Source organism: Oncorhynchus keta, chromosome 2 (genome assembly GCF_023373465.1).
Source record: "Oncorhynchus keta strain PuntledgeMale-10-30-2019 chromosome 2, Oket_V2, whole genome shotgun sequence".
Taxonomy (NCBI): domain Eukaryota; kingdom Metazoa; phylum Chordata; class Actinopteri; order Salmoniformes; family Salmonidae; genus Oncorhynchus; species Oncorhynchus keta.
This window is the reverse complement of record NC_068422.1, coordinates 81048144-81120232: the sequence shown is the minus strand read 5'-3', so window position 1 is coordinate 81120232 and position 72089 is coordinate 81048144. Positions and strand designations below refer to the sequence as shown.

The following is a 72089-nucleotide window of genomic DNA, read 5'->3' as shown; positions in this document are numbered from 1 at the left end:
AAAATAAAATGAAACCATCTAGTGTTCAGCGACATATCAACACAAATACAGGTAGCCTAGTCAAATAATTAACATCCATAGAGACACATACCTGCTCTACTGGTAGTACTACACCTGCACCTGTCGATGACACAAGTTGTTCTGCTTCCATGAGCACATCCAATGCCAGCATCAGTAATTATACATTTGTTGTTAGCCCAGCTTACATGGACACTGACAGTTGTGAGATGCGTCTTATATGTTGAACTACCGAGTGGCTAGGACAGGCAAACTCCATACTATTGTGGAGGACTTCTTCCTGCTGCCACGGATATGGCTGAGACAATGCTGGGGGAAAAGTTTTAAAAAACTATACAGACAATTACTTCATCAAATTACACTGTTTCACGACGCATCAGTGACATCGCAGGAGATGTTTTGAAACAATTACTGCTTCGCAAACAAGCCAGTTACAGCTGTGCATTACAGACGTGGCGGGCCTGGCACAGTTCCTGGTATATGTCCTTTACGTTTATGGGGGGTCAATTAAGGAAGACATCCTCTTCTGCAAACCACTGGAAACCAGGACAACAGGTGAGGATATGTTTTAAGTACTGGACAGCTTTGTGACATCAAATGGACTTTGGTGGTCAAGATGTGTTGGTATCTGTACTGATGGTGCTAAAGCCATGACAGGGAGACATAGTGGAGTGGTAATGCGCGTGCAAGCAGTTGCTCCCGACGCCACTTGGGTACATTGCAGCATCCACTGAGAGGCCCTTGCTGCCAGGGGAATGTCTGACAGCTTGAAAGACCTTTTGGATACTACAGTGAAAATGGTTAATTTTGTTAAAGCAAGGCCTCTGAACTCTTGTGTATTTTCTGAACTATGCAATGATATGGGCAGCAACCATGTAACGTTTTTACAACCTAGAAGTGCACTGGTTATCAAGGAGTAAGTATTAAGTATTGACACGTTTTGAAAGACGAGCTTAAAGTTTTCTTTATTGACCACAATGTTCACTTGTCTGATCTCTTGCATGATGACGAGAAGGTCAGCATCAAGGTGTCGCCTCTTCACTGTGGATGTTGAGACTGGTGTTTTGCGGGTACTATTTAATGAAGCTGCCCCAAAAAATATCTGCTATAATTTCCTTTTTTGGGTTGCTAAGAGCAGGCCAGTCTTAAAAATCGACAGTACAGAGATTTGTACTCATTCTAGTTAAATAAATGTTAAATGCTAAATGACTTAAATGTAAATGTAAATGTAAATAAAAAAATACAAATCTATAAACAGGTTTTTAGAGAATGAACTGGCAAATGCTTGAGGGAGATGACTTTCCAACTAAGATAAGTAACTCTTTCCATTAGATAGTGGGACACATGCATGACGAAATCTGTTCCATTGATTTTTGTTATTCCCAATGTGTGTACTTCAAAGGAACAGGAGGCTGTGTATTGTTGTGATTGTGGATGGCATACTACTAGCAACAATGACAATAAACTGCCATGTAGTAAATTGTAAATGAATCGTTGCAGCTAGTTTAGTCTTGTTATTGATACCATGTCTTGTTTTGAGGTGCTTTGGCTGATGTCACATCTATGCTAATATGGCTCAAATTTGCTAACTAGCTAACCAACAACTGTAACAATGTATTTGAGAGACAAGTGCTCCTTGTGCAACTTAATGTACGTTTTCCATAAACATTGGCGACAAAATATAGTCTACATGTTATAAACTAAGCCAACCTACAGGCACTATCATTTTGAGACATATATTTAGTAATGGAATAGACATTCAACATCCATATTGTTATTATTTTATTACATCCCTGTTGTGATTCTATAAGATACTTAAGAATGAACTCTTGGCCCGCATTTTTGTTTGCAACGACAATGGCTTCTAATAACATTACAACTGTTCTGCTTAACTGTTCACAGTTAATGTCCCCCTGCCAGAACAATGTCTTCTTTCACCATCAGACGACTACAACACATGATGTCACTGTTTGGAATAACGTTGTAGGATTTTCACAGAAGACAGATCCAGGAGAAAATGAATTGGCAACGGCTCCTAAATCTTGTGGACTTGAGCTTGAACTCAGAGAGTCTCACGGCGGAAAAAAAACTCTGATATGATTTAACATATTAGACTTAATCGATTTATTAGACTTAAACTCCAGAGAGGTTTGACTTTTGGCATATTATTGTAATGGGTTTCTTCTTCCTCCTCTGAGGAGGACTAGTATAGGAAGGATCGGAGGACCAAAATGCAGCATGATATGTATCCATAATGTGATTTAATGGAAAATGAATACGAAATACAAAACAAGCGAATCAAAATGAAAACCGAAACAGTCCCGAATGGTGCAAACACTGAAACGGAAAAATAATCACCCACAACTCAAAGGTGAAACCAGGCTACCTAAGTGTGGTTCTCAATCAGGGACAACGATTGACAGCTGCCTCTGATTGAGAACCATACCAAGCCAAACACAGAAATCCTCAATTATAGAAAAAAGAACAGACTGCCCAACCCAACTCACAAAGACAAAACAAAGGAACTAAGGTCAGAACGTGACAGTACTCCCCCAAAGGTGCGGACTCCGGCCGCAAAACCTGAACCTATAGGGGAGGGTCTGTGTGGGCGTCTGTCCGCGGTGGCAGCTCTGGCGCGGGACGTGGACTCCACCCTAGTCTTTGTCTGCCTCAACCCGCCTCCGTGGCCTCTTTAGAGCGGATCGCCGCTGACCTCGGATTGGGGACCCTAGCAACGGGTCCTGAATGGACGGGAGAAGGGCGATTCCGGTAGCACCTGAGTAACGAACGGCTCTGGCAGCTCAGGACAGACGGGCGACTCTGGCAGCTCAGGACAGACGGGCGACTCTGGCAGCTCAGGACAGACGGGCGACTCTGGCAGCTCAGGACAGACGGGCGACTCTGGCAGCTCAGGACAGACGGGCGACTCTGGCAGCTCAGGACAGACGGGCGACTCTGGCAGCTCAGGACAGGCGGGAGCACCTGTAGGGAGGAGACGGAGAGACAGCCTGGTGCGGGGGGCTGCCACCGGAGGCCTGGTGTGTGTTGTAGGAGGCACCGGATAGACCGGACCGTGGAGGCGCACCGGAGGTCTCGAGCACAGAGCCTGCACAACCCTACCTGGCTGGATGCTCACCGTAGCCAGGCCAGTGCGGCGAGGTGGAATAGAAGATAAGTATCACCAGGAAATGTCTCCCAACTCTCGCTTGATTTTCTCTTGATTTCTCGTTGACGTACACCAACTGTGATGATCAAAAAATAGAGTCGTGAGTCAGGGGTTTGTGTACGTTTGTAGGCATATGTCTTTGCTGTTTAACTTCCATTGAAACATATCTATATATCAAGTCAGAATATAATGAAGTCTTACGTGACACGGCATCATAATGCACGTACTCCAATGTCCAGGTAAGAAAAGCAGGCTGTTCAGTCTAAAAGCTACTGTATCCCCATTGTCAGGACCCGGTTACGAACCCGGGTCTCCGGAGTGAGAGACAGTCACTTAACCAACTGAGCCACGAATAGTCGGCAGAACCCAGAAGATGAGGCAGACACAGCAGTACTTGAGACGGTGTATTTAATGAAGTAAAAAGTGAAGTTCTTCAGGAAAACATGTAACTCCACAACCTCAAAAGGAATCCTACAAGAACAAAGGTAATCCTCCAAGACAAAAAAGGTAAATCCACAAGGTGGAAGGTAAAGCACAAAAAGCCTCAAAAGATACTCAAAAAAACAAACAAACAAGAACAAAAAACAGAATTCCACAAGAGAGTCCACCAGGATCAACAAGAGTTCTCAGAGTACTAGGGCTGGGTGCTAACATACAAACACAGAGCAAAGAACAGAGGAAAACAAAGGGTTTAAATACAATCAGGGGAAACGAGGCACAGGTGCAAATAATAATGGGGATCAAGGGAAAACAAAAGGTCAAAAGGCACAATGGGGGCATCTAGTGACCAAAAACCGGAACAACCCTGGCCAAATCCTGACACCCATCATTGTTGTTTATTATGATGAGTGAGTTACAGTGCGTCACTGAAACTGAACCCACAATGAACTCTAGTTATCTGGATATTTATCCCTGCTATGATAACAAACCCTAGCTTTTTATGTATTAGAAATTAAGATACAGTCGGCCCTCAGAGCCTCGTGTGTCCTACATTCACATGGTAGATTAATGTGTTGTAGCCTATTCTCGTCAAGAACCAATATACAAGACTATCTTTACTCAATCTTGACATCATGCACATAATAACAATGAGAAGCTGTTTCCTAAACAGTTCTAGGAGTTTATTTCATCAGCGTCTACAACAGTATATCATCTATGTCTGTAGGCTATATGAGACGTCTGTGGAACATTTGAAGACCTCGGAACAAAGGACTTACGGACTTAACCTCCAAAACAATGACAAGTAAATCCATGACCAATGCCTGGTAAGTACAGTATACCATTTTTGTAGCTGTCCCCCTTAAACCCTACTCTGCACATCTTGTAGTTCTGCCCAAGAAGACACAATGTACATTCAGGAACCAGAAGAACACATTATCACCACAGAAGGTTATAGTTACGTAACACATTGGTTGTGACCCAAATTACACCATATTCCTTATATAGTGCACTACTTTTGATCAGGGCCATTTGGGACACAGACTGTTTGAACACTTTGAACCCAGCATCAGCTATCTGAGCAGCTAACCGATCGCTGCAGCTGTACATCCCCATATTGTTTTTATTTACTTTGCTGCTATTTTGCACACCTGTATCACTACTTACACACCACCATCTGCTCATCATCATCTGCTCATCCATCACTCCAGTGTTAATCTGCTAAATTGTAATTACCTCGCTACTATGGCCTATTTATTGCCTTACCTCCTCATGCCATTTGCACAAACTGTATATAGACTTTCTTTTTTTCTATTGTGTTATTGACTGTACGCTTGTTTATTCCATGTAACTCTGTGTTGTTGTTTCTGTCGCACTGCTTTGCTTTATCTTGGCCAGGTCGCAGTTGTAAATGAGAACTTGTGCTCAACTAGCTTACCTGGTTAAATAAAGGTTAAACAAATGTTTTTAAAGAGTGGTGGTGGCCACAACAGTTCCCACCATGTGCAACACTGGAACAGCATCCATGATATCGCTGCCAACACATAACACAAACAAGAGGAGGGAGGTGGAGAGAGACAGGGAAGGGGGGAGACATGGGCAGAGGGGATATGTGGCTACAACACACACACACACACACACACACACACACACACACACACACACACACACACACACACACACACACACACACACACACACACACACACACACACACACACACAGAGAAAGAGAGAAAGAGAGAGAGAGAGAGAGAGACAGGGAGAGAGAGACAGAGAGAGAGACAGAGAGAGAGAGAGAGAGAGAGAGAGAGGGGGAGAGAGAGAGAGGGAGAGAGAGATAGAGAGAGACAGAGAAAGCGAAAGAGATAGAGATGGATAGATAGATAGAGAGAGAGAGAGAGAGAGAGAGAGAGAGAGAGAGAGAGAGAGAGAGAGAGAGCTGCACTTCCTAACCTCCTGCCCAATGTATGACCATATTAGAGAGACATATTTCCCCCAGATCACACAGATCCACAAAGAATTCGAAAACATATCCAATTTTGAAAAACTCCCATACCTACTGGGTGAAATTCCACAGTGTGCCATCACAGCAGCAAGATTTGTGACCTGTTGCCACGAGAAAAGGGCAACCAGTGAAGAACAAACACCATTGTAAATACAACCCATATTTATGCTTATTTATTTTATCTTGTGTCCTTTAATTATTTGTACATTGTGTATATATATATATATATATATATATATATATATATATGTATATATGTATATATATATATATAATATGACATTTGTAATGTCTTTACTGTTTTGAAACTGTTGTATGTGTAATGTTTACTGTTAATTTTTGTTGTTTTTCACTTTATATATTCACTTTGTATGTTGTCTACCTCACTTGCTTTGGCAATGTTAACACATGTTTCCCATGCCAATAAAGCCCTTGAATTGAATTGAATTGAATTGAGAGAGAGAGAGAGAGAGAGAGAGAGAGAGAGAGCGCTCTGTAGTGTTTGTCTCCCTGACTCAGAGTTATGGAGTATACTGTTGATCTTACCTCTCCCTCTTCTCTCATCCTTTCTAGTTCTAGTCCTCTGCTCAGCAGTGTTTCTCTCTGGGATCTGTTACAGTCATACCATGGGCTTGGGGAAGTGGACTTGATGTTATCCTGTCCATCTGCAGCGGATTTCCTGGGAGGCCGAGGCGAGGTCCGGCAATGTGTGTGTGTGTGAGGCCCCTGGAGCATCGTCAGACCAGGCTGTCTGTGTGTGTGTGTGTGTGTGTGTGTGTGTGTGTGTGTGTGTGTGTGTGTGTGTGTGTGTGTGTGTGTGTGTGTGTGTGTGTGTGTGTGTGTGTGTGTGTGTGTGTGTGTGTGTGTGTGTGTGTGTGTATATATATATTGACAGGCATCAGTCTATCCATAACACTTACACCTGCAGGCAGGCAATACATCATTGCGAAATAAAAGTACATAGGCAAAACATAGAGGAGTTCATATGCATGTTTTCATATCAAGTATTTGTGAAACACATGCAGTACTATTATAGTACTACTACTATATGAATCAAGGGAGAAACAATAAGAATACATAAAGTAGCTATTAGATACTGTAAAATATGTGTTTGTTCTCTGAAAGAGTTACAAAAACCCTCTGCAGGGATGGGAGCACAGTAGGATGCTTCTGTCAAAGAAGGAAACAATCCATCTATAAGCACTGTTTTATCCTGTGTTTTACAGAGAGGTCTCTTCATGTTACAATTAGTTACATACTCTGCAAAGTTCCTAAGTGTGTTATCCTGTGGCAGAGTGTTTTCGTGATCTGAGGAAACAGTAAAATAGGTGTTTGAGCCAGGACTTGAGTAAGATATCCATATCCTTATCTGGTAGATTTCTATCCATGTCAGGGCATCTGGTTCGGGTAGCTCTGAGCTCTATGCTGCTGTTCTACAGTGGCCATACAGTAGATGGAGTGGCACTTAGAATACAATTAGAAAACCAATAGACCCTTGGTCCTTACAGTAACTACTATATTCACTACATTCCAGCTGTCGCCCCCCAGGGCCTGCAGCGAGGGTCCCCAGTCCACTGGATGTTTTGGCTGGGTATGGTTCTCAATCAGGGACAGCTGTCTATCGTTGTCTCTGATTGGGAATCATACTTAGGCAGCCTGTTTTGCCATCTTAGTTGTGGGTAGTTGTCTTTGTTAGTGGCCTGCAGAATGTAAACTAGCATGACTGTAACTTTGGATAAAAGCGTCAGCTAAATGGCATATATTATTATATTATATTATTATTATATATTATTTGTTAGTGGCCCTGTAGGAAGCTTCACGTTCATTTTTGTTGTTTCATGTTTTTGTTGGCGACATTCATAATAAAAAGAAATGTACGCTCACCACACTGCACCTTGGTCCGGTCATTTCCCTGACGACGTTTGTGACAGAACTATCTGCACACCCTGCAAAAACTACCTAAACACCCTGCATAAACTACCAGCACACCCTGCATAAACCACCTAAACGGCCCTCATACAATATATGATTCTAACCCTAAACACCTGTCAGCCAATTCAAGTAATTCTACTGAAATTCAAGCAATTTTGCATATTCTCACCTGTTCTGTCTTATTTTACTCTTATTTTAACTAGTCAATTGAGCTGAGAACGTTCTCTTATACAGCAACGACCTGGAGAATTGCAGGGGAGACAAGAGTCTTTGAATGGGTCAATAGGAAGCTTGGCCAGAGCCCAGTTGGAGCTTGCCCTGTCCATCCAACAGGTGCAGAGTCAGTCAGTTAGGGTATGTGTTGGCCCTTTGATGGATCGGGTATTAACCTGTCCGTCCCTGACCACCTTAGTTTACCGTACTCAAACTCTGGGATTTAGATGTGAAAAGGAGGCAGTATGTTTAGCCTAGAGAGACAAAAAGGCCAGCCTTGTGTGCCAGGCACACAGCAACAGACTACATAACAGCAACAGGAGACTACTGTACTGTAGTACTTAACTAGGATAAAGTGGATTTTTTTGTCTCTGACTGTCGTCATGCTAGCTAGTAATAACTATTCCAGATAAAGACAAACTTTGAATGGAAGAAAACCAACTCTATCTGTCTCTGGCTGGTCCAAACCCACAATCTATGGTCCAAACAAAGAATATACATGACACATTTTACAGCAGCCTTTTCTAGGCTGGGAGCCTCCCTTGGCCTTCACTGTACTGGCAGCAGAATGTGGCTGCCTGACACAAATGGTACCATATTCTATAAAGTGCACTACTTTTGATCAGGGCCCACAGGGCTCTGGTGAAGAGTAGTGCACTACATAGGTAAAAGGGTGTCATTTGGGACACAACCTGAAACTGAGATAGGCTGGAGATGGAGCAACACTCAGATTTTTTAAGAGGAAATAAAGAGACAGTCACTCTCCACATACCCCTCTCCTTCCAGACTCACATTAAACATCTCCAATCCAAAATGAAATCTAGAATCGGCTTCCTATTTTTCAACAAAGCGTCCTTCACTCATGCTGCCAAACATACCCTCGAAAAACTGACTATCCTACCGATCCATGACTTCGGCGATGCCATTTCCAAAATAACCTCCAACACTCAGAAAACTGGATTTAGTCTATCACAGTGCCGTGCGTTTTGCCACCAAAGCCCCTTATTAAACTACCCACCACTGCGACCTGTATGCTCTTGTTGGCTGACCCTCGCTACATATTCTTTGTCAAATACACTGGCTCCACGTCATCTATAAGTCTTTGCTAGGTAAAGCTCCGCCTTATCTCATCTCACTGGTCACCATAGCAACACCCATCCGTAGCACTCGCTCCAGCAGGTATATTTCACTGGTCATCCCCAAACACTTACTTTGGCCGCCGTCAACACTTACTTTGGCTGCCTTTCCTTCCAGTTCTCTGCTGCCAATGACTGGAATGAACTGCAAAAATCACTGAAGCTGGAGACTTATATCTCCCTCTCTAACTTGAAGCATCAGCTGTCAGAGCACTGTACCTGTACACAGCCAATCTGTAAATAGCACACCCAACTACCTCATCCCCATATTGTTATTTATCTTCTTGTTCTTTTGCACCCCAGTATCTCTACTTGCACATCATCATCTGCACATCTATCATTCCAGTGTTAATGCTAAATTGTAATTAATTCGCCTCGATGGCCTATTTATTGCCTACCTCCCTACTCTTCTACATTTACACACACTGTACATAGATTTTTCTATAGTGTTATTGACTGTACATTTGTTTATGTGTAACTCTGTGTTGTTGTTTTTGTCGCACTGCTTTGCTTTATCTTGGCCAGGTCGCAGTTGTAAATGAGAACTTGTTCTCAACTGGCCTACCTGGTTAAATAAAGGTGAAATTATTCAATTTAAAAATGTAAAAAGCCCACAGAAGAGATTGGTAAAACAGCTTTAGTTGAGAGGAGAGGTATTACCCAAGTAAAGGTTTTACATTGGAGGTATTAGCATACCCAGCCAGCAGCCTCTAATTAGGACCGTCTCACTGCATGGCAGCCATTGTCCCTGTGTTTGGCATCTCAGTAAGACAGACAATAGGGGCCGACTGGCTGGAGGGCCCGTCAAGCTAACGATGGTGGCAGCCAAAGGTAATTGGATAGACTTTATCCTCCTTAGGCCAGAAATTAGAGAATGGTAATCAATGCTATACTTTTCTTTCATAAACTATTAGATTTTCTGCTGCGGTTAGGTTTAAATCCCATTCATTTCAATCCCCTTCTTTTCTGAGGGACAATTCTTCAGAAGTCTTTTTTGGTCCATGCTAAGAGACTTACTTACACAGAAAGAAGAGAGTAAAAAACAAACTACACAGAGCTAACTAATGCCCCTGACTGTGGGAAAAGAAGAGCAATTAATAAGGTATCAATGGTATCAACATCATAGCTATCCAATAGGCCAAAACTCTCAATTATGTATTTATTGTGGTAATTTGGACACTAGTAAAAATGAAATTGAAATAGTTAACTAAAATGCATGTTGGTAAATAGATGCCAGTGAAAAGATGTTGTGCCAGTTTGGCTGCGTCTACACAACCAGCCCAATTCAGATAACTTTTTCTACCAATTGATCTGTTGACCAATCACATCAGATCTTTTCACGTCAGCTCCCCTTTGGGCTCCTGAGTGGTGCAGCAGTCTAAGGCATTGCATCTCAGTGCTGGAGGCGTCACTACAGACTCTGGTTCTATCCGGGGCTGTATCACAACCGGCCGTTATCGGGAGTCCCATAGCGGGTGCAGAATTGGCCGGCGTCGTCCGGATTAGGGGAGGGTTTGGCAAGGTTAGGCCGTCATTGTAAAATAATCATTTGTTATTAACTGACCTGCCTAGTTAAAAAAAAGGATAAGTAAATACATCAGTGCTGATCCGATTGCTCAAAATAACAATTAGTTAAAAAATATTAGCTGGGCTGCCTGTGTAAACGCAGCAATTGTGTGATACATACATCACTATCTCCACCATGGGGTTAAAACGTTGTATTTGTCTCCCAGTTTACAATGAATGTTGTAAGAAAGAATCAAGTAACAAAAGCTAAAAGCAAGCATTTTGTAGATGTGCACTGCACCACCTCTGCTGACATTAATCTAAATTATAGCCACAATCATCCCGTGGCCATCATACAATAAGAAATGTAATCATCCCCAGCTTCCAATTGGCTTGTTCAACTCCTATCCTCTTCCCTTGGAGAGAGGGATGACGCTGGTCAAGTGGATGACTTCTGTCACCTGGTGGTGGGTTACAGAACAGAACATGCAGATAAACCACTGAACAAAAATACAAATGCAGCATGTAAAGTGTTGGTCCCATGTTTAACGAGGTGACAAAATAAACCCCAGAAATGTTCCATATTTTTCTCAAATTTTATGCACAAATTTGTTTACATCCCTGTTATTGAGCATTTTTCCTTTACACCTGACAGATGTGGCATATAAATAAACTGATTAAAGAACATTATCATTACACAGGTGCACCTTGTGCTGGGGACAATAAAAGGCCAATTTAAAATGTGTAGTTTTGTCACAAAACACAATGCCACAGATGTCTCAAGTTTTGAGGGAGAGTTCATTTGGCATGCTGACTGCCATCAGAGAATTGAATGTTAATTTCTCTACCAAAGGCAATGTTGTTTTAGATCATTTGGTAGTATGTCCAACCGGCCTCACTGCACACCACGTGTGACCACACCTTCCCAGGACCTCCAATTCTGGCCCTATGCCCTCACAGGCCCACCCATGGCTGCACCCCTGCCCAGTCATGTGGAATCCACAGATTAGGGCCTAATAAATGTATATCAATTGACTGATTTCCTTATATGAACTGTAACTCAGTAAAAATCTTTAAAATTGTTGCATGTTGTGTTTATATTTTTGTTTAGTATATATGCCATCCAGCAGACACTTTTTATACAAAGGGATTTACAGTAAAATGCGTGCACACATGTATAGTATGTGTATGTGATTCCTACAGGAACTGAAACCCCAACCTTGGAGTTTCTCATGCCAAGCTCGAGTCCAACAACCATATATTTACATACACACAAGTAAGTACACTAACAGGGAGAATACACATAAATAGAACAAGACAGTTGAAAGCAAATTACAGAAGTTTAAAAGCTATAAAATACAAGTCATCGAAGAGTTAAAATTGTACCGGATTTTATTGCAAAAAAAGAACGTTTGCTGTGTTCACAAAACTTAACAGAATTGCAACAACGCGCTCTGCTAAATAAATAACAATGCACGCTAGTTAACTTGAAACCATACATAACCCCTGGAATACACTGTTGTATTACAAGGCACACTTGCCTTTTTGCTCACAAATTGCCTTATCTTTCAGTAGATGCTTGGGCTTTAGTTTGACTAAAGCCATACGGTTCCACTGCTGCCTCAGCAACATCACTCTTCAATGGAAATGCAAATAGAAACAGATGCAGAGCAAAACCTTTAGCTAATTATACAGCAGCACTACTTACAGTGTGTGTGTCCCTGAGCAGTGGAAAAACTGTAAAGCACAGCATGTATCCTTATAGCTTGTATTATTGCTCCTTTGCTAGGTTGCCAGATTGGGTTGATATCATTAGAAAAAGCGGGTATTAATGACGTTTCCTGCAATCCAGTCATACATTAAAAACGTTCAACTCATACAAAAGCAATGTTTGGCAGCCTTTCCTGTTATCTTCAAGGAAAATCTGTAGAAAACAGAGGTGAACAGGTAGACACATTAAAGAGTACAGGATACAGTCATCTCAGAAGGGTATCCAGGTCATTTACATACATTATGGGCTGGCACTAGGTAGTTTTCATCTGAAGAGGCAAAACTATGACAAAACAATGGGATGCCTTAAATCAAAATCAGCAGGGAAATCCTGTTGTGGTTCATCAGACACATTAGTTCGTCTCTCTGTGTATTCAACTGAGAGCTCAAAAAGAGTTCCGTCTCTGTACATGATCTAGATCGACAACATTGCAGTCGGCAACTGCAGACTTGATCAACAAATCACCTTGGATCTTAAATAACTGTATTATTAACAGTAGATCAGTCAGTTTGCTCAGTCCGTGATCAGCTACTGAACAAAATGTATGGTAATGCTCTCAAACACAACGACAGTCTCTGCCTCAGACTTAGTCGTCCTTTTTGTCAGAGATGCTCTCTTCCTGGTTTTCCTCAGAGGAGACGTGATTGGTGGAGGAGAATTCTGACTCCACCCCCTGGAGGGCCTGGTACCGCTGGAGCTCCAGATAGGTGGTGAACAGCTTGGCATACTCTGGGTGGTTCAGGGCAAACGCCTGGAACTCGGCTGGAGTGGGAAATGGAGAGACAGAGGATCAAATCAGAACTTACAGTAGAATATCTGGTATATTATCGATGTTCACAAAACTGGAATTCAGTTTCAGAGAGGATCAATGACTAAAGAAGCAATTCTGTTACATCATAAAAATACAAACAAAATTCCACAAAGTTGTTGTTTAAAATGGCCTACTTTTGGTGAAAGTTATGTTAATTTCCTATGGATATTAAAACTAAAGGATAACAAAAACTATACAAATATTAATATCCCACTTTCAAATCCATATAGTTGCTCTTTCTATATTTCTAGAATGGAGATATCCAAGGCTCAACCCGGCCTTTCTTTGGTGTTCCGTCAAGGCAAGCAGTCAGCTGCCTTTAGTTCATGCTGGAGTCCTCCACTTCAGATAACATTTGACCTTCACAAGGATCTACTTACAGAAAGTGATGAATTCAGAGCTGTCTGTATCTATCTCCTTAAAGAGTTTGGCGACGTTGAGGTCACACACGCCTAGAGCAGAGCGAAGCATGGAGGAGAACTCTTCATGAGTGATTCTTTGGTCCTCGTCAGTGTCAAACAGCTGAGAGGAGAGGGAGACAATTAGTTAAGTAATGACAACACACAGGCTTGATTATTGAAATCGAGACTGCTCTTATGACCGTGTGGCTTTCAAACCTACTTCATGTTCCCCTCAGACAACCACAAAATTCAGTACCCCCCTTGACTTTATCGTAGCCACTGAGTGCTCCTCTATTGCTTCCAAACCATGGGTAGACACAGTCTGCGTCAGCTATGTTCCAACGCCCCAATGTCATGTGTTGTACAGCTAAATGTGACACGGCAACATTCGCAACAAGCAGGGTTTTTATTGGCCGAACCTGGAAAGCTGTGCGGAGGACCTCTTCGGTGTTAGCTGGCCGACATAAGATGGTTACACCGATGACATACTCTCTGAAGTCAATGGTGCCATCTCCATCCTAGAGAGACAGAGTGACAGCTAAGTATCAGTTAACAAAGCCAGACTACACATTGCATTCGGTGGACTACAATACTCTACAAATACAGTATGCTTTCCCAAGATGAACAATGGTTCCTTTATTTCTTCAGACAGTTTGTTTACCCTCTTTATGAACAAAGCAGTGGGGGACAGCATACGAAATCCTCGGTTACTTCGCCCATCCAGTCACAGGTTGGAGAGAACAGACAGAATGGCTGTGGTCTGATTCTCTACGCTTCGAAAGAATAGTGTAGTCATACACTTCCCTTTGTGGATTTCAAAGGAATGTTGTAAGAAATATGGTGCAGACTTCCTCCAGCCAAGCTTGCACCAATCCAACACAACCTAGGAAAGCCTAGAAGAGAGATTGAACCGAACTAGATGTGACTGGCTCTCACCCTGTCAAATAGAGCAAACAGCTCCTGCAGGGCGGGGCTGATGGGCAGCTTGAGGAAGCTGGCGAACTCCTGGATGTTGATGCGGCCTCCTTTACAGGAGCAGGCCACAGCTGCAAAGCCCTCCAGCTCCTTCTTCACGTTGTCCCACTTCAGGCTGAGGGGGACCGGGGAGGAAAGGAGGAGGGCAGGACACAAGGACTTACTCAGGGGTGGAAGAGGGTGTAGGTCTGTGTGTGTGTCCAACTATTACCAATTGCCGATGGAGCAGTTGGACAAATAAAGCAGTATTGTGTAAGGCAGTGTTACTTCAGTGTGGAGCTTGCCAGTGGGTGACACAACAGTACATAACAGGACATAACAGGACATAGTGTGTTGCCACAGTGGCAATAGCACAGTATTAGAGCGGTAGAGGAGCCAGTCTTACTCAAGTTTTTGGCTGATCTTAGTGAACTCCACTAGACCAGCCTCCATTGGCAGGGTGAGCTCCCCAGCCGAGATCATCAGTCTACAGTCCTCATATGTGTGGTCCGTCACTGGCACACCCAGGGCCCTGCACACACATAGGGATAGAATTGAAGAGATAATAATAATAAGAGATGGGTAAGAATATACATAAGGAAGATATGATTAAATGCTGTAATCACCATTCACACACACACTTACTGGGCCATAACATTTCGTACTGTCCTGGCGAACAGCACAGGTCTTTTCTTTTCCTCCTCAGTAGGGGTAACTGGAGGAAGAAACTGGAGGAGAGGGCAAAGGTCAAAACAGGGACTAACCAGGAAGTACAGGCTAACTAGAGGGCTACCTAGATAAGGTCTTTATAACACCTTTATAAACCATACATAACACATAGGTACTGTTAATGAATGTGTTATGAAGTCATTATCTCTTGGCTTTCTAAGTAAGTATACCTGTGTAGTGTGTTAATACTGACCTCTATCTCTACATTGGTGTAGAGCTGAGACAGAGTGAGAAGCAGCAGGGTTCTCCTGAAAGAACATCATCACAAATCATCATCACCTCTATTCAAAGGGCATAACGGCAATCCCATACAACAAGATTGAAATGTAAGCCCACTAAACTGAAAAACAATTCATCGCTCAACAGTGAAAATCTCTATTCCCAGAGTTTGAGGCCTAACTATGGCCCATGAGGAGAAGTCACAGGAACATAGTTTCAATATGAGACACGGTACAGAAAACAACAGGGGACATGTAGCTTCGAAGCGTTGAGGCAACACTGATGATTGTAATCCACTGAGTGCACTGCAGACTTACGAGCTGAAGCCTTGCCAAGTCCAAGTCACAGTGTCCAGTCTGTTGGGATATCTCATGACCACAGGCTGCACCGGGACCCCAGGGACGAAGGCACCTGACGGGGAGAGAGGGACAGAGTGAGACCCTACTGACCTCCAGCACCAGCACTGACTACTATTCTAACTTACTGAGCACACACACAACCTTTTTGTGAAAACACAGGAGCACAGACAGCCTACTAATTGGACAGAGTGCAGCCGATGACAACTCATTTACCCACAGCACACGTCCTACCAATAACAAGACCTGAAGCTGGATTCATCTAACCCTGATCAATATAGCAATCAGTACTGTAAGGAAGCCACTAGTATTAGGTATGTTGGTTTGGCTATTGGCACTGTAGTAGAATAAAGTAATTCAGTTAGATGCAAATGTCCATGCAAAAACTGTAACATGCCATAGAGTGTAATTGATGGTCTTGTATGCTGTTATTTGCATTGATTATTAGATGCATTCTCAGGTTTACAGCTTTAGGATTGAACCATAGCAATTGCTACTGTATAATTCCCTCAGATCCTAATAGCCTAGTTCTTGGTATTGAGTGAAGATGATCAGTCAGTCATTTCCTTCTGAAGTTAATTATCACATCGTGCAATCTATTAAATGTCGCTATGGCTACTGTTCTGTTTCAGGAAGTAATGGATTCACTCAGGCCCCTTCACTCTGGAGATGCCCATTGAGTGTGCATCAGGTGACTGACCACACAATGAGGCAGATAGCATGTAGCATACTGGTAGTAAATGAAGAGGTGTTGTGTCAAAAAAATTGTAACAGTATTACTTCCGTCCCGCTCCTCGCCCCAACCTGGGCTTGAACCAGGAACCCTCTGCGCACATCGACAACAGTCACTCTCGAAGCATCATTACCTATCGCTCCACAAAAGCCACAGCCCTTGCAGAGCAATGGAAACAACTACTTTAAGGTCTCAGAGCGGGTGAAGTCAGTGATTGAAACTCTACTGGCGTGCACAGCTAACTAGCTAGTCATTTCCCACCGGTTACACAAGCACCCCAGAAAGAAGCTAAATGAACACCATTCTGCAACCGCATGATGGCCCTATCTCTGCCATTAGTTTACGAGTGAATTTGCATTAAGTAAATGACACCACTAGTGTGGATGGTACTGTGTGTCTCTCCTAGCAGACTCTCTGTCCCCACTATAAACAAATGACAACCAGCCTGTTAAGTGGGAATACAACATGGACATTGTAAGGTCCCACATGATTTTCATACCCTATCAACAGTTCACTGTTTGGTATAAGTTGATACCTTGGATCCACACAAAGGTGTTTCTACTCCTATTTAAAAACAAGCATGGTAGTGAAGTTCAACCTACCTTGTTTGAAAGTGATGAGACATGAGCGATTTGTACAAGTCCCCTCAGGGAAGACCAGGATCTGGAACATAAATAACTAAATGTTTCTTTTAGGAAAGGGAGATACCTAGTCAGTTGTACAACTGAAATGTATCTCCTGCATTTAACCTAATCCCTCTGAATCAGAGGTGCGGGGGGTTGCCTTAATCAAATCCACGTCTTCGTTGCCCAGGGAACAGTGGGTTAACTGCCTTGCTCAGTGGCAGAACGACAGATTTTTACCTTGTCAGCTCGCTGATTTGATCCAGCAACCTTTCGGTTACTGGCCCAATGCTCTAACCACTAGGTTACCACCACTGACAATGTAGATGGATCTAGTCCAGTGTTTCATTCTATGCTGAATGAAGTAGACTTTCTGTCACAAAGAAGAAGCCGCAGAAATTGTGTTTGAAGGATATGTCATGTGAGAGGAAGTTGACAAGCTAGAAAAGACATGATACATTATGATAAAAAATATCAAATGGCTGTGTGCATGTGTGTGTGTGTGTGTGTGTGTGTATGTGTTTAACTATACTTGAATACCTAAAAAAAGGACCCCAGTTGGTTAGGCCCCATCAAATGGTATTTATGGGGGGTTTAGGGTTAAGGTCAGAATTAGTGTTAGAATTAGGAGCTAGGGTTAGAGTTAGGGGTTAGGGAAAATAGGATTTTGAATGGGACGGAATTGTGAGGCCCCACAAGGTTATTCAAGACTGTGTGTGTGTTTATGCATGCTACAGACCTGTGGCCAGCGGCCTCCAGACTTGGCTCTGCTGTCTATCTCCATAATGGTGTTCTTACGGGAGTCTGGGTCCTGTCTGGAGACCAGCACCGGCTGGAGACACCGCACAAACCCTGGATGGAGAAAGGAAAGACACATCAGATAAACTCACACACTAGCGCTGAGCAATTAGTGTTTTTTAGCGTTTCGAATACGATTCTTTTTTTAAAAGATTAAATGCACTATGCATTATGTGGGTTGAATGCTGTTACACATAATAAAACAATTAATAAAAGTATCATGATGGTAGTGACTGTCCATTACTGCTTATCACTTATTAACCATCATTTATTCACATTACTTTACATTAATTTAATAAAATATTGCAGTTGTGTATATTACATCTGTTTTATTTGATGACTTTATTATTATTATTATTATTATTTCATCTCTATAGAGTTGCTACATATGCTGTCTGACAATATCACTATTTTGTAGTTCTTCAAAGTAAATAAGGCATACTTTATGACTGCTGAATACCAACTATCGATCCCTAAGATCATGTATTTTTAGTTAGAGATACTGCACAAAGCAACATCTGCTCTCTATATCACCTCACGATCTCGCATTCTTCTGTCTTCCGTTGCAGGTGTAAAAGAAACACAGACCGGACAAGCAGATACACAATAGATTATGGTCATTGTAGTTAATTACCATGTTTTATGCACTAAACTATGTATAATATTGGCGTGTTGGAAACTACAACATCACACAGTTCAGGCCGGAGCTGATTTATCTCTAGAGAATGTGTGCAATGTACGCATTGAGCTCACAGAATAAATGTATTTTTTTAATGGAAATTAAATAATTGAACCACTGTTGGTCAATTAGTTGTTTAAAAATGTCAGTTAATCGCTCAGCACTAACACACACAATTAGAGGCTGGAGGCCTGTAACCCTGGAGAGAGGAAACACACATCAGATAAACCCTAACGGATATTAAATCTGCAAACAGAATCAGCACAAATACCCACACTTATCGCTGACAGACCCACACACACTTACCGTTGACAGACCCACACACACTTATCGCTGACAGACCCACACACACTTATCGCTGACAGACCCACACACACTTACCGTTGACAGACCCACACACACACACTTCCTGCTGACTCACAAACACACACTTACTGCTGATTCACAAACACACACTCTAAACAAAAAAATCCCTCTACTAAAAAATAACAGAAAGAAACAACACTCACTGCCGAATATAGGAGTGGCGAGGTTCTCAGTGCGGGACACAGTGGAGGGCAGGCCTGCTACGATGCACACAATGCCATCAAAGAAGGTGGAGTGTGGGGCCACAACCAGAATGGGGGCCTCTGCACTGCTCACCTGCTGGCCCTTCACCACCACCCTGAAGCCCATGAAGAAGTAGTAGGACCTCCCCAGGAATGCCATTACACGCCGACACATGAACCTGGGGAACCAGAGAGTCAAACAACAGAGATTTAGCATGAAACTATACAGATTAAACTAACAGTTGTATACTGTCAGGAATATTCACCTCGAGACACTGAACATGGATACATATAGCCTACATCTGAATGGACCAATATTACAGTCAACATAGATCTGTGTGTTGTCAGGACCTCAACTTAGCCCTTTGATGGTCAGTAGTACTGTACTAAGTTGGTGCTCCATGTTCATCAGCTAGTTAGTGTTATCAACTATCAAATAAAACAGACCTGAACACGAGCGATAAACAACCAGCAGCTGCATGTGTAACAGTATAACTTTAGACCGTCCCCTCGCCCAGACCCGGGCGCGAACCAGGGACCCTCTGCACACATCAACAACAGTCACCCTGTAAGCATCGTTACCCATCGCTCCACAAAAGCTGCGGCCCTTGCAGAGCAAGGGGAACCACTACTTCAAGGTCTCAGAGCAAGTGATGTTACCGATTGAAACGCTATTTAGCGTGCACCGCTAACTAAGCTAGCCGTTTCCCATCCGTTACACATGAAGCTGTGGTCATATCAACACATACAATCAAAGAGAGAGGGAAGTGGGCTGCTTTTGAGTCACAGAAGAACACATTTGGCCTCATGCAACATATCTCTATGACCCCCTCCATTCTGAGGAAATAAAGAAGAGGAAGATAGTGTTTCGTTCGATACAGACAACATCTAATGAAGACTGCTTCAGCTACACACAAACTGGACAGTTGTATTCCTTTTAACAGATTGACAGTTTCATTTTTAGTTGAGGATGAACAAGAATTAGTGTGAAATTGCATAGTTGTTTCTCCTTCGTCCTTCCTGCATTTCTCAATGTGTGAAAATCCCACAGCTCTTGAAGTATAGGGGCAATTCCATGGTAACAGAGTGATGCTGAGACAGATTTTTCACTTTAAAATCTAGGTCAAACAACAACAAAGACTGCAAAGTTAAAGTTGCACTATGCAGGAATCTCTACGCCATTTCCTGGTTGCTAAAACGAATAGCTAGCCTAATTTCAGTTTATGTGACAAAATAAGCTAGTATAGTGTAGAGAATAATTATACCATCGAAACCTCTGTGAAATATAGTTTCCATAATCAAAATAATTGTTTTTTCAGCTGTTTGAAAGTGGTGTACAAAACCGAAAGTAAAACACTCAAAAACAAAAATTAACGGGAAGCATGGAAATAGTGCACACAGAACAGATTTACCGATTCCTATACTTGCTTTCATGTAGAATGATAGATCTATAACTCATATTTCTATGTGAATTTGGACCGTTGCCCAAAAATATACATATTTTCACTGTAAACAAACCACACAACTATATGCACAATGACTACTTTGAACAATTTCCGCAGAAAATGTAACAAAAACACACAGTGCACATGCAACATTTGTTAAAAGAATGATGGTTTGTGCTGTTTGTGCAGTTCTGTTAATGTGGAAGTGCCCCTACGCATCAAGAGCTGTGGGATTTTCACACATTGAGAAACGCAGGAAGGAGGGAGGAGTAACAACTACACAATTTCACGCTAGTTTAACTCTTGTTCATCCTCAACTAAAAACGAACTGTCAAGCTGTTAAGGACTGTAGCCTACATCAGCTCGTTCTGTGTCGCTGAAGCTGTCTTCATTAGATATTACATTTACATTACATTTAAGTCATTTAGCAGACGCTCTTATCCAGAGCGACTTACAAATTGGATATATATATTGTCTGTATTGTCCAAAACACCAGCTAGCTCATCTTAATATATATAATATATGCCATTTAGCTGACGCTTTTATCCAAAGCGACTTACAGTCATGTGTGCATACATTCTACGTATGGGTGGTCCCGGGAATCGAACCCACTACCCTGGCGTTACAAGCGCCATGCTCTACCAACTGAGCCACAGAAGGACCATCTTCTTTCCTTTCTCAAAACTCTGTTACCATGGAACTGCCCATAGGCCTAACTACTTAACTCATAAACAACAATGCTCTGTACATCCTCTGGAACTAATGATTAAAGTACTCATAGTGGATGCATAGTTGAAATATAGTTATACATACAGACCAGTAGTGGCACAGGACGGTGATTTGCAGTATATTTACCGTCTCCATCCGGTCATGGGTGCCACTGCGCCTTTGAGAGGGTGCATGAATGTTGTTATGACAGCAACAGGCCATGTTACCATGAGAACCAGAGTCAGGAAGATGGCACGGATAGGTACCAGGAAGATTCCCCGGAATACACACTGCAAAAAGAGAGAAAAAAAACATCACACACACACCAGTTTTTTTTTTTTTTACAGATCTACAACGTGTTAAGGTTACTGACTTCATGCCACTGGAAGGACTTTAAAGAGCCATTTTTAAACACACATTTCCTAACCAACATATATAATGCGCAACGATACAACCATTGACCAAGGGATACGCACGTTATAGACTTTTCGTTCTAGAAATTAACATGGTTGGAGGCATTTCTAGAAGGGTACACAAATGCCTCCATTGTTTGTGTTACACAATAACAAGGCATTACAAAAGGATTGTCAGGGTTTCATCGGTTTAGATTAGCTATGTACCTGTACTGTATGCTATAGTCACGCACCACCAGACACACACACAGCCGAGGAGCTATAGAGGACAACCACCCGTCTGCGCTCATCGGTGGGTAGTGGAGTAGAACTGTTTACGTTTGAATACCAACCCCAGTTCCGTGACCGATAAATTAATGAGTTAATCGATTTATTTTACATTTTATACTCACTTTGATAATGTCAGCCTTTGCCAATTTCACCTCCTGCACAAAAGGATTAAGGACGGCCGGAAGAAACAGGGATTGCTGCCTGGGTAGCGCGAACACTCTCCGGGGAGTCATTCTTCTCGCTCGGGTCGCGGTATGGCGTCAAGAAGCTTTAGAATTGCACAGTAGTTCTGCAATCACCCCACTTCCTCGATTCGAATGTTGCGATAACATCGGTCACAACAACCGTAGAGTGAGGACGAGAGTCATCTGGCACTCTGCCTCCGATTACTTTTAGGCCCCACCTACTGCACTGGGTTTACGTGGGATTGTAACCTTTTGCCTGGTGAGCAGTGGTGGGGTGAAACCACAAATAAAATTACTTGACACATTGGAAAGAATTTACACAATAACAGAGCAAACTAGAATCCGATTTGAGCCTAAACAGAGTACACCGTGGCAGAATAACTGACCACTTTGACTGACCTAAGATGAAGGAAATCTTTGACTATGCACGCTGTACGGACTCACGGAGCATAGCATTGCTATTGAGAAAGGCCGCCGAAGGCAGACCTCTCAAGAGAAGACAGGCTATGTGCACACAAAATTAGTTGGAAACTGAGCTGCACTTCCTAACCTCCAAATGTATGACCATATTAGAGACACATATTTCCCTCAGATTGCACCGACACACAAAGAATTCGAAAACAGTGTGCCATCACAGCAGCAGGATTTGTGACCTGTTGCCACAAGGACAACCAGTGAAGAACAAACACCATTTTAAATACAACCTATATTTATGTTGATTTATTTTCCATTTTGTACTTTAACTATTTGCACACCATGCCAATAAAGCCCCTTACATTGAAATTGATTGACTGAAATAAATGGTGTTGAATTACATAATGTATAATTTTGAAGCAACTTTACAAGATTAGGGTTGCATTCAATAGACTAGATATAGGGCCTAAAGAAAAGAAAACACAGAAATACCCATAGAAGAATAAGAAGTTATTGGGGTTTATTTTCACAGTTTAGCAATTGGGGTGAAATTGTTGTGTTCATTTGTATGAAACTAACTAAGTCATATCTCAAGTGCAAAGGCATACATACTATGGCTGCGTGATGATGTGCTCTGCTCCATAATAAAAACCACAACAAAGCGTTTTTCAGACCTTCATCCATCCACAAGATGTCACCTGTTGCATTTACATTGACCACAGAGGTACTGTATGTAAGGGCCCTCAGAACGGCTCAACAAGGACCTGAATACAAATATACAGTATGAAGTGTACTTGAGAAAAAATGTTTTAGAACTACACCTATTTATAAACTATGAATTTGCTGATTACAAATTGTGTGCTAGTAGGCTATAGAAAGGCATAGTCATATCGAGTGTGACAGTCCTATCTGTAAGAAACATCAAGGGCTTTTCTCTCTCTCACACACACACAATGTATTGACCATCCATCTTTATTATTTTACAGACAGAGAATGACACATTGCACAAAACATAAAAAAAGCATACGAATCAAAACAAAATGACTAGTATCAAAACAACAAAACAACAAGATTATTACACAATACTTCTGTGGTACTTCTCTTGTCATGACTCCATCATGCAACAACAAACCAGATACAGTCTCTAGGCAGTCCGTGCCTTTCATCTCCCTGTACCATCAGTGAAACAATTAGACAAATCCTACAAAATGAGAATTTGGTCTCCATATTTGTGCAGTATCCCTGTATAGTCTAATACAAAGTGCCAGCCCTATTTGAAGAATAAGGTGTGTCTATAAGTACTTCTGAAAATAGTCTGAACAGAATGTAGAAAAACTGCATATCAAATATAGGATCATGCAAATAAACATTTTCTATAAGCACCATTATCTGTCCAGACATATTGTGCAAATTCATATTTTCAAATGTATTCCACAACACTGAAATTACTATTGACTATTTCTCATTCTATTGCAGTATCATGTACTCTCTAGATTGCAGACATAGCAGTAAATATAGACAGCATTCATTCTCCAGATGATGCAATACTGCTCAGGTGAAGCTACATTTATATAGGAGAATATCTTCCAGTACAACACTGCCTGTCTCTATGTAGTGTGGACATACCGGATGTCTGAGTTTCTAATAACAAACAACGGGGCAAAGAGATCAAAGTAAATCTGCATCATCATAACATAGAAACCGATAATATCACACAGTAATATAATACAAAATCCTGTTGTCTATGTTCAGCCTGTGTAGATGGTCCCACGGTGTGTTAGAGGGTGTCTTTAGTTTCTAGGCTAGGGTGCAGGATAGGCTGGTTGGATAGGGATGGGGGAATCAGTCCGCTGAGAGCTTAGCCAACGTCTATGCATCTCACTGTTGCTTAGTGACAACCCAGCCAGTCCTTTGTGATCTCGCCCAGTTTGACGATCTTCAGGCTACTGTCATCCATTTTGAAGTAGTGGGCACCTTTGAAGAAGTAGGTGTAATCTGGAAAACACAAACATTATTATGAGAGACAAGGTACATCAAAATCATCACATTCAGTGCTTCAAATATACATCTAATTTCACCTTGAGCAAGCCACAAGGCCTTACACACTAGAAGGAAAAATGTGAGATATTTTACACTATGTCCCCTAGAAGCTTAGAAGCCAGAGGAAGAGGACATGATGATGTCACTCGTCTCCTCAGTAAAAACACCCAATCAGGAATCAGCGGTGGAGGAGCTCAGGCTAATTAGAATGAAGACAGAGGTACCTCTGTGAAGCAGCACAGGCTGGCTCTATCAAACACGGTTTCTTAGTCGGGAAGCGCGGTGTGTGTGATGTATAATATATGTGTGTCAGAAGCAAGGGTATAAAAAAACCCTGGTTAACTGCCATAGACTTAAGATTTACCTCCTGTGTTATACTACTCTCACTGCTTGCTCTCTACTTCCTCCTCTCTCTACTCTCTCCTCCTGCCTCTACTCTCTTTCCTCCTGCCTCTACTCTTTCCTCTACTCTTTCCTCCTTGCTCCCTCTCTCTCCTCCTGCCTCTACTCTCTCTCCTCCTGCCTCTACCCTCTCTCCTTGCGCTCTATCCTCCTGCTTCTGCTCTCTCTCCCCTCCTGCTTCTGCCCCCTCTCCTTGCCCTCTCTACTCTCCCTCCTTGCTCTCTCCTCCTGCCTCTACTCTCTCTCCTTGCTCTCTCTCCTCCTGCCTCTACTCTCTCTCCTTGCTCTCTCTCCTCCTGCCTATCGGGCGTGCAATGATGTGCAGTGCAATGATGTGCAGTGCAATGATGTCAGAGGGAATGAAACAGTTTTGGTTGTTTTAAGTAACGTCTTGTTGTTGTTGTAATATCTAAACAGACGTGGCAGTTTCAACACTAAGGATTCCAGCTTTAAGGCCAGGTGCCAGTTCATAATGAGAGGACTGGCTGGGTCAGGTTGGGTTCTAACTGCCAGGAATGTAAGCCTGCAGCCAGTGGTGTGTCAGTATAGCTCAGACTGAAGCAGGAAGCAGTGCTCCCTCCATGTTCACACAGGCCCCAGCTACCTCTCCAGTTGACATCTCTCTCTCTCCATTTCTCTCTTCAGTAGATATCCCACTGGGCACACACTGGTTGAAGCAACATTGTTTCCACGTCAGTTCAATGAAATTACATTGAACCAAAGTGGAATAGACGTTGAATTGACGTCTGTGTCCAGTGGGTATCTCTCTCTATACACCCCCCGTCTCTGTCTCCCCCTCTCTCCCCTGCTCTGTGTGTGTGGTGATGTCACTCTAAGTGATGTTCAATAAAGTATCTATTCTACAGTATTGTATTCTAGTATGCTTACCGATGCCATTCAGACTAAAGGCAGAGTCAATGCCGTCTGGGATTCCGTTCCAGGAGTCAGCGATGAGCTTGGGGAAGCCAGGGTCCATCTTTTTCTTGGCTTCATTGTACCTGGAGGGGCATGATAACACACAGAGGCCATGATATCAATGTTTAGTCATGAGTACATGATGCTATGTTAAGTACATAATACTATGTTAGTCTGTTAGGTACGAGAAGATTGGGACGTTTTGGTTGACAAATCACAGCAGTCATGCAAGAGTTAAGTACATACAGCAACAGTATCTTACATTATCCCTGTATTAGGTAAGAGCAGAGTGAGCTGTTTTAACAGTCCATTGGAAGCTAAGGTCTCTCATTAAAAGCAGACATAGCTCAGCACAGCAGCACACCAACACATCAACACACAGTGACGTCTATAGAATTCGATTTTAAAGTAATTCTAATTCTATAGCGATGTCATCGCTACAATCCTGAGTGGATCAGACACAGGCTTTGGTAGGGGTTGTGTTGTGGTGACTCACCTCCAGAACTGGTCTCCAGCAAACAGGTAGGTCTTCTGGCTCTTTCCAAAGGAGAAGGCTGCGTCAATGCCTTTCAGGTCTGTGGGCAGGCCTATAGAGGAGATTCTCTTGGGGTAGCCTTTCTCTATCTGGTCTGCATTGAAGATCCACATCTCATTGCCTATATGAGAGAGAGAGAGAGAGAGAGAGAGGAGGGGAGAGATGGCAAATGAGCACAGGTCAAGATGCTCACAGGGAACGGTTTGTGAGGATAGAGTTTCTCTAAACTCTTACCTTTTCATTAGCCACAGAGAGACAATGATCATAGGAGTTAGAAAGAGAGCACAAACAGATCTGGGGCCAGGCTAACATTTGATCATATCTTGTGGTTAGGGAGGACTGGATAAATGATTGAGGAAATGTGACTCATAGCTTTACAATTAAAGGGCTGGATGGAAAATAAATGGTTCTGTTCTACAAGGCCAAGCATTCATCTTCTTAAATAGAGACACTATGTTCTGGAAGAGCTTTGATTTCATGGAGCTTTTCTAAAGGAGAATATCATGCTTCTACAATGCATGGCATGTATTATAAACCACTAATAACTACTTACAGTACTAATGTCCAAAATGTCCAAACCACATAATAGCAGTATACTTGACTGAAATACTAAAAGACACACTTATGATTCTCCTAATGGTGAACTTCTTAGAAATAGGATGTTATTTACTGGAAATTGTCACAGCCGTTTAACGGTGATAGAGAGAGGAAACAGTCATTAAAATGTCATTATGTGTTTTTCTGATTAAGTCAATAAGCACAACAATGAAATGCATATATGCAAGCGTGCAATCCTGGATTGTTCTCCTGTGTATCAACATCAATGACAACTAATCTACATACTATCCCATTCATACATACCAAAAAAACTGTATGTATGTATTAGGGTTGAATGGCGGGAAAGAGGTTACCGAGATTTACCACTCCCCTTTCCCGGGATAAATACAGTAACTGAGAAACCGGTTACTGAGATTTACCACTCCCCTTTCCCGGGATAAATACAGTAACTGAGAAACCGGTTACTGAGATTTACCACTCCCCTTTCCCAGGATAAATACAGTAACTGTGAGAAACCGGTTACTGAGATTTACCACTCCCCTTTCCCGGGATAAATACAGTAACTGTGAGAAACCGGTTACTGAGATTTACCACTCCCCTTTCCCAGGATAAATACAGTAACTGTGAGAAACCGGTTACTGAGATTTACCACTCCCCTTTCCCGGGATAAATACAGTAACTGAGAAACCGGTTACTGAGATTTACCACTCCCCTTTCCCAGGATAAACACAGTAACTGTGAGAAACCGGTTACTGAGATTTACCACTCCCCTCTTTCCCAGGATAAATACAGTAACTGAGAAACCGGTTACTGAGATTTACCACTCCCCTTTCCCGGGATAAATACAGTAACTGTGAGAAACCGGTTACTGAGATTTACCACTCCCCTTTCCCAGGATAAATACAGTAACTGTGAGAAACCGGTTACTGAGATTTACCACTCCCCTTTCCCGGGATAAATACAGTAACTGTGAGAAACCGGTTACTGAGATTTACCACTCCCCTTTCCCAGGATAAATACAGTAACTGTGAGAAACAGGTTACTGAGATTTACCACTTCCCTTTCCCGGGATAAATACAGTAACTGTGAGAAACCGGTTACTGAGATTTACCACTCCCCTTTCCCAGGATAAATACAGTAACTGTGAGAAACCGGTTACTGAGATTTACCACTCCCCTTTCCCGGGATAAATACAGTAACTGAGAAACCGGTTACTGAGATTTACCACTCCCCTTTCCCAGGATAAACACAGTTACTGTGAGAAACCGGTTACTGAGATTTACCACTTCCCTTTCCCGGGATAAATACAGTAACTGTGAGAAACCGGTTACTGAGATTTACCACTCCCCTTTCCCAGGATAAATACAGTAACTGTGAGAAACCGGTTACTGAGATTTACCACTCCCCTTTCCCGGGATAAATACAGTAACTGTGAGAAACCGGTTACTGAGATTTACCACTCCCTTTCCCAGGATAAATACAGTAACTGAGAAACCGGTTACTGAGAACCGGTTACTGAGATTTACTGAGATTTACCACTCCCCTTTCCCAGGATAAATACAGTAACTGAGAAACCGGTTACTGAGATTTACCACTCCCCTCTCCCGGGATAAATACAGTAACTGTGAGAAACCGGTTACTGAGATTTACCACTCCCCTCTCCCAGGATAAATACAGTAACTGAGAAACCGGTTACTGAGATTTACCACTCCCCTCTCCCGGGATAAATACAGTAACTGAGAAACCGGTTACTGAGATTTACCACTCCCCTCTCCCGGGATAAATAGAGTAACTGTGAGAAACCGGTTACTGAGATTTACCACTCCCTTTTCCCAGGATAAATACAGTAACTGAGAAACCAGTAAATTATAATAAATTATTTAGATAAACAGCATGGCGTGAAATGGAATTGTTAAATGATTAGCAATTTCTAAATCTGGCTATTCTACGGCCTCTGCATGATGAATCAACGCTCAGGGTGGGGACAGACAGCCCATCTCAGGGTGGGGACAGACAGCCCATCTCAGGGTGGGGCCAGACAGCCAATCTCAGGGTGGGGCCAGACAGCCAATCTCAGGGTGGGGCCAGACAGCCAATCTCAGGGTGGGGCCAGACAGCCAATCTCAGGGTGGGGCCAGACAGCCAATCTCAGGGTGGGGACAGACAGCCCATCTCAGTATGGAGCGTAGTTCACTGTGCATATATACCTATCATCTCATCATGGTAACTTTTCTTCTTGTGACAGGTGGGCCTACATTTGCTACAGGATAGTCTATGCTCAGTAATAGAACGACTGAATGCACCTCTAATTTACCCATCTCCATCTGGCTTCCAGGGCTATTAACCTTATATTTAGCCAATTAATGATGGGTTATGCATAATAGGCTTATAACTTATAGCCTCTGTCTCTTGTGCAATACCCAAGCACCTCTGCTCCCCTGGCCTCCTTAAAAACGCCCCTTAGCTCTTGGAGTCCCATGCAGGAAAAGCCAGACTAGAATAGCTTGCTGGACAATAGACAATTATACCAGTAGACTATTCGAAGAGGGACGCAAGTTCTTTTTTTGCTGAATGTTAAATACAGCAGCCAATAGTTTGAAAGAAGAGTGAACTCACGATGGTGGTAGGTTATAACAGTTATTTATTCAGACCCATAACCATTCAGTCTTCATGAAGAGAAGTGAAAGCCTTCTGCATCTAATTCTGGTCCTATATTATTCAAGGATATCATAAGAATGATGAAGATAAGGACATCAAAACTAATTTAATTTAACTGTTGAAAGCGAGAAAGAAATGAAGCGTCAGCCAACTAATTGTACAAATTCCAAAATTAAAATCACATTTCTAGGCTATACTTTAATTTTGTAGGCCGCATGTGATGCTTCAGAATTGCATGTTCTATTCTGCTTTATCATGGTTTGAATGATGTGTGTAATTCCAGCCCATATAATACAGTATAATACAATATAGTACAGTAATACTGTTCACACTCAAAAATATTAGCCTACGGGAGATAGTTTCATTTATCTACCAAAGAGAGCATATAGCTAGCTACAACTATGGGCATTTATTGGATAACGGCACAATTATTTGGGCTTTTTTGGGTTTGGGTTCATTAAATGTGGTTAATGTAGGGCTCATAAAATGTATTTAATGTGTGTCTCATAAAATGTATTTAATATATGTCTCATTAAATGTATTTAATATATGGCTCGTCAGGCTCAGGTAGCATCAGGTTAAGCTCTAATCAAATCCAGACATATTTATATTCCTTATAATGCTTTTCAATGACACTTCTGGTTTTAGCCAAATTACCGGGTTACCCGGGAGAAAAGTGATTTATTCTAGGGATGGAACATTTGTAAAATACAGGGAAAATATTCAACCCTATTATGTATGTAATGTATGTACGTATGTATGTACGTATGTATTTCTGTACAGCACTTTGAGATATCAGCTGATGTACGAAGGGCTTTATAAATACATTTGATTTGATTTGATGTACAGTGCATTCGGAAAGTATTCAGACCCTTTGACTTTTTTCACATTTTGATACGTTACAGCCTTATTCTAAAATTGATCAAATTGTGTTTTTTCCTCAACAATCTACACACAATACCCCATAATCACAAAGCAAAAACAGGACATTCAGAGACTTGTCCTGAAGCCACTCATGCGTTGTCTTGGCTGTGTGCTTAGGGTCGTTGTCCTGTTTGAAGGGGACCCTTCGTCCCAGTCTGAGGTCCTGAGCACTCTGGGGCAGGTTTTCATCAAGGATCTCTCTGTACTATGCTCCATTCAACTTTGACTCGATCCTGACTAGTCTCCCAGTCCCTGCCACTGACAAACATCCTCACAGCATGATGCTGTCACCACCATGCTTCACCGTAGGGATGGTGCCGGGTTTCCTCCAGATGTGACGCTTGGCATTCAGACCAAAGAGTTCAATCTTGGTTTCTTCAGAACAGTGAATCTTGTTTCTCATGGTCTGAGAGTCTTTAGGTGCCTTTTGGCGGGGTATCATGTGGCTTTTACTGAGGAGTGGCTTCCGTCGGGCCACTCTACCATAAAGGCCTGATTGGTGGAGTGCTGCAGAGATGGTTGTTCTTCTGGAAGGTTCTCCCATCTCCACAGAGGAACTCTAGAGCTCTGTCAGAGTGACCATCAAGTTCTTGGTCACCTCCCTGACCAAGGCCCTTCTCCTCCATTGCTCAGTTTGGCCAGGCAGCCAGCTCTAGGAAGAGTCTTGGTGGTTCCAAACTTCTTCCATTTAAGAATTATTGAGGCCACTGTGTTCTTGGGGACCTTCAATGCTGCATAATTGTTTTGGTACCCGTACCCAGATCTGTGCCTTGACACAATCCTGTCTTGGAGCTCTATGGACAATGCCTTCGACATCATGGCTTGCTTTTTGCTCTGACATGCACTGTCAACTGTGGGACCTTAAATAGACAGGTATGTGTCTTTCCAAATCATGTCCGAAATGGCACAGTGATGCCGAAACGTTGGTGATTTACCCAATAAATGACTGGCAGTTTATATATGGAGTGTGTGACTCTCTTTATTTTTATAGTTTATTTGCCGTTAGTCAGCACCTCCACACAAAAATAAAATGATGGGTGTGCGTGCGCCAGCTCATGTTTTTCAATCAATTGAATTTACCACAGATGGACTCCAAACAAGTTGTAGAAACATCTCAAGGATGATCAATATAAACAGGATGCACCTGAGCTTAATTTTGAGTCTCATAGAAAGGGTCTGAATACTTCTATTTTTAATACATTTCCTCCAAAATGTAAAAACCTGTTTTCTCTTTGTCATTATGGGGTATTGTGTGTTTAAAAAAAAAGCTATTTTAGAATAAAGCTGTAGCGTTACAAAATTTGGAAAAGTCTGAATACTTTCTGAAGGCACTGTATCTCAACGGTGGATGACACAACTCAGTCTCCCATACATACTTTACCTGCAAAGAACACAGTCTTCTCCTCCAGTGGGTTCTCATAGGCAGCGTCGATGGTGACCGGGAGCTCAGGCCAATAGGTGGCTACCAGCATGGGACCTGAAGGCTTGCCCCGGAAGTTGGTTGACCTGAATATGAACCTGATAGAGAGAGCAGAGAGAGAAGTTACCTACTGGTTCAAATCATGTAAGAGGGGGTTGATGAAGGGAGAGTAGAGGGCAGTGAGGAAGAGAGGAGAGGGGGGAAGGGGATAGGGGAAAGAGGGAAAAAGAGAGGGGAGAGGGAAAGAGAGAGGGGAGAGGGGAAAGAGAGGGGAGAGGGGGAAAGAGAGAGGGGAAAGAGAGAGAGGGAGAGAGGGAAAGAAAAAGAAAGAGAGAGGGGAGAGGAGGGAAAGAGGGAGAGAGAGGAGAAAGAGAGAGGGGAGAGGAGGGAAAGAGAGAGGGGAGGGAGAGAGGGGAGAGGGAGAAAGAGAGAGGGGAGGAGGGAGGGAAAGAGAGGGGAGAGGGGAAAGAGAGGGGAGAGGAAGGAAGAGAGAGGGGAGTGGGGAAAGAGAGAGGGGAGAGGAGGGAAAGAGAGAGGGGAGAGGAGGGAAAGAGAGAGGGGAGAGGAGGGAAAGAGAGGGGAGAGGAGGGAAAGAGAGGGGAGAGGAGGGAAAGAGAGAGGGGAGAGGAGGGAAAGAGAGAGGGGAGAGGAGGGAAAGAGAGAGGGGAGAGGAGGGAAAGAGAGAGGGGAGAGGAAGGAAGAGAGAGGGGAGGGGGGAAAGAGAGAGGGGAGAGGAGGGAAAGAGAGAGGGGAGAGGAGGGAAAGAGAGAGGGAAAGGGAGAGGGGAGAGGGAAAGACGGAAAGGGAGAGGGGAAAGAGGGAAAGAGAGAGGGGAGAGGGGGAAGAGAGGAAAAGAGAGAGGGAAAGGGAGAGGGGAGAGGGAAAGACGGAAAGGGAGAGGGGAAAGAGAGAGGGGAGAGGGGGAAGAGAGGAAAGAGAGGGGAGAGGAAAGAGAGGAGAAAGAGGGAAAGAGAGAGGGGAGAGGAAGGAAGAGAGAGGGGAGAGGAGAAAGAGAGAGGGGAGAGGAGAGAAAGAGAGAGGGGAGAGGAGAAAGAGAGGGGAGAGGAGGGAAAGAGAGAGGGGAGAGGGGAAAGGAGGGAAAGAGAGAGGGGAGAGGGGAAAGAGGGAAAGAGAGAGAAAGAGAGAGGGGAGGGGAGAAGAGAAAAGGAAAGAGAGGGGAGAGGAGGGAAAGAGAGGGGGAGAGGGGAAAGAGGGGAGAGGAAAGAAGAGGGAAGGAGGGAAAGGGAAAGAGAGAGGGAGAGAGGGAAAGAGAGAGGGGAGAGGAGGAAAGAGAGGGGAGAGGAGGGGAAAGAGAGAGGGGAGAGGGAGGGAAAGAGAGAGGGGAGAGGAGGAAAGAGAGAGGGGAGAGGGGGAAAGAGAGAGGGGAGAAGGGAAAGAGAGGAGAGGGGAGAGAGGGAGAAAGAGGGAGAGGAAGGAAGGAAAGAGAGAGGGGAGAGGAGGAGGAAAGAGGGAAAAAGAGAGGGGAGAGGGGAAAGAGAGAGGGAGAGGAAGGAAGAGAGAGGGGATAGGAGGGAAAGAGAGAGGGGAGAGGAGAAAGTGAAGGACAGTAAGAGATGTAAGAGGGGAAGAGAGAGAGGGGCAGTGAGTGAGAGGGAGAGTTTCAGCAGCCCAGACAGCGAAGCCACAATAGCCTGATTCATTCAGCATCTGGTTCTCGTTAGGACCGGCCGGGGTTTATAGAAGCCAGGGGAACAAGACCCGTCTTGCCCAGATTTCCAACAGGCAGCTGCATGAGCAACAACAGCAGCAGCAGCTCCACAATTCTTGTCCAGATTTCCAACAGGCAGCTGCATGAGCAACAACAGCAGCAGCTCCACAAGTCTTGTCCATTGACCTATTTTTCAAAGAGCCAGATATTTCTCAGATAGATAAAGCCTGTTAATGGTTATAAAATGCTATGCAGATATGGACAAAGTAGTCATATGATGATCTGCTATAGCAATCTATTCAAGGTTGAGGTATGTTGAATTAGCCCCACAAAACAAGCCAACCTGACCCTGAATCAGACCGGAAGACAATTCATGTCCACCTCTAATTGCGAGATTACAGGAAATACTATATCTGGGTCACAGAGATTTCATCATTACACTCACTCCTTTCACATTCTGGATGCATATGTAATACACTTCCTGCATAAGATGTAGCCAGAGAGGTTAGAGAAACCTAGCTAGCAGGGCTGTCTGTGTTCAGTGTCTCGATCCCATACAGGTCCACCTCATCACCGGCCAAAACGGCCGTGATTGGGAGTTCCGTAGGGCGATGCACAATTGCCCCAGCGTAGTCTGGGTTTGGCCGATGTAGGCCGTCATTGTAAATAAGAATTTGTTCTTAACTGACTTGCCTAGTTAAATAAAGGTTAAATAAAAAAATCACTAGGCCAGTGAACAGTGGGTTCAGTTCAGTGGATTATTCTGCAGACTTCCCACCCAGCCCTGTGCTGAGCCATTGACTGTAAATAAGGTGCTGAGCACACAGTGAAGTTAGACCACCAGCATGTCTACTCATCCTTCATGTCCAGATCTGCTTTCCATCAACATGCTGAGACAGGAGAGATTAGAGAGAGGATTATACCTACACCAGAGAGATTAGAGAGAGGATTCTACCTACACCAGAGAGATTAGAGAGAGGATTCTACCTACACCAGAGAGAGAGGATTCTACCTACACCAGAGAGAGAGGATTCTACCAACACCAGAGAGAGAGGATTCTACCTACACCCGAGAGAGAGGATTCTCCCTACACCCGAGAGAGAGGATTCTCCCTACACCAGAGAGAGAGGATTCTCGCTACACCAGAGAGAGAGGATTCTCCCTACACCAGAGAGAGAGGATTCTCCCTACACCAGAGAGAGAGGATTCTCCCTACACCAGAGAGAGAGGATTCTCCCTACACCAGAGAGAGAGGATTCTCCCTACACCAGAGAGAGAGGATTCTCCCTACACCAGAGAGAGAGGATTCTCCCTACACCAGAGAGAGAGGATTCTACCTACACCAGAGAGAGAGGATTCTACCTACACCAGAGAGAGAGGATTCTACCTACACCAGAGAGAGAGGATTCTACCTACACCAGAGAGAGAGGATTCTACCTACACCAGAGAGAGAGGATTCTACCTACACCAGAGAGAGAGGATTCTACCTACACCAGAGAGAGAGGATTCTACCTACACCAGAGAGAGAGAGGATTCTACCTACACCAGAGAGAGAGAGGATTCTACCCACACCAGAGAGAGGATTCTACCCACACCAGAGAGAGAGGATTCTACCCACACCAGAGAGAGAGGATTCTCCCTACACCAGAGAGAGAGGATTCTCGCTACACCAGAGAGAGAGGATTCTCCCTACACCAGAGAGAGAGGATTCTACCTACACCAGAGAGAGAGGATTCTACCTACACCAGAGAGAGAGGATTCTACCTACACCAGAGAGAGAGGATTCTACCTACACCAGAGAGAGAGGATTCTACCTACACCAGAGAGAGAGGATTCTACCTACACCAGAGAGAGAGGATTCTACCTACACCAGAGAGAGAGGATTCTACCTACACCAGAGAGAGAGGATTCTACCTACACCAGAGAGAGAGGATTCTACCCACACCAGAGAGAGAGGATTCTACCCACACCAGAGAGAGAGGATTCTACCCACACCAGAGAGAGAGGATTCTACCTACACCAGAGAGAGAGGATTCTACCTACACCAGAGAGAGAGGATTCTACCTACACCAGAGAGAGAGGATTCTACCTACACCAGAGAGAGAGGATTCTACCTACACCAGAGAGAGAGGATTCTACCTACACCAGAGAGATTAGAGAGGATTCTACCTACACCAGAGAGATTAGAGAGAGGATTCTACCTACACCAGAGAGATTAGAGAGAGGATTCTACCTACACCAGAGAGATTAGAGAGAGGATTCTGCCCACACCAGAGATATTAGAGAGAGGATTCTGCCCACACCAGAGAGATTAGAGAGAGGATTCTGCCCACACCAGAGAGATTAGAGAGAGGATTATGCCCACACCAGAAAGATTAGAGGATTCTACCCACACCAGAGAGATTAGAGAGAGGATTCCACCTACACCAGAGAGATGAGAGAGGATTCTACCTACACCAGAGAGATTAGAGAGAGGATTCTACCTACACCAGAGAGATTAGAGAGAGGATTCTACCTACACCAGAGAGATTAGAGAGAGGATTCTACCTACACCAGAGAGATTAGAGAGGGATTCTACCTACACCAGAGAGGTTTGAACGCCAGGGTAGTGGGTTCTACCTTGGGACCACCAGAGAGATTAGACAGAGACACTCTAAGTCCTACACCAGAGAGATTAGAAATGGCATTCTACCTACACTAGAGAGATTAGAGAGAGGATTCTACCTACACCAGAGAGATTAGAGAGAGGATTCTACCTACACCAGAGAGATTAGAGAGAGGATTCTACCTACACCAGAGAGATTAGAGAGAGGATTCTACCTACACTAGAGAGATTAGAGAGATGATTCTACCCACACCAACACGTTTAAACTGATATACACTGTGTCCAGTCACCAGTCTCCAGACTCCAGACATTACATTGACCCACTAGACTGGTGACTGCCCTCCAGACATTACATTGGCCCACGAGACTGGTGACTGCCCTCCAGACATTACATTGACCCACTAGACTGGTGACTGCCCTCCAGACATTACATTGACCCCTAGACTGGTGACTGCCCTCCAGACATTACATTGGCCCCTAGACTGGTGACTGCCCTCCAGACATTACATTGGCCCACTAGACTGGTGACTGCCCTCCAGACATTACATTGGCCCATTAGACTGGTGACTGCCCTCCAGACATTACATTGGCCCATTAGACTGGTGACTGCCCTCCAGACATTACATTGACCCACTAGACTGGTGACTGCCCTCCAGACATTACATTGACCCACTAGACTGGTGACTGCCCTCCAGACATTACATTGGCCCATTAGACTGGTGACTGCCCTCCAGACATTACATTGACCCACTAGACTGGTGACTGCCCTCCAGACATTACATTGGCCCCTAGACTGGTGACTGCCCTCCAGACATTACATTGGCCCATTAGACTGGTGACTGCCCTCCAGACATTACATTGGCCCATTAGACTGGTGACTGCCCTCCAGACATTACATTGGCCCATTAGACTGGTGACTGCCCTCCAGACATTACATTGGCCCATTAGACTGGTGACTGCCCTCCAGACATTACATTGGCCCATTAGACTGGTGACTGCCCTCCAGACATTACATTGGCCCATTAGACTGGTGACTGCCCTCCAGACATTACATTGACCCATTAGACTGGTGACTGCCCTCCAGACATTACATTGGCCCATTAGACTGGTGACTGCCCTCCAGACATTACATTGGCCCATTAGACTGGGGACTGCCCTCCAGACATTACATTGGCCCATTAGACTGGGGACTGCCCTCCAGACATTACATTGGCCCATTAGACTGGTGACTGCCCTCCAGACATTACATTGGCCCATTAGACTGGTGACTGCCCTCCAGACATTACATTGGCCCATTAGACTGGGGACTGCCCTCCAGACATTACATTGGCCCACTAGACTGGGGACTGCCCTCCAGACATTACATTGGACCCTAGACTGGTGACTGCCCTCCAGACATTACATTGGCCCATTAGACTGGTGACTGCCCTCCAGACATTACATTGGCCCATTAGACTGGTGACTGCCCTTACATTGGCCCATTAGACATTAGACATTGGCCCATTAGACTGGGGACTGCCCTCCAGACATTACATTGGCCCATAGACTGGTGACTGCCCTCCAGACATTACATTGGCCCATTAGACTGGTGACTGCCCTCCAGACATTACATTGGCCCATTAGACTGGTGACTGCCCTCCAGACATTACATTGGCCCATTAGACTGGGGACTGCCCTCCAGACATTACATTGGCCCATTAGACTGGTGACTGCCCTCCAGACATTACATTGGCCCATTAGACTGGGGACTGCCCTCCAGACATTACATTGGCCCATTAGACTGGTGACTGCCCTCCAGACATTACATTGGCCCATTAGACTGGGGACTGCCCTCCAGACATTACATTGGCCCATTAGACTGGTGACTGCCCTCCAGACATTACATTGGCCCATTAGACTGGGGACTGCCCTCCAGACATTACATTGATTAGACTGGGGACTGCCCTCCAGACATTACATTGGCCCATTAGACTGGCCTGACTGCCCTCCAGACATTACATTGGCCCATTAGACTGGTGACTGCCCTCCAGACATTACATTGGCCCATTAGACTGGTGACTGCCCTCCAGACATTACATTGGCCCATTAGACTGGTGACTGCCCTCCAGACATTACATTTTTTTATTTAATTTTACCTTTTATTTAACCAGGCAAGTCAGTTAAGAACATATTCTTATTTTCACGACTGGTGACTGCCCTCCAGACATTACATTTTGGCCCTTCCGGTTACTTCCAACGCTCTAACCACTGGCTCTGCTGCCCATCCCAGTAGACTGGTGACTGCCCTCCAGACATTACATTGGCCCATTATACTGGTGACTGCCCTCCAGTCTGTGACTTCCTATTTATCTGTCTTTGCCCTCCAGTCTGTGACTTCCATTTATCTGTCTCTGCCCTCCAGTCTGTGACTTCCTATTTATCTGTCTCTGCCCTCCAGTCTGTGACTTCCCTATTTATCTGTCTCTGCCCTCCAGTCTGTGACTTCCTAATTATCTGTCTCTGCCCTCCAGTCCATCTGTGACTTCCAATTATCTGTCTCTGCCCTCCAGTCTGTGACTTCCTAATTATCTGTCTCTGCCCTCCAGTCTGTGACTTCCTAATTATCTGTCTCTGCCCTCCAGTCTGTGACTTCCTATTTATCTGTCTCTGCCCTCCAGTCTGTGACTTCCTATTTATCTGTCTCTGCCCTCCAGTCTGTGACTTCCTAATTATCTGTCTCTGCCCTCCAGTCTGTGACTTCCCTATTTATCTGTCTCTGCCCTCCAGTCTGTGACTTCCTATTATCTGTCTCTGCCCTCCAGTCTGTGACTTCCTAATTATCTGTCTCTGCCCTCCAGTCTGTGACTTCCTAATTATCTGTCTCTGCCCTCCAGTCTGTGACTTCCTATTTATCTGTCTCTGCCCTCCAGTCTGTGACTTCCCTATTTATCTGTCTCTGCCCTCCAGTCTGTGACTTCCCTATTTATCTGTCTCTGCCCTCCAGTCTGTGACTTCCCTATTTATCTGTCTCTGCCCTCCAGTCTGTGACTTCCTATTTATCTGTCTCTGCCCTCCAGTCTGTGACTTCCCTATTTATCTGTCTTTGCCCTCCATCTGTGACTTCCCTATTTATCTGTCTTTGCCCTCCAGTCTGTGACTTCCTAATTATCTGTCTCTGCCCTCCAGTCTGTGACTTCCCTATTTATCTGTCTCTGCTCCAGTCTGTGACTTCCCTATTTATCTGTCTCTGCCCTCCAGTCTGTGACTTCCTAATTATCTGTCTCTGCCCTCCAGTCTGTGACTTCCTAATTATCTGTCTCTGCCCTCCAGTCTGTGACTTGCCTATTTATCTGTCTCTGCCCTCCAGTCTGTGACTTCCCTATTTATCTGTCTCTGCCCTCCAGTCTGTGACTTCCTAATTATCTGTCTCTGCCCTCCAGTCTGTGACTTCCTAATTATCTGTCTCTGCCCTCCAGTCTGTGACTTCCCTATTTATCTGTCTCTGCCCTCCAGTCTGTGACTTCCCTATTTATCTGTCTCTGCCCTCCAGTCTGTGACTTCCCTATTTATCTGTCTTTGCCCTCCAGTCTGTGACTTCCCTATTTATCTGTCTCTGCCCTCCAGTCTGTGACTTCCTATTTATCTGTCTTTGCCCTCCAGTCTGTGACTTCCTAATTATCTGTCTCTGCCCTCCAGTCTGTGACTTCCCTATTTATCTGTCTCTGCCCTCCAGTCGGTGACTTCCTATTTATCTGTCTTTGCCCTCCAGTCTGTGACTTCCATTTATCTGTCTTTGCCCTCCAGTCTGTGACTTCCTAATTATCTGTCTCTGGTCTGTGACTTCCCTATTTATCTGTCTCTGCCCTCCAGTCTGTGACTTCCCATTTATCTGTCTCTGCCCTCCAGTCTGTGACTTCCTAATTATCTGTCTCTGCCCTCCAGTCTGTGACTTCCTAATTATCTGTCTCTGCCCTCCAGTCTGTGACTTCCCTATTTATCTGTCTCTGCCCTCCAGTCTGTGACCCCTATTTATCTGTCTCTGCCCTCCAGTCTGTGACTTCCCTATTTATCTGTCTCTGCCCTCCAGTCTGTGACTTCCTAATTATCTGTCTCTGCCCTCCAGTCTGTGACTTCCTAATTATCTGTCTCTGCCCTCCAGTCTGTGACTTCCTGTCTCTGCCCTCCAGTCTGTGACTTCCTAATTATCTGTCTCTGCCCTCCAGTCTGTGACTTCCTATTTATCTGTCTCTGCCCTCCAGTCTGTGACTTCCCTATTTATCTGTCTCTGCCCTCCAGTCTGTGACTTCCTAATTATCTGTCTCTGCCCTCCAGTCTGTGACTTCAGTCTGTGACTTCCTAATTATCTGTCTCTGCCCTCCAGTCTGTGACTTAATTATCTGTCTCTGCCCTCCAGTCTGACTTCCTATTTATCTGTCTCTGCCCTCCAGTCTGTGACTTCCCTATTTATCTGTCTTTGCCCTCCAGTCTGTGACTTCCTAATTATCTGTCTCTGCCCTCCAGTCTGTGACTTCCTATTTATCTGTCTCTGCCCTCCAGTCTGTGACTTCCCTATTTATCTGTCTTTGCCCTCCAGTCTGTGACTTCCCTATTTATCTGTCTCTGCCCTCCAGTCTGTGACTTCCCTATTTATCTGTCTCTGCCCTCCAGTCTGTGACTTCCTAATTATCTGTCTCTGCCCTCCAGTCTGTGACTTCCCTATTTATCTGTCTCTGCCCTCCAGTCTGTGACTTCCCTATTTATCTGTCTTTGCCCTCCAGTCTGTGACTTCCTAATTATCTGTCTCTGCCCTCCAGTCTGTGACTTCCCTATTTATCTGTCTCTGCCCTCCAGTCTGTGACTTCCCTATTTATCTGTCTTTGCCCTCCAGTCTGTGACTTCCTAATTATCTGTCTCTGCCCTCCAGTCTGTGACTTCCCTATTTATCTGTCTCTGCCCTCCAGTCTGTGACTTCCCTATTTATCTGTCTTTGCCCTCCAGTCTGTGACTTCCCTATTTATCTGTCTCTGCCCTCCAGTCTGTGACTTCCTAATTATCTGTCTCTGCCCTCCAGTCTGTGACTTCCTAATTATCTGTCTCTGCCCTCCAGTCTGTGACTTCCCTGTCTTTGCCCTCCAGTCTGTGACTTCCCTATTTATCTGTCTTTGCCCTCCAGTCTGTGACTTCCTAATTATCTGTCTCTGCCCTCCAGTCTGTGACTTCCCTATTTATCTGTCTCTGCCCTCCAGTCTGTGACTTCCCTATTTATCTGTCTTTGCCCTCCAGTCTGTGACTTCCTATTTATCTGTCTTTGCCCTCCAGTCTGTGACTTCCCTATTTATCTGTCTCTGCCCTCCAGTCTGTGACTTCCCTATTTATCTGTCTTTGCCCTCCAGTCTGTGACTTCCCTATTTATCTGTCTCTGCCCTCCAGTCTGTGACTTCCCTATTTATCTGTCTCTGCCCTCCAGTCTGTGACTTCCCTATTTATCTGTCTCTGCCCTCCAGTCTGTGACTTCCCTATTTATCTGTCTTTGCCCTCCAGTCTGTGACTTCCCTATTTATCTGTCTTTGCCCTCCAGTCTGTGACTTCCTAATTATCTGTCTCGGCCCTCCAGTCTGTGACTTCCTAATTATCTGTCTCTGCCCTCCAGTCTGTGACTTCCTAATTATCTGTCTCTGCCCTCCAGTCTGTGACTTCCCAATTATCTGTCTCTGCCCTCCAGTCTGTGACTTCCCAATTATCTGTCTCTGCCCTCCAGTCTGTGACTTCCTAATTATCTGTCTCGGCCCTCCAGTCTGTGACTTCCTATTTATCTGTCTCTGCCCTCCAGTCTGTGACTTCCTAATTATCTGTCTCTGCCCTCCAGTCTGTGACTTCCCAATTATCTGTCTCTGCCCTCCAGTCTGTGACTTCCCTATTTATCTGTCTTTGCCCTCCAGTCTGTGACTTCCCTATTTATCTGTCTTTGCCCTCCAGTCTGTGACTTCCTAATTATCTGTCTCTGCCCTCCAGTCTGTGACTTCCTAATTATCTGTCTCTGCCCTCCAGTCTGTGACTTCCTAATTATCTGTCTCTGCCCTCCAGTCTGTGACTTCCCAATTATCTGTCTCTGCCCTCCAGTCTGTGACTTCCCTATTTATCTGTCTTTGCCCTCCAGTCTGTGACTTCCCTATTTATCTGTCTTTGCCCTCCAGTCTGTGACTTCCTAATTATCTGTCTTTGCCCTCCAGTCTGTGACTTCCCTATTTATCTGTCTTTGCCCTCCAGTCTGTGACTTCCCTATTTATCTGTCTTTGCCCTCCAGTCTGTGACTTCCCTATTTATCTGTCTTTGCCCTCCAGTCTGTGACTTCCCTATTTATCTGTCTTTGCCCTCCAGTCTGTGACTTCCTAATTATCTGTCGACTGACTAAAACTAGGGAGAAGCAGAACAAAACAAAACGGATGCACACAGAAATTAATATCCTAATGGGCCTAGGCTATTTTTATTAACCTTGATTGGTTGACAGCTCCATGAAAATATTTTTTTTTGTCTGAGGAAACTAAATGCTAATAACCTTAGTAGTCTCTATCCTAATCTTTGCTTATTGACTTGAGTGTCCATCTCTCCTCACTCTTTGTCTCTATATTGAATCTCTCCTCACTCTCTCTATACGGAATCTCTCCTCACTCTCTCTTTCTCTCTATACTGAATCTCTCCTCACTCTCTCTTTCTCTCTATATTGAATCTCTCCTCACTCTTTGTCTCTCTCTATATTGAATCTCTCCTCACTCTCTTTCTCTCTATACTGAATCTCTCCTCACTCTCTCTATACTGAATCTCTCCTCACTCTCTCTTTCTCTCTATACTGAATCTCTCCTCACTCTCTCTTCCTCTCTATACTGAATCTCTCCTCACTCTCTTTCTCTCGATACTGAATCTCTCCTCACTCTCTCTCTATACTGAATCTCTTCTCACTCTCTCTTTCTCTCTATACTGAATCTCTCCTCACTCTCTCTTTCTCTCTATATTGAATCTCTCCTCACTCTCTCTTTCTCTCTATACTGAATCTCTCCTCTCTATACTGAATCTCTCCTCACTCTCTCTATACTGAATCTCTCCTCACTCTATACTGAATCTCTCCTCACTCTCTCTATACTGAATCTCTCCTCACTCTCTCTTTCTCTCTATAATGAATCTCTCCTCACTCTCTCTTTCTCTCTATATTGAATCTCTCCTCACTCTTTCTCTCTATACTGAATCTCTCCTCTCTATACTGAATCTCTCCTCACTCTCTCTATACTGAATCTCTCCTCACTCTCTCTATACTGAATCTCTCCTCACTCTCTCTATACTGAATCTCTCCTCACTCTCTTTCTCTCGATACTGAATCTCTCCTCACTCTCTTTCTCTCGATACTGAATCTCTCCTCACTCTCTCTCTATACTGAATCTCTTCTCACTCTCTCTTTCTCTCTATACTGAATCTCTCCTCACTCTCTCTTTCTCTCTATATTGAATCTCTCCTCACTCTCTCTTTCTCTCTATACTGAATCTCTCCTCTCTATACTGAATCTCTCCTCACTCTCTCTATACTGAATCTCTCTCATCTATACTGAATCTCTCCTCACTCTCTCTATACTGAATCTCTCCTCACTATACTGAATCTCTCCTCACTCTCTCTCTATACTGAATCTCTCCTCACTCTCTTTCTCTCTATATTGAATCTCTCCTCACTCTTTGTCTCTCTCTATATTGAATCTCTCCTCACTCTCTCTCTATACTGAATCTCTCCTCACTCTCTCTCTATACTGAATCTCTCCTCACTCTCTCTTTCTCTCTATACTGAATCTCTCCTCACTCTCTCTTTCTCTCTATACTGAATCTCTCCTCACTCTCTCTTCCTCTCTATACTGAATCTCTCCTCACTCCCTCTTCCTCTCTATACTGAATCTCTCCTCACTCCCTCTTTCTCTCTATATTGAATCTCTCCTCACTCTTTCTCTCTATATTGAATCTCTCCTCACTCTTTCTCTCTATATTGAATATCTTCTCACTCTCTTTATCTCTATACTGAATCTCTCCTCACTATTTCTCTCTATATTGAATCTCTCCTCACTCTTTCTCTCTATATTGAATCTCTCCTCACTCTTTCTCTCTATATTGAATATCTTCTCACTCTCTTTATCTCTATACTGAATCTCTCCTCACTATTTCTCTCTATATTGAATCTCTCCTCACTCTTTCTCTCTATACTGAATCTCTCCTCACTCTTTCTCTCTATACTGAATCTCTCCTCACTCTTTCTCTCTATACTGAATCTCTCCTCACTCTTTCTCTCTATACTGAATCTCTCCTCACTCTTTCTCTCTATACTGAATCTCTCCTCACTCTTTCTCTCTATATTGAATCTCTTCTCACTCTCGCATCTCTGTTCCATCTCTTCTCACTCCTCTGCTCCATGGCTCTGATAGCTAAACCATCTGGTGATCTGGAGCCAACAATGAATAACTTGGGACCCACGTCATCCCACCACTGAAACCTGAGATACAGCCTCACTGGCCCTCTGAGTCCAGATATCTTTCAGCTATGGGTTTGGTATTGTAACTCCTCCATAGAGATGTAGGATCTTAATTTGACCACTCTTTTGTTGATGAACATTTTCCTGCACAGCAGTTTATTCACATTTTTAAAAGGCATCTAAAGTTTGTAATTTCCACTATCATTTCACACTCGATTTGCACTAACTTACAATGTCTCAACACCTACAAAAATATCCATGAATTATGATCCACATAATTATTCACATTTCCTTTTGCTTCAGGATTATTTCCCTACTGTAGCAAACTGGCTCAAATTAAGATCCTACAGCCGTAACTCCCTCCGTAAGGGCATTTCCCTCCATCTGAGAGAGACACCCCATAATTATAGCCATCACTGAATATGTGTCATTGTTAATGATATCATGGAACTAGAACACCGCAAATCATTTTGAATGAGACAATGATCTTGCTGATGAGGAAATGGAGAATCTCTCCTGGAATCCCCAGGTCCAGTGTCTTGGCCACAACACACCACTGTATAGGTATTCTGCCAGCTTTTATCATGGTGGCTGGATATCTTGTGGATTTGGATTCTCTAGGATGTTTGAGCAGCAGACAACAGATGATATACCTAAAACTATAACCAAACTAACCCAGTCAAAGATATGACTTACAGGCATAGTCAAATAATTTCTAAACTAACTTGAGACTGTTAAAACCATACTCCGGTTTTAATTGGCAGTACTCCCTCCTTTAACAGTGAATATTACGTTGACACATCAACCAAACACGACACTGTTTATACAGTGTTTATAGTCCACAGAACAGCCTTCAGCATGATGTTTGTCCCTGTTCCCTGAACAGTGTTAATGCATGGTGAACCACAGCGAGTAAAGACTTAACGCTTAACTAAAGCAGGATTCTATGAACTAAAGCAGGATTCCATGAACTAAAGCAGGATTCCATGAACTAAAGCAGGATTCTATGAACTAAAGCAGGATTCTATGAACTAAAGCAGGATTCAATGAACTAAAGCAGGATTCCATGAACTAAAGCAGGATTCCATGAACTAAAGCAGGATTCCATGAACCAAAGCAGGATTCCATGAACCAAAGCAGGATTCCATGAACCAAAGCAGGATTCCATGAACCAAAGCAGGATTCCATGAACCAAAGCAGGATTCCATGAACTAAAGCAGGATTCCATGAACGAAAGCAGGATTCCATGAACCAAAGCAGGATTCCATGAACCAAAGCAGGACTCCATGAACTAAAGCAGGACTCCATGAACTAAAGCAGGACTCCATGAACTAAAGCAGGACTCCATGAACTAAAGCAGGACTCCATGAACTAAAGCAGGACTCCATGAACTAAAGCAGGACTCCATGAACTAAAGCAGGACTCCATGAACTAAAGCAGGATTCTTTGAACTAAACAGGATTCTTTGAACTAAACAGGATTCTATGAACTAAAGCAGGATTCCATGAACTAAAGCAGGATTCCATGAACCTAAGCAGGATTCCATGAACCAAAGCAGGATTCTTTGAACTAAAAAGGATTTGTAAGCATGATTTGAGGGTGGTTTCCCTCCAGCCCCTGACTCAGGGTGTGCAGGGGGCAAAGCCAGGCAGTCTACTTGTTTGCTTTGGACATCGTTCCAAGTCAACAATGACAGCTATATAGTAAAGTTCACCTTAAAACCTTGAAGGCTAAAAGATGTGGCGGCAAAGTCTGAGAAGGAACATATAAATGTCCAATGAATCCTAATCTAAACCTGCTTTTCAGTCAACATTTTGTCATTTGGATGGCATGCAATTGCTTATTGTTTGGGTTGAAAGTGTTCCTAACATAATTTGTCCCAGACAGGATTAATCTGTTGTGGTGAAGAGTTCATGTTTCAGAGGGAAAGTACACTGAGTCATGGAAAGCTGAGAATGAACCACAACAGATAATGTAAGATGGAGAGATACAGAAAGCCTATTCCTTTTCTACACTACATAGGACAATCCCAGTTGAAGTCTGTACCCTGTACTGTATAGTAGGCTCTGGTTTACAATCTTAATAACAGGCAGCCATTTTGGTTTACCATAGTTGATACAGGATTGTTATTATTACCAGTTCTTTCATAACTTTATACTTATATTAAGCATTAGAGCTCAGACAAACAGAGATAACACCACCCCCTTCATTCAAACAAAACACCACCCCCTTCATTCATACAAAACACCACCCCCTTCATTCATACAAAACACCACCCCCTTCATTCAAACAAAACACCACCCCCTTCATTCAAACAAAACACTACCCCCTTCATTCAAACAAAACACCACCCCCTTCATTCAAACAAAACACCACCCCCTTCATTCAAACAAAACACCACCCCCTTCATTCAAACAAAACACCACCCCCTTCATTCAAACAAAACACCACCCCCTTCATTCAAACAAAACACCACCCCCTTCATTCATACAAAACACCACCCCTTCATTCATTCATTCAACAAAACACCACCCCTTCATTCATACAAAACACCACCCCTTCATTCAAACAAAACACCACCCCTTCATTCAAACAAAACACCACCCCTTCATTCATACAAAACACCACCCCCTTCATTCATACAAAACACCACCCCTTCATTCAAACAAAACACCACCCCCTTCATTCAAACAAAACACCACCCCTTCATTCAAACAAAACACCACCCCTTCATTCAAACAAAACACCACCCCTTCATTCAAACAAAACACCACCCCTTCATTCATACAAAACACCACCCCTTCATTCATTTCATTCAAACAAAACACCACCCCCTTCATTCAAACAAAACACCACCCCCTTCATTCAAACAAAACACCACCCACTTCATTCAAACAAAACACCACCCCTTCATTCAAACAAAACACCACCCCTTCATTCAAACAAAACACCACCCCTTCATTCAAACAAAACACCACCCCTTCATTCAAACAAAACACCACCCCTTCATTCAAAAAACAACCCCTTCATTCAAACAAAACACCACCCCCTTCATTCAAACAAAACACCACCCCTTCATTCAAACAAAACACCACCCCTTCATTCAAACAAAACACCACCCCCTTCATTCAAACAAAACACCACCCCCTTCATTCAAACAAAACACCACCCCTTCATTCATACAAAACACCACCCCCTTCATTCATACAAAACACCACCCCCTTAATTCATTCATAATTCAAACAAAACACCACCCCCTTCATTCAAACAAAACACCACCCCTTCATTCAAACAAAACACCACCCCTTCATTCAAACAAAACACCACCCCCTTCATTCAAACAAAACACCACCCCCTTCATTCAAACAAAACACCACCCCCTTCATTCATACAAAACACCACCCCCTTCATTCAAACAAAACAATTGATTGCCAAGAGAAAATAATTCATTCTGAGACCAAACAAAGCCCCCTATTTAACTACCCATTGTTTGTGGTGAAATGATTTAGTTGTGGATTGTGAGGTCTTTTATTTATCCACAAGTCTAACTTGTGGACTGGTCTGCTCCAATGACTAACCACAGAGTCTAAAATAAGAGTCTTCAGGTTAAATGTTCCTTCTGCCTGTTTTCTTTCTGCCTGTTTAGACAGATCAGTGGTCAGATTGGTCTTCTCAAAAAGAATGTTGCCAAACAAAAGTGAATTACCTAAAAGTCAAATGTTGCTCTAACCATTGGCAATCAGAAGTAATACTGTAGAATCCCCAGTAAATCATTTACCTGTCCTTGAAGAAGAAGGTCTCTCCTCTGATCTGGGCCACAGCATCAAACACCACAGGTTCATTACAGATGTCCATAGGAGTGACTGGGCCCTGGGTGGGAGGCACAGGCTTGTCTGTACCAGCACCTGAGAGGAAAAGGAGAGGCAACATGGTGAGCATTGAGTAGATGAGATTGATATCCTTCAACAAGGAGAAATACATGTGTTACCTGCAGGACATTCACCAAAGTTCTCTGGTTATGAACAGCGGGTGAAGTCATGGTTACACGTTATTTTAAAAGGTACCTACATAATGACTTCATAACACATTCATAACCCATACATAACCCATAAGCAGTACATAAGAATTTCAAACTGACCATAGAGCTCCTGGATTCCCTTGATGTCGTCGTTGGACAGTCTAAAGTTCTTGGTGAAGGTGTACATGGGGGCCATCAGAGCACCAGGGTCCTGGGAGTGTTCCAAGCCCAGGGCGTGGCCAAACTCATGGGCCGCAACCAGGAACAGACTGTAGCCTGGACAACACCAATAGGAGTGAGAGATACAGCAACACATATTCAAAGCATAACAAGTCAAGTTATATTCAGGTGAATGAAAATAGTTTCCATGTTGGGAAATTCCTGTTGGCCACTTTCCCTTCATTCTGCATAGACAATGACTGAATACAATAACGAATAAAACTGAATAATAATACAAATGATTCAAATAAATAAACATGAATTGTCATTGTCCACTAAACTGCTAAAACCACCTACAAACAAGCATAATGTCAAAGGTCATTGATGACATATTTACCTTGATCAGGACAGAAGCCCCACTTGCGGTCGTCGTCGTAGCTCTTGGTGGAGGCGCACCACATCTTACCGTCGCTACGTCCAGAGGCGGTGCAACTGTCATAAGTGTCTCCAAGGAACGTGAAGGGGAACACACAGGGGGAACCCTCAGAGTTTCCTCCAACGGTGGACATGGCTGCGTGGGTGAACAAAAACACATATTTCAGGACCAAATGGACTTTTCTTTGTGTGCCGATGAGGTCGTGCTAAAAGTTATCAACTTGATTTGGGTTGAATTGCTAAATGGATTTGCTTGAGAAACTATCATGACTGTAATGACATTGACATCAGATGTATTTTGTATCTACGGTATATCCAAAACAAAACCAAATACCACTCTCCAAAAAGTGGCTTTTCTTTTCCTGCATGATAATATTATATCTGGGTTGGTACAGCACAATACTGGGCCTGTGCAATTTTTTTTAAGCAGCCTGTTTCTTATTCAGTGCTTCTTACACACAAGACTACACTGCACGCCAGCATTCTCAACCAATTAGAACCAGATGAAAACCTCAGCCTTCAACCCCCACTCTCTCCCTTTCTGCCCCTCTTTCTCTCCCGATATCCCACTCTCCCGACTCTACCTCAAACCCCTGAGCCAGCCCCACTGACACAATGGAAATGGGCAGAAAGCCAAATAATGCTTTTGGGAATGAGCAGAAAGCCAAATAATGCTTTTGGGAATGAGCAGAAAGCCAAATAATGCTTTTGGGAATGAGCAGAAAGCCAAATAATGCTTTTGGGAATGAGCAGAAAGCCAAATAATGCTTTTGGGTTATGAGCAGAAAGCCAAATAATGCTTTTGGGTTATGAGCAGAAAGCCAAATAATGCTTTTGGGTTATGAGCAGAAAGCCAAATAATGCTTTTGGGTTATGAGCAGAAAGCCAAATAATGCTTTTGGGTTATGAGCAGAAAGCCAAATAATGCTTTTGGGTTATGAGCAGAAAGCCAAATAATGCTTTTGGGTTATGAGCAGAAAGCCAAATAATGCTTTTGGGTTATGAGCAGAAAGCCAAATAATGCTTTTGGGTTATGAGCAGAAAGCCAAATAATGCTTTTGGGTTATGAGCAGAAAGCCAAATAATGCTTTTGGGTTATGAGCAGAAAGCCAAATAATGCTTTTGGGAATGAGCAGAAAGCCAAATAATGCTTTTGGGAATGAGCAGAAAGCCAAATAATGCTTTTGGGAATGAGCAGAAAGCCAAATAATGCTTTTGGGAATGAGCAGAAAGCCAAATAATGCTTTTGGGAATGAGCAGAAAGCCAAATAATGCTTTTGGGAATGAGCAGAAAGTCAAATAATGCTTTTGGGAATGAGCAGAAAGTCAAATAATGCTTTTGGGAATGAGCAGAAAGTCAAATAATGCTTTTGGGAATGAGCAGAAAGCCAAATAATGCTTTTGGGAATGAGCAGAAAGCCAAATAATGCTTTTGGGAATGAGCAGAAAGCCAAATAATGCTTTTGGGAATGAGCAGAAAGCCAAATAATGCTTTTGGGAATGAGCAGAAAGCCAAATAATGCTTTTGGGAATGAGCAGAAAGCCAAATAATGCTTTTGGGAATGAGCAGAAAGCCAAATAATGCTTTTGGGAATGAGCAGAAAGCCAAATAATGCTTTTGGGAATGAGCAGAAAGCCAAATAATGCTTTTGGGAATGAGCAGAAAGCCAAATAATGCTTTTGGGAATGAGCAGAAAGCCAAATAATGCTTTTGGGAATGAGCAGAAAGCCAAATAATGCTTTTGGGAATGAGCAGAAAGCCAAATAATGCTTTTGGGAATGAGCAGAAAGCCAAATAATGCTTTTGGGAATGAGCAGGAAGCCAAATAATGCTTTTGGGAATGAGCAGAAAGCCAAATAATGCTTTTGGGAATGAGCAGAAAGTCAAATAATGCTTTTGGGAATGAGCAGAAAGTCAAATAATGCTTTTGGGAATGAGCAGAAAGCCAAATAATGCTTTTGGGAATGAGCAGAAAGCCAAATAATGCTTTTGGGAATGAGCAGAAAGCCAAATAATGCTTTTGGGAATGAGCAGAAAGCCAAATAATGCTTTTGGGAATGAGCAGAAAGCCAAATAATGCTTTTGGGAATGAGCAGAAAGCCAAATAATGCTTTTGGGAATGAGCAGAAAGCCAAATAATGCTTTTGGGAATGAGCAGAAAGCCAAATAATGCTTTTGGGAATGAGCAGAAAGCCAAATAATGCTTTTGGGAATGAGCAGAAAGCCAAATAATGCTTTTGGGAATGAGCAGAAAGCCAAATAATGCTTTTGGGAATGAGCAGAAAGCCAAATAATGCTTTTGGGAATGAGCAGGAAGCCAAATAATGCTTTTGGGAATGAGCAGAAAGCCAAATAATGCTTTTGGGAATGAGCAGAAAGTCAAATAATGCTTTTGGGAATGAGCAGAAAGTCAAATAATGCTTTTGGGAATGAGCAGAAAGCCAAATAATGCTTTTGGGAATGAGCAGAAAGCCAAATAATGCTTTTGGGAATGAGCAGAAAGCCAAATAATGCTTTTGGGAATGAGCAGAAAGCCAAATAATGCTTTTGGGAATGAGCAGAAAGCCAAATAATGCTTTTGGGAATGAGCAGAAAGCCAAATAATGCTTTTGGGAATGAGCAGAAAGCCAAATAATGCTTTTGGGAATGAGCAGAAAGCCAAATAATGCTTTTGGGAATGAGCAGAAAGCCAAATAATGCTTTTGGGAATGAGCAGAAAGCCAAATAATGCTTTTGGGAATGAGCAGAAAGCCAAATAATGCTTTTGGGAATGAGCAGAAAGCCAAATAATGCTTTTGGGAATGAGCAGAAAGCCAAATAATGCTTTTGGGAATGAGCAGAAAGCCAAATAATGCTTTTGGGAATGAGCAGAAAGCCAAATAATGCTTTTGGGAATGAGCAGAAAGCCAAATAATGCTTTTGGGAATGAGCAGAAAGCCAAATAATGCTTTTGGGAATGAGCAGAAAGCCAAATAATGCTTTTGGGAATGAGCAGGAAGCCAAATAATGCTTTTGGGAATGAGCAGAAAGCCAAATAATGCTTTTGGGAATGAGCAGAAAGTCAAATAATGCTTTTGGGAATGAGCAGAAAGTCAAATAATGCTTTTGGGAATGAGCAGAAAGCCAAATAATGCTTTTGGGAATGAGCAGAAAGCCAAATAATGCTTTTGGGAATGAGCAGAAAGCCAAATAATGCTTTTGGGAATGAGCAGAAAGCCAAATAATGCTTTTGGGAATGAGCAGAAAGCCAAATAATGCTTTTGGGTATGAGCAGAAAGCCAAATAATGCTTTTGGGAATGAGCAGAAAGCCAAATAATGCTTTTTTGGAATGAGCAGAAAGCCAAATAATGCTTTTGGGAATGAGCAGAAAGCCAAATAATGCTTTTGGGAAAGATAGTAGCTACTAAACAATTGGATACCACAAAATTGGGGAGAAAAAGGGCTAAAAAAAAATGTATATATATTTTTTAAAAATCATTATTTATAACCTTGTCAACATCTTGACTATATTTCCTATTCATTTTGCAACTCATTTCATGTATGTTTTCATGGAAAACAAGGACATTTCTAAGTGACCCCAAACTTTTTAACATTAGTGTATGTAAATAAGGTATTTCAGATTTGTATTTTTAATAAATTTGCACTAAATTCTAAAAACCTCTTTTCGCTTTGTCATTATGGGATAAACATATATTTTGTTTTTGAATAAGGCTGTAACGTAACAAAATGTGTGCACTGTATAATGACAGCTACATATATCTAATTATAGACAAGTTGACGAACAAATAGCCCACCAAAATGTCAAATTATAAGCAGACACATTTAAATCAGGCAAAAAACATATCCTGTACCCCGTCAATTTTTTTTTTGCCATCTTTGACTGTAGCCTATAAAACATTTTCTACATTCACGGTGCCACGACTTCTGCCGAAGTCGATGCCTCTCCTTGTTCGGCCGGTGTTCGGCGGTCGACGTCACCGGTCTTCTAGCCATCGCCGATCCATTTTTCATTTTTCATTTGTTTTGTCTCGTTTTTCCACACACCTGGTTCTCATTTCCCTCATTATGTGTTGTGTATCTAACCCTCTGTTTCCCCATGTCTTTGTGTGGTATTGTTTATTCTGTTTCATGTTATTTACACGGTAGTCTGTTGCTCTGGGTTATGTTAACCCGTATTGCTATTTCGTGTTCACTTTGCCGTGTGCTTTTGGTTTGCCTAAATAAAAGGCTCCGTTGGCTACCCAATATCTGTTCTCCTGCACCTGACTCCCTTACAGCCATTTACGCATACCTGACACACAGGTTGGGGTTGGGTGAGGGCCTCAGATTTTCACTATCACATATAGTTGGGCGGTTGCGGATGGGTTAATAGCAATAGTGGGCGGGTGAAGAAACAGCTGACCCGCGCACCACTAACACACGCTAGCACACAAACAACCTGGCTCAAGTATAATCGAAAGCACACACATATTTCAATATAATCCTCAGATTATGGTTTCCATGCAACAGTCAGGTCTGTTGGATGCATCAGTGCCGTTAGCTGTTTGGGTTAACACAGCTGATAAGGCTTGTATGCTATATGGACGGAGAGACACCTTCGGACTTGGGCAGTATGAACTGGGAACCCACCTGTTTCAGGGCAGAACCCATAGGACTTGTCATTGTCATAGTTCTCAGTCGTAGCACACCAGCGGTAGCCGTCGTCACGCCCCTGAGTGGTGCAACCATCATAGTTCTCCCCTTGGAACGTGAAAGGGAACTTACAGGGAGCTCCGTCCGCGTTTCCACCCAGGGTGAACAGCACTGTAACACAGGAAGTTGAAGGAATTATCTATACAGAGTTTACAGTAGGTTTCCATCATTTAATCAAATGTCATGGCAGTTACGTTGAGCCTGAGTTTGAGTGATTTCACAGACTCAATCTTAAGCTAACTGAACCGCAAAATCATTGTTTGTCAGGGTGTTACACATCCACTCTGTCCAGACTAAAATGTTTATTGCTACAGTATATCAGCAGTGTATAAAACTATCAACAAGAGAAATGTTTCACAAGACTTCACTGAGTAGGCCATTTTTTCAAGATCAAAGGATAACCAGTTAGGATGTTTCATAAGACTGTTGGTCTCATATGAGTCGACTGTAAGCCTATATGTATCAATATGTCTTTGCGCTCATTTATGGTGAGTCTATACCCTAATGTCAGTACCATGGACAGCAGCACAAACAGACAGACAAAAGGACTGATGAAAAGCTTCATGAATCTTGCCCAGCAACACAGAGAAGTGGGAGTATTTTATGACCCAGACAACAACACTAGTTTCCCAGAATGTACTCCCACCCATTTGGTCCCAGTCCAACAGCAACACAGCTTCTTCTAACTAATCACAAACCTCTCATCTGGAGTAACTCCTGGCCAAGTCCTCGTCAGAAACTATAGCTAAAACACCACAATAGACATTCCTTGAGGGACTGCTGAATGCAACACTCTTAACTTTATACAGTCCATGTAGATATCAATATGCACACTATAACTGTTTTGCACAATACATTCACAGGAAGTCTTTAGAGGAAAAAGAAAAACACAGCCATGTTGGCTCCTACTCACACTCATGGGGACAGAAACCCAGGAAGTCTTTAGAGGAGAAAGAAAAAGAACAGCCATGTTGGCTCCTACTCACACTCATGGGGACAGAAACCCAGGAACTCTTTAGAGGAAAAAGAACAGCCATGTTGGCTCCTACTCACACTCATGGGGACAGAAACCCAGGAACTCTTTAGAGGAAAAAAAAGAACAGCCATGTTGGCTCCTACTCACACTCATGGGGACAGAAACCCAGGAACTCTTTAGAGGAAAAAGAACAGCCATGTTGGCTCCTACTCACACTCATGGGGACAGAAACCCATGAACTCTTTAGAGGAAAAAGAAAAAGAACAGCCATGTTGGCTCCTACTCACACTCATGGGGACAGAAACCCATGAACTCTTTAGAGGAAAAAGAAAAAGAACAGCCATGTTGGCTCCTACTCACACTCATGGGGACAGAAACCCAGGAAGTCTTTAGAGGAAAAAGAAAAACACAGCCATGTTGGCTCCTACTCACACTCATGGGGACAGAAACCCAGGAAGTCTTTAGAGGAAAAAGAAAAACACAGCCATGTTGGCTCCTACTCACACTCATGGGGACAGAAACCCAGGAATTATTTAGAGGAAAAAGAAAAAGAACAGCCATGTTGGCTCCTACTCACACTCATGGGGACAGAAACCCAGGAACTCTTTAGAGGAAAAAGAACAGCCATGTTGGCTCCTACTCACACTCATGGGGACAGAAACCCAGGAAGTCTTTAGAGGAAAAAGAAAAACACAGCCATGTTGGCTCCTACTCACACTCATGGGGACAGAAACCCGGGGACAGAAACCCAGGAAGTCTTTAGAGGAAAAAGAACAGCCATGTTGGCTCCTACTCACACTCATGGGGACAGAAACCCAGGAAGTCTTTAGAGGAAAAAGAACAGCCATGTTGGCTCCTACTCACACTCATGGGGACAGAAACCCAGGAAGTCTTTAGAGGAAAAAGAAAAACACAGCCATGTTGGCTCCTACTCACACTCATGGGGACAGAAACCCAGGAAGTCTTTAGAGGAAAAAGAAAAACACAGCCATGTTGGCTCCTACTCACACTCATGGGGACAGAAACCCGGGGACAGAAACCCAGGAAGTCTTTAGAGGAAAAAGAACAGCCATGTTGGCTCCTACTCACACTCATGGGGACAGAAACCCAGGAAGTCTTTAGAGGAAAAAGAAAAACACAGCCATGTTGGCTCCTACTCACACTCATGGGGACAGAAACCGTATTTGCCGTCGTCGTCAAAGTTGTATGTGGTGGAGCACCAGAGGAATCCATCATCACGGCCCTGATTGGTACAGCTGTTGTACTCCTTCCCCATAAACATGAAGGGGAACTTACAGAACTCCCCCTCTGCATTACCAAACTTCACCTTCACAACTGTGGAGAGGAGGGGGATGGGGGTGAGGGGAGAGGGGATGATCCAAAGAGCTCAAACAGAGCTGTTTCAGATACTGTGTGGTCCAGCTATCTCCATTTCATTGGTGAAATGTTAACCGCAAATTGCTTTAAAAATGTGTGACCATGAATAAATAGGTGATTAGTAAAAACAAGTAGGTTTATATATTAGATCAGGATGAACTCGTATTTACAACTCAGACAGTACAGTCTCCAGTACCTTGTCCTTCTCCCAGGGTCCACTGCTCGTCGTCATCAAAGTGGGAGTCTCCTCCGGTGCCTGGTCCAGGAGCGAAGGCATGAGCCAGCAGACCATCTTTACCATCGAAGGGGTAGCCATCACCATGCTCTGTGGATTCACATAACAAGGGTCAAAACAAAAGGACTCAAGGCACAGATCAGTATACAATTACAGCCTTACTGGATGGATTGAACTCAGAATAGAAGTGTTTCTGAAGTAGCTAGTGTTAGACTTCAACAGAGTAGATAACGTATGAGATGGTGCCATGAAGACATGTAATGAAAACATGTCATTCTGGGCTTGTTTTGACCACAGACAGTGACCTCTATATGTTCTTACGTGATGTCTGGCCTCGACCCAAGAGAATATTGACTTTATGTGAGACACAGGGAACCCAGAGAAAGAGCAACTAGTAACTCACACATAGGCAGGCCTACGGTACTACACTATACGATTAGCAGCACTGAGCACCCATCATCTAATCTAGTTCCCAGCCAATTCCGCCCTTTTGCGCAATAGCCGGATGATGAGTAGCCTGGTTAAACTAGTCTGAACGAAGGTAAGAGCAGAATTAAGTCTGGTTTAACTAGGCTACTCATCATCTGGCATTACTGACGTTTCATACAGTACATTCAGCAGAATATAAAAGTCAAAACTGTTCTGTAATACCGTACCGTTGCGGCCAAAGTTAATCATGATGTCAGCCTCTCCATCCATGAGGCGGGTGAACTTGAGTGGGGTGACGTCACTCCAGACTTTGAAGGCCCTTAAGAAGGCGTCATCAATAGTCTCCTCGTCCAGGTCAGGAGAGTGGCCTAGAATCCTGAGAGGTGGAACACAGAGAGGAGAAACTGAGGAGGAGACTCATTAAACAGCTCATCCCTGGATGAAGATGTGCTGCATGATACATCTTACATAATGGAATATTACTGTGTGATTGACTAGGTATGCTTGAGGAAATACATGTACTACAAGCAGAAGAGGGACCAACGTCAGCATTTAAAAACCCTCAAAATGCAGAAAAAGCATCTCTCTTCTATTTACAGGACAAAAGCAATACAACAGAGCTCCCCTTCTGGACATAAAGTCCATCAGTCTTCAGGCCTTGCCTATGACTCATGTGGTTAGAATGCTCCATGAGAGAGTCCAGCAACTAACCCCTGCTATGTGAGCCTGTCTGAGCAGGATAACGCTCTGTCTCTTGTTGTTTTGGTTAACTCCTCCCCATCTTTGTTTTTCTCCATGGTACATACAGTGAGTCTGAGTGGTCATGAGGACACAGAAAGGGCTGATGTAAACAACAGAACTTTGCTCTCTTCTTAACCTCAAATAAAACATATCAAGCAAGCACACATTGTACATGAATCTTGGAGTTAGCAGATTGTGGTTGGGTTGGTGGGCAGCACATAGTTGAGGTTTTCATCTCCCCAAAACAAACTGCAGGGGCTGGAGGAGTCATTTCCTTAGTCATTTCCTTTGTTCAGCAGTCAGCACATTGCACAACAACATAGGGAGTTATATGGAGTACAACCCTATTGCACATTTGGTTCAAAGCCTAATGCACAACTCCCTATACCAGAACACTATTTGGGCCAAACGAACATGTTTTGACCACTGACCTGTAGGTGATGGCGTTTTGCTGCCACTTGGGTTTCCTGTGGAAGAAGTTGTATTGGGCAACATCAGGAACTCCACAGCGGGGCTTCTTCATGATCTCCACTGTCTTGGGGTCGATCTCGCCCGTCTCTTGCAGAGAGAAGAACTTCTGCATCTTCTTCAGGGTGTCTTTCAGCACCATGAGATTACATCTGTCTTGTGGGCAGCCATAGAACTTGTTCAGATAGTGCTGCAGAAGAGAATACAAGACAAGCCTATGAGTTGATATAGGATATATTCTGATGCCTTCCTACTCTATATAGTGCATTCATCCATGTAGACATACTGTATCAATGAATGCATGAACATTTGTGTGCGTTACACAATGAAACATCCCCACTGGTGTCAATTCAATGTCTATTCCACGTTGGTTTAATGTAATTGAATTGAAATGACGTGGAAACAGTTGGATACCCAGTGGGTATCTGAAGCCAAAACATTATTAATTTCATGAATGATTTGTCATTTTAAAGTAACTCACAAATGGTAGAATGGCATTTAAGTTTGCTATTCCTAAATTTATTGAAAATAACCGATAAAGTATTTTGAAGCAAAAGTCACATTACATTCCCACTATGAAAAGTTGTTTAAGGAACACTTACCAGAGCCACTTCTTTGTCTGTTTTTGGACTATCGTCTCCTGGGAACTTGATAATGGGCGAGGGGGCTGCAGAGGTTTTCTGGAGAAAGGCGATGAACTGTACCAAAAACACTTTGAGGACAAGGTGTCGGGGGCTAAATGCCGTCTGGCACCCCATCTTTCTCCGGTGGAGAATCGCTGTGTATGTAATCAGGATGGAGAAAAACACAACGTTTCTGGGTTGGATGTCCTCTTGCCTCTTCTGTTGCTTTATCTTCTCCTCAACGGGACATTCTGCACTGCAACCCAGGTCTGCTAACTCAGTTGTGCTTACACATGCAATTTTGTATGCTGCTTTCCACGGGAAGTGTAGGCTACAGACTGCGCAGTCTCCCCAAATCGGGGAACGTTGGAGAAATGTAACCGGATACCTGTTCCAATTACGAGTTTACCGCGTAATTCCTAGCCTCTGTGGTCTGTTTTCTTTGCATTGTAGGCTAGGCCTTCAATGTTGTATTTGCGCATACATTGAAGCGGGTACAATGAAGGCACGAATCCAGCATAAATAGTAGATAGATTAACAATGAAACCAAACAGATAGGGAAAATCGACAGGGATTGCGCAAAATAGTACGCAACATCATCTGGATATGTATTCAACAAAAGTTCAACATTAGACTTCTGCTACCATTTCTGTCAGGCCGCTGTACATATAGTTTGACCGCATATGTTCAATAAATCCAACACGCTGCAAGGCAAAGGCAAACGCAGCTTTAAAGCAAAGTTGCTCTCTAACCAGGCCCTGAAGTTGAGAGTTCACCTGTTCTGTCCTGGCTACAAGGTGAGCAGCGCCCCTCTTAAGACCTTTCTGATTATGTTAGCAAAATGCCTACAAAAGGCGTTAGCAAAAATGTTTCCCTGACACCTGTTGCAGCAAGGAACAGTACATTTAGTACCTAGACCTAGGTGTGGCTTACTACTTCATTCATAGAAGAAAATATGCTATCTTGAAACTAAGAGTTATTCAGCTGTCCCCACAGCAGGACCCTTTGAGGAACCCTTTTTGGTTCGAGGTAGAACCCCTTTGAGTTCCATGTAAAACTCTTTCCAGAGAGAGTTCTACATGGAACCAAAAAGCGTCCTACCTGGAAAAAAAGTGTTCTATGGGTCAGCTGAAGAACCTGTTGGGAACCCTTTTTCTAAGAATGTACCTTAGCAAGCTTAGACTGTCTCCTAATACTATATCTTACCATAACCCAAAATACTATTTTAAACAAATGTTATGTTAACTAAAAAATGATGTATAGCTCCAAATCATGATAAGTATAGTAATGTTGCTCTCATGGACTAGGCTACATCAATCACCAGCTATATCAAGCACTAGTTCCATGTGAACATGTCATGGAATGCACTTTATTGTGGTATTTTTCATCTGAGAGTTTACAATTGGACCGTTTGCTGTTTGGACTCTGATGGTGAACAGTGGTGACAATGCCTACCAATGGATGCAAAGTAAATCATCCCTTAATCTCAACACACAGCCTCTGTGCTGATCTTGTGGGACTGTCTTTTTATTCCAAAATGTGCCTCTTGGAAAATGTATTATGGAAAACAAATGATAATCTTGGAAAATAAGTAGTCTATGGCAAAACGAAGGCAATTTCATAATTCAACCACGATGGTGACATTACATCATCTCTAGTGGTGTCATGGAGATTAGAGCTGATATATCGATATCGTGTGACAATCCCATCGATAACCGATATTCAAAAAATTTTAGTCTCATGCTTATCATTCTCATGATATGTCATTATTGTCACTGTGTAAGAAATCAACATTTTAAACAAATTTCTTGGACAATTGCGCTTTGGAATGGCAATTTAAGAGAACTCAGTGTGGAACAACGGAACTTTTTAATTTCCTGCTGTAATTGGCAGATATATGGTTATTGGTAAATTTTGTCCTCCCAAAAATCACAATCTGACCCACAAACACAATTTCAGTTGAAATTCTAATGAAGATGGTACTAGGACCCATTGGCCCAATAATAGGCCTATGTTCATAGGCTGCTCAGTATGACAGGTTTGGTAGAGTATAGCAGCCTATACAACATAATGGCGGTTTGTTGAATGTGTCGAATGGCTCAACAACAGACATTGAGCAGCTTCTGCTTTGATATTTTCCTTTCATTAGGACTTAAATTGTATTTGTATTTATTGTATTTATTTAAATTGTAGTAGACCAAGGTAACCACCAAAGAAAGTCATAAAATGTAACTCATTCAACATTGCATACATGGAGGTCCTCTCAGTCTGGGCCAGATTATGCTCCATCTCTAAACTCTCAGTGTGATGCAATATGAGGTGAAAGGCTGACATCTGGTGGTCATGCGGTGTAAATACATTATGTACTGAAAGAAGTGCAGTCAGGAAAATCATGGTGAACTATTTAATTGGGCACCACACAAGGCAACATAGACTTTGGCTTGTTGTCATTATCTCACTTAGAAATGTGTTTTGTTTAAAGACATAGGTGTTTCTTGACTCATGTTTGCTACCTTTGTTTCCATACAGTATGCTACTGTACATTGTGCTGTATTGAACCAATGGCAATCTTGGCCCATATCATCAAGCTGAATGCAGTCCCTTTAACATCATATCCACGAGCTGTTGTTATACTCTAGAACAGATATATAGTAAGTAGCCTTCCACAAGCCAGAGCAGCTCATAGTAGCAGGAGCCTGTCCTGTTTGATGAGGCAGCTTGATGTGAAGGATTGTGGTGAGGCAGCTTCATCATTAAAGGGTTGTGGATTTGTATCATTTCCCTCTAGTGGCTGAACAAAGCTATGCATCTCTTTCTCATCAGTAGCTCACATAGAGCAACGCTAGGCCAGCCACATCACATAGGCTCAGGATCTCTAAGAGATATCCTAACTCCATTTGACATCTCTTTGTTTCTCCTATCACCGTGGATTACCCCTGACAGTATGACTGTGGACTGACTCCTTAATAGAGGAAGCCAAAGGACTTTACCCAGAGATCTGACAGACAGACAGGCGGATATACTGGAGCTAGCAAATAGGATTTCTGTGGCTTATCTCATAAACCAATTTCCTGTGCTTTTAGCCAAGAGTACAGTTAATTTTTCATAGCATAGGCCTGTTTGTGGCTGAAGCAGAGTAAATGTAACATCCATTTGCCTACAATATCCTGGGCCTGTCATTGCAGAGCAGGGCTTCATTTCATGCACTGATACATGCAGCCATCTGCGCAGACTGACACGCAGGGAGTGGGACACACACGCACGCACTGACGCAGGTGCACACACACACACAGACACACACAGACTCATGCACATAAACACACACACACACACACACAGAGACTCATGCACACACACACACACACACACACAGATTTCTCACAGCTCTGACAAATAGAGAGGGATGCCCATTAAATGTACATGCACCCTGCCTTTTCCAAATAGAAAATGCTGAGGCGTGTAAACTTGGGTAACAGCTAAGTGAATGCCTTTGTGCATATGAATGCACATTTGCAGGGGATACGGGCATAAAGAGATTGAGATGATAAACTTTGATTTGCATGTAAATTGTTTCTTTTATTCTCTGTTTACTGCCACAGCTCCTTTAGATTGAAGGCAGCGACTCTGAATTTCTCGCTCCTCCATGTGTGTGCGTGCGTGTGTGTGTTGTCGTGCGTGTGTGTGTGTGTGCGTGTGTGTTGTTGTTGTTGTTTTGATTGCAAATGTCTGCATGTGTTGATCTCCTCCTTTGTATTTTATGTCGTCCTGATGGTTGACTTTTAAAGGGAAACTAACCTGATTGTAATAGAATATGCCGTATAGTACTTCTATAACTTCATACACAGCACAGGGCCTAAATATAATCATAAAAATCCCACATATATTTGATTTAATGACTAACAGATTTTTTTTATTTTTTATATAGGGAAGATGTTCAGTTTTTGTGTGCAATATGCTTACTCAAATCAAATTGTATTTGTCACATGTACCAAATACAACACCTTACCATGAAATGCTTACTTACAAGCCATTAACCAACAATGCAGTTCAAGAAATAGAGTTCAGAAAATATTTACTAAAAAACCTAAAGTACAAAATAAAATGAAAAGTAAGTAAATCAAATATCAATAACAAGGCTTTAAACAGGGTTACAGCTTCGTCAAGGTAAATTGTACAAGTAGGTAGGGGTAAAGTGACCATGCATAGATAAAACAGCGAGTAGTAGCAGTGTCAAAATGGGGAGTGTCAATGTAAATAGTCCGGGTGGCCATGTGATTTATTGTTCAGCAATTTCATGGCTTGGGTGTGAACCTTCTAAGAAGCCTTTTGGACCTAGACTTGGTGTTTCGGTAGAGCTTGCCATGCGGTCGCAGAGAGAACAGTCTATTGCTTAGGTGACTGGGGACTTCAACAATTTTTTGGGCCTTCCTCTGACACAGCCTAGTATATACAGTGGGGCAAAAAAGTATTTAGTCAGCCACCAATTGTGCAAGTTCTCCCACTTAAAAAGATAAGCAAGGCCTGTAATTTTCATCATAGGTACACTTCAACTATGACAGACAAAATTTGTTTTTTTTCTCTCCAGAAAATCAAATTGTAGGATTTTTAATAAATTTATTTGCAAATTATGGTGGAAAATAAGTATTTGGTCAATAACAAAAGTTTAGCTCAATACTTTGTTATATACCCTTTGTTGGCAATGACAGAGGTCAAATGTTTTCTGTAAGTCTTCACGAGGTTTTCACACACTGTTGCTGGTATTTTGGCCCATTCCTCCATGCAGATCTCCTCTAGAGCAGTGATGTTTTGGGGCTGTTGCTGGACAACACGGACTTTCAACTCCCTCCAAAGATTTTCTATGGGGTTGAGATCTGGAGACTGGCTAGGCCATTCCAGGACCTTGAAATGCTTCTTACGAAGCCACTCCTTCATTGCCCGGGCGGTGTGTTTGGGATCATTGTCATGCTGAAAGACCCAGCCACGTTTCATCTTCAATGCCCTTGCTGATGGAAGGAGGTTTTCACTCAAAATCTCACGATACATGGCCCCATTCATTCTTTCCTTTACACGGATCAGTCATCCTGGTCCCTTTGCAGAAAAACAGCCCCAAAGCATGATGTTTCCACCCCCATGCTTCACAGTAGGTATGGTAGGTTTGGATGCAACTCAGCATTCTTTTTCCTCCAAACACGACAAGTTGAGTTTTTACCAAAAAGTTATATTTTGGGCGCTTTGCAGCTCCTTCAGGATTATCTTTGGTCTCTTTGTTGCCTCTCAGATTAATGTCCTCCTTGCCTGGTCTGTGAGTTTTGGTGGGCGGGCCTCTCTTGGCAGTTTTGTTGTGGTACCATATTCTTTACATTTTATAATAATAGATTTAATGGTGCTCTGTGGGATGTTCAAAGTTTCTGATATTTTTTATAACCCAACCCTGATCTGTACTTCTCCACAACTTTGTCCCTGACCTGTTTGGAGAGCTCCTTGGTCTTCATGGTGCCATTTGCTTCGTGGTGTTGCAGACTCTGGGGCCTTTCAGAACAGGTGTATATATACTGAGATCATGTGACACTTAGATTGCACACATATGGACTTTATTTGACTAATTGTGTGACTTCTGAAGGTAAGTGGTTGCACCAGATCTTATTTAGGGGCTTCATAGCAAAGGGATGAACACATATCCACGCACCACTTTTCCCTTTTTTTATTTTTTAGACGTTTTTGGAACAAGTACGTTTCTTCATTTCACTTCACAAATTTGGACTATTTTGTGTATGTCCATTACATGAAATCCAAATAAAAAATATATTTAAATGACAGGTTGTAATGCAACAAAATAGGAAAAATACCAAGGGGGTGAATACTCTTGCAAGGCACTGTATATAAATCACTGGATGTGACAAGGGATGGGAATGGGACAGACTGGACATGAAGAATTTCTTCTAATGTATCAAGCCTCTCCAGTGGTCCTTGGTCTGCTCCAGTACTACTGATTGACCCCAGTCCAACAGAAGACACACACACACACACACCAACACACCTTCCTTTGGTCCTCTGGCTGTTCTTAGAAGCCTGATGAATCACCAAACCTCTTCATGATTCTCTAAATGTCCAACCTGGTAAAAGTCACAGTTCCTCTACATACACTTCCACCCTCTCCTCTCACTCAAAGTTGTAGAGAGGTTCTGGTAGTAGTAGAACTTAGGAGGATGGAGTGGCACACACAGCTTTGAGTGAAACAGACTGGAACTGGAAAAGCCATGTCCCTCCTTGCATGCCTTAGTATTCAAGTCGATGTGGTGGAATGGAATCGTAGTTGTTATGTTGAGAGCAATTAAGACTGACGCAGAGAGGTTGATAATCAGTCTGGTAGGATTGGTTGTTTGAAATGATTAAGCAATGGTTGCTGAGTAAACAAAACCCAACATCTTATCCCTGACCAATTAATTTATTTTAATTTGGCTAAGCACTGTGTTAGCGAATAGTATGACACATATTATATCACTCAGTTTGAAACATTTTGATGATGAATTATAGAACATACATCCATTATCTTGGACATTTATAATTTATAAGCACGCTAAGACACTTCAGCACTGCTGGGTCATTATTGTTGCATATTGTGTCACTGCTCCTCTCCACACCTGGGTTCAAATACTATTTTATAAACATTTACAATCCTTAATATGTACTTGGTAGACTTGCCTGTCGTAATTAACCAATAGAATAGTCTCAAAAGTGTAAACCCTTCCCATCTGGCACTTTTATATATTACACTTTTATTAATATTTCACTTGTTTGAAATATTTCAAATAGTATTTGAACCCAAGTCTGCTCCTCTTGGATGCTTGCAAACTACCAAAGTTAGTTGAAATGCAATGAATCACAGCTTTACTCGCTCAGTTTTGACTGACTGATGTGTTGTATGTGAAATCTGAGAGCCTGGCCCAGAGAGCAACATGAACAGAATGGTTTTATTTAATGCTTTTTCCCTCCATTCTGTTTCTCTTTTAGTGTTGCCGTGTAAATACTGATGCAATAACGCATTCCATTATAGCGCTGAGAGGAAGAGACTTGCGTCTCGTCTCCTGTGGCTCCTCTCCATCTCAATAATAGGTCAACAGCTGTATTTGAAAAATGTATAACATTTTGGGCAGTTGCAAAGGTTAGCAGCGGTGGCGGCGCTCCGAGATGCAATTGGAGCTCAGATCAGCAGTGAATCTTTATGGTGATGAGGGAGGAAGAGGTGGCTTTGATGAGTGCAGCATGTAAATGATTTGAATTGTGTTTATAGGACATGAGGCCGACCCCGGCCCTGCGTCACTACAAGGCGGAGATCCTCATGCTCCTGCTGCTCCACTCTGTGGTGGGGCCTCGCAAATACACATCATAGAAATGACCAAGAGAGAGCAAGGCATCAGAACCCAGTCTTTGGCCTTTATTCTCTCTCTCATATTTATTTGTTTTCTTCCTTAACCTCCATGACTGTCAGACAACAGGGATTTAGATTAGGCATCAGAGTTTTTAATGTGAAGTAGTACATGTATCATTTTGTCATCTCAATAGAAGACAGCTAAACCATCAGTTTGTAAAAGAATCATGACCACTAGGCAATGATGGCACCGTTGGGCCTGTATGTACAGTATATGTTTTAGAGAAATTCAAATATTGATGCCTTTTTCACATCTCAGACAAATTACTCTCGAAAGAGAGGTACATACCCGGACATGGAAATGAAATATGAATGTTTACCTTGAATTGCTTTTAGTAATTGTAAAATATTCAAAGTGGTATTTCTGGAATGAAAGCCTCACTCCCCTGCTTGCTATGCACAAGCTGGCAGGTTGACAGTAGGGGATTACTTTGTCAGTGGTTGTTCTGATTCGGCCGTCACAGAAGAAAATGAATAGCCTTGATAAGTCATGTTCAGGTTTGGATGTACCTGCACCGATCGTGAGGAATGTGAATGAAATATGATGTAAGTGAGTGAAAGCATTCAGTCTGACAGCTCTGCTGCAGATGAGCTCCTAGTGCTGTTTGTAAATGTCAGGTGGAGACAGGGACAATTGTGTTTCTAGTGATTACTGTTTGTTAAGGAAATTATCATGATGAGTATAAATGACATGTAGTCAATCAATGGTCTTAATTTCTTTACCCGTGGCTTGTGTATGATTTAAAGAGCATATCTTGTTTTGTTTTAAAGAGCTATAATGTATTTTTCCAGAGTCCTATTTCTCATCCCAAGCTAGTAATTTAGCTTCCTTCCTTCTGAAAGATTTACATTTTTCACAAGTGCATTGTGAAAAAATAACACGTGATATTCCTTATTTTAGTAAATGTGCTCCAGTTGTTAGGTTTGACCTATAGTAAATCTCATCTTATTTTAGTAAATGTGCTCCAGTTGTTAGGTTTGACCTATAGTAAATCTCATCTTATTTTAGTAAATGTGCTCCAGTTGTTAGGTTTGACCTATAGTAAATCTCATCTTATTTTAGTAAATGTGCTCCAGTTGTTAGGTTTGACCTATAGTAAATCTCATCTTATTTTAGTAAATGTGCTCCAGTTGTTAGGTTTGACCTATAGTAAATCTCATCTTATTTTAGTAAATGTGCTCCAGTTGTTAGGTTTGACCTATAGTAAATCTCATCTTATTTTAGTAAATGTGCTCCAGTTGTTAGGTTTGACCTATAGTAAATCTCATCTTATTTTAGTAAATGTGCTCCAGTTGTTAGGTTTGACCTATAGTAAATCTCATCTTATTTTAGTAAATGTGCTCCAGTTGTTAGGTTTGACCTATAGTAAATCTCATCTTATTTTAGTAAATGTGCTCCAGTTGTTAGGTTTGACCTATAGTAAATCTCATCTTATTTTAGTAAATGTGCTCCAGTTGTTAGGTTTGACCTATAGTAAATCTCATCTTATTTTAGTAAATGTGCTCCAGTTGTTAGGTTTGACCTATAGTAAATCTCATCTTATTTTAGTAAATGTGCTCCAGTTGTTAGGTTTGACCTATAGTAAATCTCATCTTATTTTAGTAAATGTGCTCCAGTTGTTAGGTTTGACCTATAGTAAATCTCATCTTATTTTAGTAAATGTGCTCCAGTTGTTAGGTTTGACCTATAGTAAATCTCATCTTATTTTAGTAAATGTGCTCCAGTTGTTAGGTTTGACCTATAGTAAATCTCATCTTATTTTAGTAAATGTGCTCCAGTTGTTAGGTTTGACCTATAGTAAATCTCATCTTATTTTAGTAAATGTGCTCCAGTTGTTAGGTTTGACCTATAGTAAATCTCATCTTATTTTAGTAAATGTGCTCCAGTTGTTAGGTTTGACCTATAGTAAATCTCATCTTATTTTAGTAAATGTGCTCCAGTTGTTAGGTTTGACCTATAGTAAATCTCATCTTATTTTAGTAAATGTGCTCCAGTTGTTAGGTTTGACCTATAGTAAATCTCATCTTATTTTAGTAAATGTGCTCCAGTTGTTAGGTTTGACCTATAGTAAATCTCATCTTATTTTAGTAAATGTGCTCCAGTTGTTAGGTTTGACCTATAGTAAATCTCATCTTATTTTAGTAAATGTGCTCCAGTTGTTAGGTTTGACCTATAGTAAATCTCATCTTATTTTAGTTTAGTAAATGTAAATGCTCCAGTTGTTAGGTTTGACCTATAGTAAATCTCATCTTATTTTAGTAAATGTGCTCCAGTTGTTAGGTTTGACCTATAGTAAATCTCATCTTATTTTAGTAAATGTGCTCCAGTTGTTAGGTTTGACCTATAGTAAATCTCATCTTATTTTAGTAAATGTGCTCCAGTTGTTAGGTTTGACCTATAGTAAATCTCATCTTATTTTAGTAAATGTGCTCCAGTTGTTAGGTTTGACCTATAGTAAATCTCATCTTATTTTAGTAAATGTGCTCCAGTTGTTAGGTTTGACCTATAGTAAATCTCATCTTATTTTAGTAAATGTGCTCCAGTTGTTAGGTTTGACCTATAGTAAATCTCATCTTATTTTAGTAAATGTGCTCCAGTTGTTAGGTTTGACCTATAGTAAATCTCATCTTATTTTAGTAAATGTGCTCCAGTTGTTAGGTTTGACCTATAGTAAATCTCATCTTATTTTAGTAAATGTGCTCCAGTTGTTAGGTTTGACCTATAGTAAATCTCATCTTATTTTAGTAAATGTGCTCCAGTTGTTAGGTTTGACCTATAGTAAATCTCATCTTATTTTAGTAAATGTGCTCCAGTTGTTAGGTTTGACCTATAGTAAATCTCATCTTATTTTAGTAAATGTGCTCCAGTTGTTAGGTTTGACCTATAGTAAATCTCATCTTATTTTAGTAAATGTGCTCCAGTTGTTAGGTTTGACCTATAGTAAATCTCATCTTATTTTAGTAAATGTGCTCCAGTTGTTAGGTTTGACCTATAGTAAATCTCATCTTATTTTAGTAAATGTGCTCCAGTTGTTAGGTTTGACCTATAGTAAATCTCATCTTATTTTAGTAAATGTGCTCCAGTTGTTAGGTTTGACCTATAGTAAATCTCATCTTATTTTAGTAAATGTGCTCAGTTGTTAGGTTTGACTTAGTAAATTTCTTATTTTAGTAAATGTGCTCCAGTTGTTAGGTTTGACCTATAGTAAATCTCATCTTATTTTAGTAAATGTGCTCCAGTTGTTAGGATTGACCTATAGTAAATCTCATCTTATTTTAGTAAATGTGCTCCAGTTGTTAGGATTGACCTATAGTAAATCTCATCTTATTTTAGTAAATGTGCTCCAGTTGTTAGGTTTGACCTATAGTAAATCTCATCTTATTTTAGTAAATGCGCTCCAGTTGTTAGGTTTGACCTATAGTAAATCTCATCTTATTTTAGTAAATGTGCTCCAGTTGTTAGGTTTGACCTATAGTAAATCTCATCTTATTTTAGTAAATGCGCTCCAGTTGTTAGGTTTGACCTATAGTAAATCTCATCTTATTTTAGTAAATGTGCTCCAGTTGTTAGGATTGACCTATAGTAAATCTCATCTTATTTTAGTAAATGTGCTCCAGTTGTTAGGTTTGACCTATAGTAAATCTCATCTTTATTTTAGTAAATGTGCTCCAGTTGTTAGGTTTGACCTATAGTAAATCTCATCTTATTTTAGTAAATGTGCTCCAGTTGTTAGGTTTGACCTATAGTAAATCTCATCTTATTTTAGTAAATGTGCTCCAGTTGTTAGGTTTGACCTATAGTAAATCTCATCTTATTTTAGTAAATGTGCTCCAGTTGTTAGGTTTGACCTATAGTAAATCTCATCTTATTTTAGTAAATGTGCTCCAGTTGTTAGGTTTGACCTATAGTAAATCTCATCTTTATTTTAGTAAATGTGCTCCAGTTGTTAGGTTTGACCTATAGTAAATCTCATGCAAAAAGAAAATGATGGTAGAATAGTAACTACCTGACGACTGACTCTTAATGGAGGGTATGTATAGGCACTTTAGAAGGACATGTTCCCAGGCCCCATTACCTTGTCTCTGGGGAGAGAGAGAGCAGATGCCAAGGCCCAGGCTAGGAGAACACAAATCCCTCTTTGAACATGAGGTGGTGGAGTGTCTCTCTAATCCATTCTCCCTTCTCTCCTTCTTTCCAGGGGGCTCGTATCATCACCTTCCTGGCACTAATGTATTCCAACCCTAGTCTGTCGTCTTAATAATGTGTTGTTTTTTGTGTGTGTGTGTGTGTGACACTGTGTGTGTGATTGTGGTGTGTGTGTGACACTGTGTGTGTGATTGTGCTGTGATTGTGATGTGTGTGACACTGTGTGTGTGATTGTGGTGTGTGTGACACTGTGTGTGTCTGTGTGTGCTTAGTGGCTGAGATGACCTCATCATTGAGTATAGCCTGTCTGCCTCTCTCTAGTCTACTGTGAGGTCTCCAGCAGCTTGTCCCTCAGGCTCGGCTCTTAATTCAGAGAATGTGTAATACACCCAGGTAAGCAGGTTTAATCTGCGTTGAGCTTGCATACAGAGCAGACAGAATTTGATTTGATGTGTATCTACCCGCTTTACATCAAACAGCACATTTCAACAGCCTCAATATGAGTTTTGACATGTTTTATTTTAAACTTAAATCTCTCTCACAACCCGAACTGCTTCAAACAAATGTCCCTCAGTCACCTTATTGGTCCGGCTTCCTGGAAAAACGTAATAGCTTTAAAGCTCAATATGGCATTGTTATGGTTTTGTACCCTCTGTCACAAATTCCAGACAGAAGTGAATTTCCTATTCCCTGTCAATAACACCCAGAGTATCACCTCTGAAAATGAGGAAGCATGATTCAATAAACCTGTCACTTATTTATTTCACTTTGACCCCGTGTTACCCTTGTTAGTCCAGGGGAGTTGGATTACCGTTGCTTTTCCACCATGTATGTAACCTTTATAGCCTTCCCAAGAAACAGAAACACATCAGACTGGCTACATCAGTTCCTCTTTGGCCCACACTGTCCACAGACCCCAGTCATTGTGCAGCTGTTTTCAAGCCCCTCTCAGAATCACACGCTGGTAAAGAAGTCGCCTGTGCTGGACATTTTTAATGTTTGTGCTTTTCTATTAACTCATTTCTGTGTTCTATTCATGTGCTTTTCTAATAACCGTTTTCTATGTTCATGCAAGTGACTGACTGAACGAATCCTCACTATCAGTAGCTGCAATTTGGCAGTACGCCCAGACCTTTGTTTTGAGAACAAAAGATATCTCAGTTTCAAGGTCTCGGTTTAGAGAGAAGAATCCTTGTGAGGTATTGGTCTGCCACATGAATGAAACAAAACGGTAATGATGAATTAATTATGCTAAATCATGCAAATATAACTTGTCTGTGTATTGCCGTATATAGTATAAGACAACTGCTGGGACTGCCACAGCAGAGCTCCTGATTGACATGTGTACTATGGTGCATTGAGTTGGTTGGAACCTCTTCAGCACGCTGATAGTAATAAAGAATGATTAATTTAAGATTGACTTTGAGTGTAGCCGGTTGTAATTTCCATGAAATACAGTATATATATATATATTTTAAACATTTATTTTACTAGTCAAGTCAGTTAAGAACAAATTCTTATTTACAATGACGGCCTACCCCGGACGACACTGGACCAACTGGACCAATCACAGCTGGATGTGATGCAGCCTGGATTCAAACCAGGCACTGCAGTGATACCTCTTGCACTGAGATGCAGTACCTTAGACCACTGCGCCACCTTATATCACTGATTCACTTTT

At 42.5% G+C, this 72089-nt stretch overlaps 2 protein-coding genes and 2 long non-coding RNA genes across 25 annotated transcripts; all 4 read right to left on the bottom strand.

Moving 5' to 3' along the window:
- Window positions 1-11790: 11790 nt before the first annotated feature.
- LOC118379412 (lysophosphatidylcholine acyltransferase 2-like) lies at window positions 11791-22677 on the bottom strand. The gene is made up of 13 exons (XM_035766436.2): window positions 21997-22677; window positions 21339-21481; window positions 19000-19217; window positions 17753-17865; window positions 16993-17053; window positions 15619-15712; window positions 15276-15330; window positions 14999-15081; window positions 14760-14885; window positions 14336-14489; window positions 13819-13917; window positions 13379-13520; window positions 11791-12949 (listed from the first exon to the last, which is right to left on the bottom strand). The coding sequence occupies exons 1-13, from the start codon at window positions 22105-22107 to the stop codon at window positions 12774-12776; spliced, it is 1575 nt and encodes a 524-aa protein (XP_035622329.1). The 5' UTR covers window positions 22108-22677; the 3' UTR covers window positions 11791-12773.
- A 752-nt stretch (window positions 22678-23429) lies between these two features.
- On the bottom strand, window positions 23430-59138 carry LOC118381591 (72 kDa type IV collagenase-like). Its single transcript, XM_052484928.1, has 13 exons — window positions 58812-59138; window positions 58173-58399; window positions 57228-57376; window positions 56533-56661; window positions 56121-56294; window positions 53921-54094; window positions 49252-49425; window positions 48816-48971; window positions 48456-48582; window positions 31887-32023; window positions 26327-26486; window positions 25804-25913; window positions 23430-24468 (listed from the first exon to the last, which is right to left on the bottom strand). Exons 1-13 carry the CDS (start codon window positions 58965-58967, stop codon window positions 24362-24364), a joined length of 1980 nt encoding a protein of 659 aa, XP_052340888.1. The 5' UTR covers window positions 58968-59138; the 3' UTR covers window positions 23430-24361.
- LOC127913202 (uncharacterized) lies at window positions 33389-37649 on the bottom strand. Of its 19 annotated transcripts, none has more exons than XR_008085267.1 (5): window positions 36319-37649; window positions 35764-36141; window positions 35309-35733; window positions 34582-35106; window positions 33389-34549 (listed from the first exon to the last, which is right to left on the bottom strand). It is a non-coding gene; the product is annotated as an uncharacterized LOC127913202 (long non-coding RNA). The 19 variants fall into 19 exon arrangements; XR_008085308.1 differs by having other exon boundaries at window positions 33389-34731; window positions 34932-35106; XR_008085249.1 differs by having other exon boundaries at window positions 33389-35106; window positions 35309-35508; window positions 35609-35733.
- A 9159-nt stretch (window positions 59139-68297) lies between the features above and the next one.
- LOC127913219 (uncharacterized) lies at window positions 68298-70390 on the bottom strand. Of its 4 annotated transcripts, none has more exons than XR_008085323.1 (3): window positions 70220-70390; window positions 70003-70164; window positions 68298-68432 (listed from the first exon to the last, which is right to left on the bottom strand). It is a non-coding gene; the product is annotated as an uncharacterized LOC127913219 (long non-coding RNA). The 4 variants fall into 4 exon arrangements; XR_008085318.1 differs by lacking the exon at window positions 70003-70164 and adding an exon at window positions 68550-68711; XR_008085324.1 differs by lacking the exon at window positions 70003-70164 and adding an exon at window positions 68496-68711 and having other exon boundaries at window positions 68334-68432.
- Between the last annotated feature and the right edge of the window lie 1699 nt (window positions 70391-72089).

Coding starts and splice junctions, on each gene's coding strand:
- LOC118379412 (XM_035766436.2), bottom strand. CDS start 22,107: ATGACTCCCCGGAGAGTGTTCGCGCTACCCAGGCAGCAATCCCTGTTT. Junction 17,866..18,999: donor CGCCACTCCTATATTCGGCA/GTGAGTGTTGTT, acceptor TTCTCCATCCAG/GGTTTGTGCGGTGTCTCCAG. Junction 15,331..15,618: donor ACTTGGCAAGGCTTCAGCTC/GTAAGTCTGCAG, acceptor ATGTTCTTTCAG/GAGAACCCTGCTGCTTCTCA.
- LOC118381591 (XM_052484928.1), bottom strand. CDS start 58,967: ATGGGGTGCCAGACGGCATTTAGCCCCCGACACCTTGTCCTCAAAGTG. Junction 58,400..58,811: donor CAGACAAAGAAGTGGCTCTG/GTAAGTGTTCCT, acceptor TCTCTTCTGCAG/CACTATCTGAACAAGTTCTA. Junction 48,972..49,251: donor GGGCTTCTGTCCTGATCAAG/GTAAATATGTCA, acceptor GGTGTTGTCCAG/GCTACAGTCTGTTCCTGGTT.